We start from the raw sequence: 64,710 nt of genomic DNA, 5'->3' as shown, positions 1-64,710 counted from the left end.
GGACACATCATAGTCTACACCAATAATTTCCCTCTATCCTACTTTTATCATTTGTAACGAACTCATGTACATTAAATCTTAGTTATGGTACGTAGCTCTGGACGACGGACGGACAAGTTTCTACAGAAGGTCGTGGCCATGGAGCAGTATGAAATTCGTTCTAACAAACTCTCTAATTACTCGTTAGATCTGCAGAGTAGACCTACTTTTAAGTCAGAGTTGTTGATATATTTTCCTTATTCTTCTTAATTTAAAAACGGTCCCATCGAAGACGAATTATATGATGATTTGTTGCAGGTTGTAAGATCGGAATTTCGATTTGATTCTAGACCTAGGTCCGAGATCAATGAAAATGTTTTGATGAAAGTGAACAGATGGCTAGGCTAACGGCCGCCTCGAGCCTGTACAGTGGAGAAGAACTCGGAAAAGGTTCCGGACAGATCATATCATTACAGGAAACATATACAACACTATATTTATTGAACATACTTACCATCGTTAGTTCAGAAAGTGGGATTACTTTTCATTTCCTCGTTCAGCAGAAGCATCTGTCTTGAAGTTTACATTAACGGAATTAGTTTACGACCCTCGTCTTGTCTTTAGACGATTTACTGACGACGACTATATTTCAGGTTACTCTCATGGTAATTTCGAAAGATCGAATTGAAACGAAACGAAACATACCCCAAACACCTTATCAGTGAACATATTGTCGCTTTGTCTTTTTTTTCTAGAGCATAACATTCTGGGAATTATTGATCCCTTAAACTGCATTTGATAGAATAAAGAAACTTTTAGCGTTTATAACTGGGAGACAACTCGTACATGCTTGATCACTGCTGCCTCTTGCAACGCAACTTTAGAGCATTCGCACACTTGACAATCATTTTGCATTTTACTCCAAGTGGCCGAGGACTGTGTTTTTTCTAATGTGGTGACTAATGCCAGACTTTCGTCGTACTTTTGCCATCATAAACATATCACTTCCGATTAAGTTTGTTTTGAAAACAAAATCTGGGTGATACGACCTCTCTTCAGAGAAAATTGATACCGGCTGATAAAATATTTTATTGAAAATAATCCCATTTGTTGATGGCGATGTGCATTTTGCAAATATTTAGAGAAAGTATCATTTTATCAGAATATGATAAAAACTTAATCCAAATTAATCAAGTATAAAAGATAACAGCGTTGATTTGCAGACATCCCGTCACTTTCGTATGAACTCAGAAATGGCGGTAAATTAACACTTTAAAATTTTACATTTGTTTTGTTTTCAGATATTATTTCAATTATGGCATTTGACTTTATTTTAGTTAAGGATGCTGTTTGTCTACTAAATGACTAAAGGCTATTTTTATCAACAAAATTTAAGAAGTTAGATGGGTGTGCGAAATTACGTTCCCGATCGTCTTCAAACCCAGAAATAAACACAAGTTCACAACAGCTCACATGCGCAGTGATACGTGTGCGCACATCAGGTAACACACTTGTATGATGTGAGATTCTCTTTCTCGATTTGAAATTGATTTGATGGAAATGTGTTTAAATACATACCGAAAGTGTGCCAATTAAAAGTTCGTATCCCCACTCTATCTATTTATTTTAAGACAAAATTCAAAGACGTGTCGAAATAGATTTTAAAAATGTTTTTGTTTTTTCAAAATAATAGACTAATAAAAAAGAAAAAGAAAAAAAAAAAAAACTGGAGGCATACATCTGATTTTAGCTTTCGACAGTGGTCCGGTCCGACCATTCGTAATTCTTCATATGAAGCTTTTAGGTTCAGAATTGGCCTATCGGATCGTTTTAAGTTTATAGCCTAGTCACATTTTCTTTAGATCTGCTGCGATAACGAGGCTCTGGATGTCGGACAGACGATTTCTGATAAATCATAGTCGTCGTCAGATATAGGCAGTTAAGATAAGTCAAGTATTTATCTAAACATCGGTACAGGGGCTTATACAAACGACTATACAGCAAGGTAAAAGATGATAGCATAAGATATATCATTATAAGTATGTACTATTAAAGTAAGAACTCTGTTATCACTGTGAGCGGGACTGGACTGGGTCGATCATCGGTGACCAGGTAGCTCAATTGGTAGAGCATCCGGCTAGTGTTCGGAGGTCCCGGGTTCGAACCCCGGTCTGGCCGCTACATTTTCTCCTCTCCTGTTACAAAATTGGCGTCCAACTAAAATACCCACGGTGGTGGTATAAGGGTCTCGTGTGTCTTCGAGGGCGAAGACTTGAAAAAAGGAGGGAGGTGTGTAGCGGGACTGCACTGGGTCGATCATCGGTGACCAGGTAGCTCAATTGGTAGAGCATCCGGCTAGTGTTCGGAGGTCCCGGGTTCGAACCCCGGTCTGGCCGCTACATTTTCTCCTCTCCTGTTACCTCACCATACGCTAAAAAATAAATAAAATGCATAAGCACAATTAGACCAAATATTTCCTAAGTGTATCGATATGTGTCCAGCGTAAATAAACATCAGCACATAAACATCTATAAAAGTTCAAGAAAGTTACATTTATATTAGCCTTTCTGATTGACTATCGGCAATGGGTCAGTCCCCATGTTGGTCATATCAACACCACTCATGGAAGTCTCGACCCATTTCGATTCATGGTCATTCAATTATTATAGATGATTTAGGGATTTTGTCCAGAGGCTCCTCAACAGTTGACAGCTGTTTTTCATGTTTATCTAACTCTCGTTAGTTAATTTTTAAATTCAGAAAAGACACTCGCTTTTACGACAAGAAATTAGGAAAAAGAGATTATTAAAAACATTTATATCAAATCGCTCGACGAAAAGATTGACAAAATTTCGGAAACAACGCAATCATGTAAATGATTTTAAAAGCAAGCAAACATGTCTATGCGAGCATAATGGTATTTCAGATAGTAATTCTGCTTCGAACCTTAGAAACTTTTGGACAATTGTCAACAGGTGATTAAAAACTTATGCTGGGAACCTCGTAATTACTGACAATGGCAAAACAAATATACATGTATGTCAAATGATAACTTTGTTTCCATCAATACGTTTGACGATACAAACATTGATGCACTAGCGGTAGATCTAAGGATATGCTCTACTATATCCGACCTACAATTTTAAGTGAATGAATTACCGATACACTTTAATTAATCATCTATCGACAAAGCTGAAGGTCACGATGGAATTAGTCATAATATGTTAAACAATACTACAGTCTCGGTAGACCATCCGTTGTCTTTAACTTTCTGATCTTCCTGGATACTGCCATCTTTCCAAAACCGTGGAAATTAGCATTTGCTTTGCCATCATTTAAAAAGTGGATAAGTCTGTCTCTAATAACTATAGTCCAATATCATTAGTAAAATCGGAAAAGTATTTGATTTTGAACTTTTCGTTGTAAAATAATTAAGCAAATCGCTAATATATAAATACCAATCTGGGTTTCAACCTGGACATCCTACTCTTTACAGATCATATTTTATGTAAAAAAAAAAAAAAAAAAAAAAATAGAAAAATGCAGTCAACGTATTATTATTATCTTTTCTTAATTTCTTAAGCGTTCGATCGTGTTACAAAAGGGACTGAATGCGAAACTAGCTATAACTATGACATATGTGGGAAAACTACTAGATTGGTTAAATAACTATATGTCAGCAATCGTAAACAGCTAGTTTTTGTTGGAATTAGCAAATTTTCCGTTAAAGCTACTAATGCTGGTGTGCCACAAGGTTTTGTACTAGGTCATTAACTTTTTATTATATAAATGACGTATCTGATAACCTTGAAAGTCTTTCTTCATTGTTTGCTGATTACACTTCCATAGTATGTTCTGGACCATCATTCAAGACAATTGAAACTAAAATCAACAACGGCCTTGTCAAAATTCAATATCGGGCAGAAAAAAAATGGCTGGTAAAATGATCTCCCTTGAAAACAGAAGCTTTTATTTAGCAATAGGTTGTATTTGTAGTATAATCTACAATGTAAATGAGAGTATTTTGCAATGAATACTAAAATATCCAGGTGAGCGACGCGGGTCCTCTAGGCCTCTTGTTTCTTAATCATTATCTGCTGTTTTTCCCTGGTAGTCTTTCGATCGTAAGAAGTTGAAGACGGTATGACTTATGACTGGAACCCCTATAGCCCTGAACATATATTTTTAAAAAGGGCGTCTTTTGGATATATTTATAGATACTTTGGCCAAAAAATATGGAAGCATAGAAGGAACGCTACGAAAATATTTTTACACAAAGGCACACCCAAGTTAAAATATGGAAGGGTAGATCATCGGAATTAACCTCACAACTTGGCAAATGTCGTAGTTTTCGGAGATTGGGTCATTCCTAAATAACATGCAATACATAGGCGATGTCCCATCAAACCATTCGCACTCCCAAATTCTTTCCAATACAGTATATTGTCTGTCATGTATGCATGGGAACTACACGTACAAGGTTGGTTTACTTTATGGCATAGTGAGTCGCCACGTCCGGTATTTATGATTTAGAAGTACAAGATCAACCTATCAGTATTGTGGATTTGACCATATTATACTCATAAAGTTTGAATTACATGTCTTTATCACAGAATTGATTATCTGTGGAATCTCAGACAAATTAATTAATTCAAAGTTACTATACCAATCTATACGGGATAAAACAAGGCTGCTTCGTGTGTGACGGATCGTCGATGTTCGTAGCCCTCAACGAATTGGTGACAGCGGTGGGATTAACAACGTGTTTGTTTTTTTTTTTGTTTTTTTTTTTCGGGGGGGGGGGGGGGGGGGGTATTTTTTTTTTTTTTTTTTTTTTGTTCAGGAAAGAGATCTGCTTGAAACGAACTTTCATCGTCAAAAAATCCTTTGGGCCATCATCCCATTCTTGGTGATATCAGTTTTGAACATTATTAAATCAATATTATAATTTGTTTGGAAAATACATGACAGGACTGAACATGGGACGTGTTGCTGAACTGGAATCGAAGAAGTGGACAATGATGGCGAATTATTCTAAATCACGTTCTTTAAACTAAGAAACATGATGGTGTTTTTTTTCAGGGTTAGCAGTTCATCACTCTCCAGATAAAATTAATTATCCGGTTAAAAGTTTAACTTAAGCAAAGTTTTCTTAAAGACAAAAAATGCATACATATGTGTAACAAGTAAGGGAGAAACAGGGCTTGGATTGATGTGCTGTGTGCTTCACTTAAATCTTAACGTTTTGGAAAGCATTCGATTACCGACAAATTGATTAATTAATTAATTTATTTATTAATATCTATTTATTAATATTTATTTATTTATTTATTTATTGAAAACCATGACGTTTGTTACAGATCACTATCAAAGTCAGAATCCGGATGATTATGACAACTCCTTTATAACGTAGACACTGATCGGAGTAAGGAGGCCAAAGCCGATGCTCAGAGTGTCACGTAGGCAATGTTCCAAGTGTTAATGTAAGTTATCGATTTATACAATGTGTAAACAAACTAATTGGTTATGTGACCGATCTTCATGTCCATTTGCGGTAAAGCTCGGATTATCAAATTGCGGCCAAGCAGTATCATAAGGCTGTCTGATATAGCTTTATAGACTTTGATACTGGTCAATGAGGTGATTTCACATCCAAAACTAGATACTGACATTAGTTCTGAGCTATATTTGAGACGTGATATCTACATATATCGACAACTTTATTTAAGGGTGTATGTTACTATGACGTAGTCTGTATATATTTTTTCTAGAGAGTTCAGAAATAAAAGACAAATACCTCATTTAGTTATTTTGACATCATCTTTGAGGGAATTCAATGGCACATCCCATGGTAAGAACATTTTTTATGGTAACAAGAAGAAAGATAGATAACTTGAGATCTAGGAGATGACAAGTGGCGTAGGAAGCGGGGGGGGGGGGGGGGGGGGAAGCAGGGGGGGGGGGGGGGCAATTGCCCCCCACTTTTTACATATCTTTTTTTTTTTCTATTGCAGATCCACAGGGGGGCTTCGCCACCCTGGGACCCACTGGGCGGCCCCCAGACCTCTCGCAAAAAAAGGGGGAAAAAAATCGTCTCGCGCCTACGGCGCTCGCATGATCACTTAATTACTGGACCCCCCTTTCGAAAACTCCTGGATCCGCGCCTGATCCCGAATTATTGGAAATGTGCTATATTCATTTTCCGCGGAGGGCTTAGACCCCCTTGAACCCCCTATCAGGGCGCTGCCCTCGACCCGCTGGGCGGCCCCTCAGACCCCTCGTAAAAAAAAAAGGCAAAAAAAATCGGCTCGCGAGCATTATTACTAAATTACTGGACCCCCCGCCCTTTCGAAAATCCAGGCCGGGCCTGGTGATTCATATTTTGCCATAAATAATATATCCTGATTTGCGTAAATAACTTATTTTGTACTACACAAATCATCAAAATTATCATGGGATGTTGAAATGATAATTATTGGCTAATTTTGCGGAGATGGCATACGATTTGTTAAGTGCGTAAAATTTAAGGTTAAAAAAAATTTGCCCCCCCCCCCCCCCCCCCCCCACTTTTTGACGACTTCCTACGCCACTAGATGATATAGAGACGACAGGAAATTATCTTGTAGACGTGGCTTCTCTAGAAGCCTCTCATTGACTATGTATGACCACCATATGCTAGACAGAAATTCCCGTTACTGCGGATAGTCTCCAGTCAGCTTTGATATATTTTATAACATCCAGTATTTATCATTTTAACCATGCCTCTCGCGATAGCTTAGTTGATGGCATGGGACTTTATTGTTACATGGTATGCCGTGTGCTAGGAAAGACACTTTCGCTAATTTGTTCTGGATAATATCCGAAAAGCGTCTGCCGTTCAGCGAGGTAGTCACCATCTACTACAAAGATACCCCGCCTCAAATTTACACTGACTGGCCACAGGTGATAAACCCAATCAAAAAGTGATGGCGATATTTGTTCAATATTAACTTATATAACGCACCTTTATACAACGACTACCTGTCTAAAGCGACCGATGTCGATATGGGCTCTTGGATGGTCGCTGTAGACAGATTTACTGAATATATATCATGCAGTTTTCTTTTCTTCGGTTTGTTCGTTTTGCGAATGGATGCATATGTGTAATCTCAGCTCAATTCATATCCGCTATTTGGCACGCACTCCATGTCATCCTCGACTACGCCATGTTCAGTTTACTTAAAATAAAAAAAATACTCAATGGGCCTGTACCACATTACTGAACAACAAAGCGGCATACTTTTAAATGTGTACAAAATAAAATCATTCCTCTTCACATTTTTATGGTTTTTGAATCTTTACAAATGTAATTGTTGACATTTTGTTAGGTAGCCCCTTAGTATTCATTATTCCATAGTTTGTGAAAATTAATTTTAAAATCACTCATCTCGCATTAATGGTTTGGTTATCAAACTAAGGAGCAAGAGAGATTGCTTTTAAACCCGTGAAATACTATCTTAATACATTTGATCCACGTGACCTTGGAAGTCGGCCAATTATTATTCATTTGATATTTGTTCCATGTTATTGAGAAGATTTATCCATCGCGACGACGGCCTTGAAAGTAGGTAGCATCCGCATTGCAAATACTAGTGTTTTTGACAACGGATCCCACACTACGGCATAATATATTAAGGTCGCCATTTTTATTCAATCTAATTAAAACCAGACTTGTAATTTACGTTACTTTACGGTACATTACAATGTTTTAATTTTAATTAGATTTGTGATAATTATTCTTTATATTTGTGATGTTAAGGCAGTAACCTAGTATTACTGCTATGTTATAATTAATATTTTTCGATAATGATGTCATACTCACTTCACTAACTCACCTGATTTATCTGGTCATATTCATATCGGCCAGACCACTGTTATCGTGACCCGCTGAGATCACCCGATACTGAAGGGCCGTAATAATGGACATTAAACCCTTTAATAAAAATGTTAATGGATAAAAAACCATAAATATAAACAAATAAAACCGGTGTAAATAAATGATAGATATAGCGTTTTCTTTTAACACGCATCATCTCAATACACATAATTTATATGGTGGCTCGTGAGGGCCATGTATCAAATCTCGCATTCTCGCACTCTCGACCTTAGGTCGGAAACGCGAGAATTAGAAAACACGACGGCGAGGGACCGAAAACACGAGAATGCGAAAACGCGACGGCGAAAACACGAGATTAATTTCGCTGTCGAGTTTTCGCATTCTCGCGTTTTCGACCTAAGGTCGAGAGTGTGGGTTGCAAGATTTGATACTTGGCCCTAACGAGCTACCATACATATATACTGACAATTAAACTTTACAATATCATTCATTATAAACCCTTTTAACTTGCCCACGTGCGTAGCTGTCATTTAAGTACATAAGCCCGTGATTGCACGTCATTTCTCAAAATATGCGTATTTAAAGTCAAGAATGTTAATATTTGACGTTTGTTCTGAATACTTTTTAAAAATGTGTCGTTTAACTTACTGACACACTGTGACAGTATGTTTCAAATTTTACATGTACGCATCAGCAATTTTTCGGACAATTTTGTTGTATACATGGTATTTAGAAAGTCAAAATACGACCAAATCGCACATTTGCAGTTAAAAAAATCGAGTGCCTCTAGAAACCTCTAATACTCTTGTATTGTCTGTTTATCATAGCTACGATAACGTAGCTCTGGACGACGGACGGACAATTTCTGACAGATTGTCGTCGTCCGGAGATCAGTGTAGGCAGGGTACGCTCCTGTTGCCGACATTTCAAAAATAAAAAAAAAATGAAAATTTAAAATGTTTCGCCTTCGATTCTTGTAGAGAGAAAAAATTAAAACGAGAGAGCGACAGTAGTAATTTGTATTAGTGGGGTCACCAAATATCCACGCGGACATGCTATACCGTAGCCCAACATTTCTCTGACCATGAAGCCAATCTAGTGTACCAGGCATGGTGGCAGGGTCAGATGAAACCCAGACTAGTAATACCGGAATGTGGAATTATAGTCCAAATAGGGTTATCAAATATCCACGCGAGCATGTGATACCGTAGCTCGACTTTTCTATGACCATGAATCCAAGTCTGGTGTACCAGACATGGTGGCAGGGTCAGAGGAAATCCAGACTAGTAATACCGGAATGCGTATTATAGTCCAAATAGGGTTATCAAATATCCACGCGAGCATGTGATACCGTAGCCCGAGTTTCATCTGACCCTGACGCCACGTCTGTCGAAATAGGATAATCAAATATCCACTCGAGAATGTGATACCGTAGCCCGAGTTTCATTTGACCCTGACGCCACGTCTGGTATACCAGATATGGTGACAGGGTCAGAGGAAATCCAGACTAGTAATACCGGAATGTGTATTATGGTCAAAATACGGTCATCAAATATCCGCGCGAGCATGTGATATCGTAGCCCGAGTTTCACTCTGACCCTGACGCCACGTCTGACGAAATAGCTAGGGTAATCAAATATCCACGCGGGTATCTGATACCGTAGCCCGAGTTTCATTTGACCCTGGTCTGAACTCAACGCCACGTATGTCGAGATAGGGTAATCAAATATCTACGCGAGCATGTGATACCGAGCTGTGTATGTTACAGAAATGTGTTCCAAAGTCCAACTTGTGTCATCAAATATCCAAGCTGATATGTTATACCGGAATGTGTATCATCGTCCAACTGGGGTCATCAAATATGTGTATTATAATCCAACTGGGTCTTCAAATATGTGTATTAATGTTCAACTTGGGTCATCAAATATGTGTATTAATGCTCAGCTAGGGTCAACAAATATGTGTATTATAGTCAAATTTGGGTCATCAAATATGTGTATCAAACTCCAACTTGGGTCATCAAATATGTGTATTATAATCCAACTGGGTCTTCAAATATGTGTATTATAATCCAACTGGGGACATCAAATATGTGTATTATAGACCAACTTGGGTCATCAAATATGTGTATTATAATCCAACTGGGTCAACAAATATGTGTATTATAATCCAACTTGGTCATCAAATATGTGTATTATATACCAACTGGGTCAACAAATATGTGTATTATAATCCAACTTGGTCGTCAAATATGTGTATTATATACCAACTGGGTCAACAAATATGTGTATTATAATCCAACTGGGTCAACAAATATGTGTATTATAGTCCAACTGGGGACATCAAATACGTGTAGTATAATCCAACTGGGGACATCAAATATGTGTATTATAATCCAACTTGGGTCATCAAATATGTGTATTATAATCCAACTTGGGTCATCAAATACGTGTATTATAATCCAACTGGGTCTTCAAATATGTGTATTATAATACAACTGGGGACATCAAATATGTGTATTAATGCTCAGCTAGGGTCAACAAATATGTGTATTATAGACCAACTGGGGTCATCAAATACGTGTATTATAATCCAACGTGGGTCATCAAATATGTGTATTAATCCAACTGGGTCATCAAATATGTATATTATAATCCAACTTGTCATCAAATATGTGTATTATAATCCAACTTGGGTCATCAAATATGTGTATTAATCCAACTTGGGTCATCAAATATCCACGCGGACATGATACTGGAATATATATCACAATCCGACATACACGTGTAACACACGTGCGGTTTTGTAATGTATTGGGCGGTAATTGTGAGTATACATCCTCAAAAGGTAGGATGTAACCGTTAATTTCGAGTGAATTTGCGGTCGTAGGGTTTTGAAATTGATCACAGCAACTTTATAGGTGCTATTTATGTATTTGCATCAAGAGGGAGGTTCAAATGAGCATGTGTGTACAGTAATGTATGTTTCGTATGTTTTCTCCACAGTTTTTCGGTATCTTCTTATTGCATAAGTCAAAAATAAAGACAAAACATAAAATAAGCATACCTACTCCAAGCTTAACTATTTGTTTTTAAACGGTCACAGTTACTAAACTTTAAGAATTTTGAAAATATGTAAATTAATTGTTTTATTAAATTTATTGTGAAAGTATTAGGTAAAGTTAATTGCGGTTGAAAAATACAATCAATAACATGTGGAACGGTTATCAGATTATCACAAACTGCACTTTCAAATTGTATTAATCGAAACATATATTCCCCATACTGAATTCAGTCTATTGATGAATGACGTAAACAAATGAAATTAAAAATAACTACCCGTAGCATACTACTGATTTGTGTTGTTCTTGAATTTCACTTTTAACTTCTTCAAAACTAGAAATAAACTCAAGCTTACAACAGCTCCCACACACAGTGATGCAATATATTGTGTTTATAAAATGAAAGCACGATTAATTTCCGAATATTAATTGCAATTTTTTGCATTCTTTACGATCAATCTTAGATCGTATTGACAACGAAGACGGTGGATCGTAATAAAATATCAGTTTAGAGATTCACGTTGAAACAGAAAGCCTCCTGACCTCAACCCTATACAAATCTGACAGTCAATCGAGTACTACATGGGCACACGATGAAAATAGTAAGACATGTACTTTGGTTTTTTTGGTTTTTTTTAACGTCCTTTTAACATCCAGGGTCATTTAAGGACGTGCCAGGTTTTGGAGGTGGAGGAAAGCCGGAGTACCCGGAGAAAAACCACCGGCCTACGTAGGTTTCGAACTCGCAACCCAGTGGTGGAGGGCTAGTGATAAAGTGTCGGTACACCTGAACCACTCGGCCACCGCGGCCCCTACATGTACAGTCATTAAAAAGAGAGATTTTTTCCTCTTTTTTTTGCCTTTCGGATTCAATGTCTAAGATTACGATATTGTCATTAGCAACGACAACTAATCGTTTTCGTAGATATCTATTCGCATTAACCCACAATGAATTACGATTGACAATTGGATTCGCCTGTCGATGACCTTGGTCAAACAGACACTTGACACTTTCTGTACTCAACAGGTAAACAGTATAATTTATAACTCAAGTGCATTTATAGTACAATAGGTATTATCTAAACATTACCTACAGATTAGGTATGGTGGCACGTTAGGGCCCGAACCCGGGCGGCCGGTCTGCGCATGTCTGTAAGAGTAACCAGTCCCATCTAATTTATCTAAGAACTGACCAATCAAATTGTAAGAAATAATTCTCACCTCGGAGCGGCTGAGTTTTATGTTGTGGGAATTACCATAGCCCGCACTTTCGGACAGAAGAATAAAGTGAACACATCTGAAATTAGCTGTCTCCAATTATTCTTTCAGGTGAGAACAATTTTCTTTATCTTAAGTACGTTTAAATTCATATTTTTTGTAGACCTATATTTTGTATGTATTTTCTTTTCATCTCGCTATGTATTGCAAGTTGAAAATTGATATATTCTCTGCAATGCAAGAGCCATTATTGTATGAAGGGATTGTTTTGTATATGTTTATGATATTGGTAGTCTAGTATTTTCATTGTATTTTTCTACCCATCCCACTATGCATTGCCTTGTTGAAAATTGCCATTTTCTACAAAATCCATTTTTGTATCAGTGTAACTAACCCGGCTCTAGTCTAAATCATTCGCATGTTTGTAAAAGTCTAGGGTCTATCAGACGCTTGACAGACAAGCTCTTTCACAGCACTCGCCATCGTCATATTTAGGTGGTGACGGGTCATTCGGAACCCCTCGTCATCTGACCGTCCTCAATATGCATCAGTACCCAGGAAGCCCAAACGACCGTCCTCAGTCGTCTCCCTCGGGTAGGGCCTGGCTGTCATCAGCAAGGGATGTAATAAGAAAGACTAGAAGAGGTTGCTCTCGTTCCTGTCCGGGAGCTCTAGAACCTCAGTAAAACTGAGATCCCCGCAGATCTGAGATACATGACGAGCTGTTTGGACTACCAGACGGGGAGCACTGTAAGGGAACTCGGGGCTGACTGGGAAATAAGGGGCATCTGTCTCCAGCAGGTGACAGACTCCGCAGTTGTTCATCTTGGCGATTCTACATGTCGGGAGAGCGGACAGCGTGGTCATTTCCAACTTCCTCGAAGACGGCAACGTCAGAGACACGCAACAGCCCCAAGAAAGCAGAAAGCCTGTCTCTGGGGAAGTCATCATCATGATGTGTTTAGGATGCCACCTGATACCTCTCTTAGTAGATCTTGTATGTCGGGGGGAAGGGGGGGGGGGGGGGGGGGGGGGGGGGGATCTCCGGGTCACAAATAGCATGTACTGCTTCCACCAGATCAGGAAGTCCTCCTCAGGCAAATCGACCTCGAGTTCCTCAGTGGGTTCAAGAGCCCTTTCGGAGGCCACCTCATGAACCACTGTTGCAGGTACCTGCTGTGGAATCAACTCTGCGTAAGTGGATTTCAAATCCGCCAAGGTAGTAGACGGTAGAGCCTTCGCCATTATCTTCAGGCAACGCCAATGTAAAAAGACAATCAGGGGGTTAATTAAGTCCAAGTCGAATGTTTTGGAGATCGACCAACCCTCAGAAGGAGTTCTCTGTTTATCCAATATAATTTGGCTGCTGCACTTGACAGAAACACATCCCCATCAGACGGGTCCTGGTGAGTAATCAACCAGTTCTTACCAATTGGTGATCCGGTTCCAATTCCTGTTCGCTTTTCATCTCCTCTAAGGAGAAACCCCAACAGTTCCATTGGTGGTCTGAATTGGTTTGTACCACACTGACCAACCCCCCATCTTCAGTGAGAGTTGATACCCTATATAACTGGCTATTGACTTCTACTCTTACCGGGTCCATGACACCCTCTTCGGTGTCCTGTCTCCTCGGGAGGTTCTCAACTATAGACAGCGGAACCAAATGACCTACCTCTTCAATAAACGTCGCCCATTGACTGTGAACTCTTCGGCAGTAAGGGCATTCTTCACAGGGCAGATCCTGGGGTTGCAGACCATGAGCATGGTGACTGTTCCCAACTGTCGACCTCGACAGAGCGTCAGCGTTGTCATGTAGTTCTCCTTTTTGGTGTTTCAAAACCATGTTATACTGGCTTAGCTCCTCCATCCATCGAGCCAGTTGTCCCTGTGACTCCTTAAATTTCAGTAGCCATGTGAGACTAGTTTGGTCAGTTCGGACTAAAACAAAAGATTTCCCTAAGAGATAGGGACGAAATTGTCGGGCCAGTCTCACTACTGCAGTAGCTCTTTTCTGATCGTACAATACCACATCTGTTCTGCTTCTTTCTCCTCCTTCATGAATTTGAGGGGGTGCGCCTCGTGCGTTGTTTAATAGGAGCAGCATCCCGTGTATCTTTGGCGTGCTCGGTGTTTTAAAAGCTTCCCAAATCAAAGGTGTGTTCCGCGAAAATGTCCTGAAACTCTCTTATCAGGCTTGACAGGTCTTCGAATCCCGCGGCTGTGAGGTTCGATCTCGGCACCTCGAGCATGGCCTTTAACTGGTCCGTGTTACTCCATTCGGTTTTTAAACTCTCCCTCGGAACCTCGGGTGCAATGTCAGCTCGTGATGCCTTGCCGATATCACTTCCCTTTTTGGTGACCCTAAAGTTCTTGGCTCAGTCCCAATCAAATGCACCGTCTTTGGCACTGCTAATTTGTTGTTCATCGTCCCCTCCATGACATAATCAGAAAGATCTCCATCAATGTCACATTGAAAAAGTGCCATCGAGTTGGATGGGATCATCCTGCGCTTGGAAACTATCACCTTGCAGTCCGTGGGAACCACACCCCCAGTTCTCACTTATAGGGAGGCTGTATCTCCACCTGTATCTCCATCTATCCTCGGGAGATGTTTCCCCCTGTCAATCTCGGCCCCCGTCCATATAGAAAATCAAATCCTAACAACACATAGTCCTCGATATACGCTACATGTACAATATCATTATAAATGGAGGATTCGGGTCTAGGAGCTGGTCTGCCTCCTACTCCAACAATGTTAGAGGTTTTACAAGGCGAGATACTTTTGACAGGCGCAGTCGCAGTCGGCAAAATCATCCATATCCGACAGAAAAAGGGCCGACCGGCAGTCTCCTATGTTATAGGAGTAGTCTGCCTCCCCGACCCAGCTTTGTTTAAATTTCCGTCCTGTGTGCGCGCATCTTTTTTATCCTCTTGATTTATAGTGCAACCCCCGCGAAATGCCTAGGTTCGTTGCATCGGAAGCAAACAGATGGTGACTGCCTCATGGTTTTCGAGATTTTCATGTTGTTCTCTAGACAGTCGAACATTGACTCTAATCTCGCTGTGAACTTTACCATCTGTTTTTGCAGGATCTGCATGCTGGTCTCCATAGCTTAAACCTAGGGGCAGATAAGCTAGTATTAGAATCTAGCTTAGCAATTCTCAACAAAACAAAACAAAATCAGGGTCTGGTGGCCAGTCTACAGGAATGTGGTTTTTAGTCCAACTTTGGTCATCAAATATCCACGGGGACATTTGTTACAGCGTTTTTTTTTGTTTTTTTTTTGTGTGTGTGTGTTTTCTTTTTTTCCTTACAAACATGTATATAGTCTTAGGGTCTGAAATATCCACATAGAAATTTCCAGTTTAGATGGAAACGATTCTTATTTTGAATAAACGTATTTTGAAAAAAAAAATACATTGCATTGTGTTTCCACTTTCGTTAGTGTAATATTAGGGAGATCGAGCTTATAGGCCTATTGACGATTGTTTCTCTCCAACTCATTATACCATCGTGTCGATAATAATTACCTATCGAGAAAAATGTAATTCTCTTGGAAGATTCAAGGCAAAATTAAGATTTTAATACACGTGATAATTTTATCTTTTACACAAGTAAATATATATATATTATCTGATATAGACAAGTCTCTATCTCGTGTTAAAGAAAATAGCTAGACAAGCCCTGTATTTTTGTGAAGAAATATCGTACATCGACCTACAAATGTAGATCATTTGAATACAATATTCATCTCTCTTTTATAAGAAAACACCTTTTTTCCTGTTTATTTGTCCACAAATCGGCACAAGACATTATAGAAGTCTAGCTTCTAAATGTACATGTATTGTTGTATATTGGCAGAGAGCCGTTCGCTGACGTCAGTAGCGAGGCTCATGAATGTTATACAGAACTGGGTCACACACGCAGGATTTTGAGCTGGGCCGTCAGTGTGTGAGTTTGGATTAGGAACACAAGTTGTACATTGTTTCTGTCGGATTAAAAGATTAATAAGATGCCTTCAACACCGGAGAAGTTGACAAAATATGAAAAGGTACGTATGTTTTATGGTTAATATGGCGTTTTCTACCATGGAGTTGGCGGGTCCAGAGACAAATATGCTACCCGAGCCGCAGGGGGAGGGGTTCGGAATGGGAGACGTGGATTTGATAGAGATTTCAGTGTGCTCAGTGAAGATTAAGTTCTAACAATTCTGTTATGTTCTTAACTCTTCAATGAATAATGGACAATCTGTTGTTATTTAGCTCTTGTTGTTTCCTGGACCATGTTGATCTTCAGAATGTAGGTCACCGTCATACAATGTTTCTGTTAGTCTACCGGTTTTACAGTGTTTGTGGGTTTAATTATTAGGGCCTAATCGTTTCAGAATAACCTTTATTGTTTATTGGGCTATGTTTTAAACTTGACATGTCCCTACAACGTTTTTAATCGTAAATAACACCAAACATAGGTCGGTCTCTTATGAAACACAGCGCGTCTATTTATAGATGCCATCGGGTTTGTTTACTTACATTGAGTTGTCTGTATTTTGTGGCGTTGATATATCAAATATTAACTTGTTAAACGAATAATGTTAATTATGATATGTACAGTAAGTTTTATTTCTTTTATTTAACTGTTTTGAGAACAACCACAGGAAAAATATATAACATCTTTCGCGTAAACAAAGGTTATATCTTCTCGGCGGGATCCGATTGGCTGAGACTGCGGTGTGTGGCAGACACACCTCTAAATAAATTACCCTTGCGAAAGGTCAAGGTCAGGGTAATGCGCAGGACAGGCAACGTTAAATATATATACTTTCCATGACGTAAATAGCAAACAAACAAACTGTTTACAGTGCTGAGTTATTTTTTTTTTACAAAAGTTATTTATACGTTTGCTATGTTTACACAGAAATCTGATGTTTTATTATTCATGAATGATTATTCTAAATCTTTTTTTTTTCCACATCAACCATTTCCATTATATGTCTAATGCTATTTAATAATTAGTATAAATACTACCTGTATTCATATATAAAACGATTCTTGTGAATGGAAAATATAAAAGTATTTTTAATTAATTCATTGAATGACCAGTTTCAATAATTTTTGGTGGACACTCTTCAATCCAATATGGCTGCCATGGTAGCCATCTTGAAATCGAAATAAAGACAAAATTCTACTGAATAAATGTCAATAAAAAGACATTTGAATTTACAACACACAACCTCTTCATGATGAATCACATCTACATTTTGGTTCCCTTGTTGATAGTTAATTTTCAGGTGAATCATAATTTCATATTCATGACAGAATGTATAGCTTCCTTCAATGGATTTCAAGATTAACTGCACTGGAGGGGTTAAAAGTTTGCTCATATAACATATTACCATCTACATGAACATTGGAAATAATTTTGCCACTATTCAGCCATGTCACTGATTCAGTTCCTCTAGCTGTGATTTGTAGATTTGTGAAGTGGATTTTTATACCCCCCACAGGGAAAAGTTGGATTGGAATAACGGAACCACCCTGTCTGACAGTCCTTTTGAAATAAAGTTGGATGCTTTCGCTTTTCGTAAAATTTTGATATTTGTTAGAGTTATGCCCCTTTTAGTAGATATTATTTTTCAAATATTCTGATAACTACTGGATGGACCTTTCTCAAATGTCACCAGTAGGGTCTCTTTGGTGCCTAGTTTTGCATTTACTTTTTTAGTTTTGCCATGGTAACTGGTTATTGTAAACAAGTTTTGCATTAACTTTTTTGTTGTCTCCATGGTTACAAACTGGTAATCGTTAACAAGTTTTTTAATAAAAATATAATTATAGCTAAATACTCTATATTATAAACAAAACATATTCCAACCATTCTGATTTTCAGAAATGGGGGCATGAGGGTGTCTTAGTTAGCCTCTGAATAACAGTTCTAATTGTCGATTGACTAATGTGGATTGCAGGTGGTAGGCCTACTAGTCAGCCATCCTGGCGAATGTTCTAGTTTCTTTAATTTTGAATCAGCACCACAAACAAATTTGACACTTAATCGTAATAAAGAATTTTATATTTGAAAAAAATAGCAATGTGTATTAGGTTATACTGAAAGTGGTTACATTTTAGTGTGACAGCGAGTAATATTATTAGGTTTAAGGGAGGTAATATGATCTCATATTACCTGTGTAATATCTCATATTACCTGTGTGATATCTCATATTACCTGCTTTCAACTTAAATAAAAATTGTATCCTATTTAGGAAGCTATTTCAAATGAAACTTAGTGAAATGAAAAAGCCAACATATTTTTTTTTATTCAGCAAAAGTTCTTGAAGTAACAGCTGTTTTGTTTTCTGCAGAAATGCCGTCTGCCATGTTGCAGGCAAACCATATACAGCCTCAACCATGGCTACATGGGAGTCGCAAATTGTATTACCTGTATTACTATAGAAAATCTGAGTGATTGGCCTATCAAATGCTGTTTTGCATTGTAACTAATAAAGATACATAAACTTTTCATTATAATACATACACTTTTAATTCCACACATTTTAGGTTTTAAAATATGTTACTGACCAAATATGGTCGTATCAAAGAGCTCGTACCAGGATGTTGCATAATATCAGCAAAAAGACAATACAAAATTTTAATTGTTTAACAGGATATGCTGTAGAGACGTAATGCTGACATTTTTGCCATCATACAAAGTAAAGGTGTATAAAATTTCATTTTAAATCACGAAAACAAAAAAGGTTTCTGATCATCTTTCTGTGTTTTCAACAGTTTAAATGAATGGAACTCTAAACACAGAAACAAAAAGGAATATACATCAAAATAACAAGTGTAATTAGGTGTATGAAGGAAATCAGACACTCGTACATTTCAAGTTATACTGACATGTGCCTCCATAACTAGTGCCCGAAGCCTAGTCTTGTTACAGTCTGCACTGGCGGCCTACTAAGGTAGATTGATAGATTAACTCGGTTACGTTACTGCAGACTGCACTTTATATTGTAAATAATAATCCGGTAGAAAGCATAACATGAAAACATATGAACATAAAAAAATCAACTCTATCAATCAGGAATTTGTGATAAGATTGCGCCAACAGGAAATGGCTATCAATCATTTTCTTAGATAAAAAATACCCCAAACTCTGCAAGAAGTATCATCTTTGTTTTATTGTGTAATTAATATTATAACCTATCTTCAAAAATCGTATATTAACATTACTTTAGAAACTTTTCTCTTTTTTTTTTGACAATATTTTTCTTCTTTTTTTTTGAGGATTTTTTTAGTGTATCATGAAATTATTATTATTAAGCCAAACTCCTAAAATTTGCAATTTTCTCCGGAAAATTTCACTTCAAATTTTTACCATTTTTTCCCTAATGAGGCAAAAGACAACATCACCCAAACCAGTGAAAAAAGCCCTGTGTAGGTATCTGACAATATGCCAAGTTACAAGTCCATCCTCAGGTATATATTACTGTTCAGTAAAAGTACCAACAAATGCCCTTTATTGCATTTTTGCTAGTGAAATATAGAAATCTATCAAACTGATAAAACTCATATTTTAACTGCAGCGATGAGCAGTGAAAATATAAGATTTTGCAGTGAAAATATAAGTTTTGCAGTGAAAATATAAGTTTTCCGTTTTCGACCAATCAGAACGGACCTTTGCATTCACCTCGTTGAAACTTGCCAATCGAAGGGAATATCCTCTATTTATTACATCTCACCCATAACATGGACCCCTTCTGAACTTATTTTAAGATGATATGTTAGCATGGAGAGAAAATAAATTTCTGCCATATTAAAATTTATACAATTATGGTGACATTGAATTTTTTTTCAGATCGAGAATTATGTCCGAGGATTTAAGTTATCCTCCCTAACCTACAAGCGAGTCATGCATCTCTTACACGATGAAATGAACTATGGCCTTCTCAAGTCCTCCAATCATATGGCAGACATCAAAATGTTTCCAACATTTGTCCGTGCCCTTCCCGATGGAACAGGTAAGTGTGTACAAAGTTTAGTTGATTGAAATTAGATATGAAATATAAAAATCAAAGAATAAGATATATGTATCAGAAAGTGTGACATAGTTATGAGGATTGTAATTGGCAACAAATCAAGGTCACAAATTGTGTGACCTTACCTGTATGAGGTCACAACAGGTCACAAATTGTGTGACCTTACCTGTACATGAGGCCACGACAGGTCACAAATTGACCGTACATTAGATCATAATACATGTGAAGATTTCCCTACATGGCAAATGAAAAAAAATATGAAAATCAAAGTTGAAGCAATAATTGTCATTGATGCTGCAGATATTCACAGATCTGTCAAATATGTTGAATTCTCAGGGATATGAATAGTATGTGATTTCATTATTTTCATTCATATCTTTCAACAGAAAAGGGAAAGTTTTTGGCTTTAGATTTGGGTGGAACCAACTTCCGTGTGCTGATGGTGAAGTTGGACGGACGTGATGTGGATATACAGAGTAAGACATACCTGATTCCACAGCGGATCATGCTTGGCACAGGTATACAGGTAAGTCTGATTCCACAGTTGATTGTACACAGGTATACAGGTAAGTATACAGGTATTTCCAAGCAAGGGCTTGTTACCAAATCATTTGGGGGTATATATTTTCAATGTGATACATTTGTTTGTTAGTAAGAGTATTAAAAAAAAAAAAAAAAAAAACGGAAAATAAATATAAACTTAAGTACACTTGATAATAATTACCCATTACATATCTCCATCATTACAAATGGAAGCATGTTTGATGTTCTCGCTCGTTAGATCTTGTTCGAGTTGGTGTAAACCTACACACTTTATGTGCCTACTCTTCATCTAGCCCTGTTGTCTAGCATTGCCTCATTCATTAGTAACATTTATATAATGACCGAGTTTTGCAGACAAACATCATTTATAAACATACATATCATATGTTACATTTGCCTGGGAAGCACAGTCATCAAGTGTATTAATCAAATACATGTTTTATATTTCCGACAACTTTGATCAAAAAGATCATGCAATCAGCCATTTTGATGGTAAAATCATACCGTCTCCATGGCAACAATGATGTCATAACAGGCACACGCTGGTAATCCTTTATATCAGACTTACATCTATATGTTGTTAATGTTGTGGCATTGAAGCTATTTACCGAGGAAAATTTAAAATCCCAATCCATCATATATACTGAATATATACATTTTTGTGTGTATAAATATATATATATACATGTATAAAGAGATGGTAAGAATAGAGCCTTGCGATCTACCTCTCCCATTTTTGTCCAAAAGTGTCTGATGTTAGATGGCTCTTTTAAAATAAAATCTGATATTAGCCAGTTATTCATCGCATTTTAGATTTTTTAGATAATTCATCAAAAATCTTCAGATTATTTCAATTTATATTCAACATTATAGGAGTTCTTTAAGGTCGGATATAAATTGAAATAATCTGAAGATTTGGCACATTTGACTTTATGATATTCTATATTGTGAAAATTACAACTCATGTTTACATTTATATTTTCAGCTGTTCGATCACATTGCGGACTGTATTGGACGCTTTGTGAATGACCACGATTTACAAGGGGAACAACTCCCTCTGGGATTTACCTTTTCGTTTCCGTGTAAACAAGATGGCCTGGCTACGGCACGTCTCTCAAAGTGGACGAAAGGATTCCGTTGTGAAGGAGTTGTAAATGAAGATATCTGCAGGCTGTTACAAGATGCTCTTAAGCGTAGAACAGTGAGTAAAATATGGTTGTCTCTGTTAAACCTCTGACATCTGATTCACTTTGTGATTCAGATTATGTTATATTGAAAGAAATGTATATGATACTCTACCACTAGACAAAAGGGTATTCTCAACAGTCTGAGCTAGTAATGAAGGTGTCCAATACTTCACACTTTCTAGGCTAAAGGGAAATTCCCACCAGCCTGAGCTAGTAAGGTGCGTTAACTCCAAGCCTTCTAGGCTAAAAGGAAGTTCCCACCATTCTGAGCTAGTAAGATACCTTGAACTCTCCACTTTCTAGGCTAAAGGGAAATTCCCACCATTATGAGCTAGTAAGATACCTTGAACTCTCCACTTTCTAGGCTAAAGGGAAATTCCCACCATTATGAGCTAGTAAGGTCCCATGAATTCTCTACTTTCTGCACAAAAGGAATATTCCCACTAGCCTGAGCTATTAAGGGGCCTTGAACTCTACACTTTCTAGGCTAAAGGGAAATTCCCAACATTCTGAGCTAGTAAGGGGCCTTGAACTCTCTACTTTCTAGGCTAAAAGGAAATTCCCACCAGCCTGAGCTAGTAAGGGGCCTTGAACTCTCCACTTTCTAGACTAAAGGGAAATTCCCACCAGCCTGAGCTAGTAAGGTGCCTTATACTCCTCACTTTCTAGACTAAAGGGAAATTCCCACCATTCTAAGCTAGCAAGATGCCTTGAACTTTCCACTTTCTACACAAAAGGGAAATTCCCACCAGCTTGAGCTAGTAAGGTGCTTTGAATTCTCTAGTTTCTGCACTAAAGGGAAATTCCCACCAGCTTGAGCTAGTAAGGTGCCTTGAATTCTCTAGTTTCTGCACTAAAGGGAAATTCCCACCAGCTTGAGCTAGTAAGGTGCCTTGAATTCTCTAGTTTCTGCACTAAAGGGAAATTCCCACCAGCTTGAGCTAGTAAGGTGACCTAGCACTCTGTATGCTTACACTATCTATTCTGTTATCATGCATAAAAAAAAGTTATGTTGGATTTGTTTTGACATTAATGTATCTGTGTGTTTTCAGTTTAAATATGGGTACATCTGTCCTTAGCCTGAGTTTCCTGTAGCCCTGACAACACGGTGTCAGGGCCAGAGGAAACTCGTAGGGCCAATCTGTCCCTAAGCTGTGTCTATACAGCTGCACTGTTATTACGAGTTGGCATTTACATGAATCTTGTCATAGATCTAGATCGGTAGCTTATAAATAGAGAGTGGGGTTCAGTTTATAATTACATGTGCTAACATTACAACCTAGACAACATTGCTGTACATTCAGTGGAAAAATGCCATTTATTTGCGATTTTTTTTTTTTTTTTTTCTGTTCTGCTGAATTCTTGTACATTGTATTACATTGCTCAATCATACAACTTTTGTGAAAAAAAATGATGCCCTACTCTCTTTATAACATGACTCGTCTTGACCCCAATCTCTTGTTTGCTATTTCATATCAGAGTTTGGTTTTCTTCTGCTTTGGCCTCTCTTTAGCTCTAGACCCATTCTCATGTGACCCTGGCTGTTAGAGGACATATTTTAAGTCCTAATTAAAGATAAAACAACTTTGAGTTCAGTATTATGTCAACATATACATTCTGCTTCTGATGAAATCAACTTCAAATGAAGTTCCCATTTGTTCAGGAAATTTTGTTGATATTTCCCCCTTTTAGTAGACTCAAGTGATGAATTTAATTTTTTTTTATAGATGAAGGCTGTTTTATTTGGTGTTGTACTGTTTTAATGTCTTTTAAACAATTTTACAACACACAAACTTGAAATTTAATCAAATGTGTGATTTATGTATGAACTGGTGCGAGTGTGTTACAGAGAATGTAAATTTAATGATTAATTAAGTGTTTTTCTAGATGAAGGTTGTTTTTTTTGGTGTTGTACTGTTTTAATGTCTTTTAAACAATTTTACAACATACAAACTTGAAGTTTAATCAAATGTGTGATTTATGTATGAACTGGTGCGAGTGTACATGTGTTACAGAGGATGTATTAAGCAATTCTGCTCTGGATTTAGTCTACAACATGTGCTGTGCAGTTGATGCGAAACATGTATCATTTATTTCTGTCTGTGTGTCTTTGCTGACATAACCACGGTTACAGCTAATTTGTAGTGACATGCAGTATACCGTTGTGTAGTCTTAGCACTGTATCGGTTATGGAAAGGAATTTTTTTTATGTAACAAAAAATTGTACGTCTCAGAAAAGTAGGAATGCTGACCCAAGTCTGTGGTACAGGAAAAGCTACCTGTCTGAAGTAGCTCGCTTCTTTTGGTTTTTGTTAAGATTCATCATATTTCATTAAATTTCCAATCTTTTTCTGGTCCGAGCGTCCTATTCCTTACAAACTCCTGCCATCCTTCCTAGTCTCAAAACGCATCCTGTATCCCTTTTCTAATTCATTTTCTGCCTCTTGTCCATTTAATTTTCTGCTGCAAATATCCTGAAGCTTTCAGAACAGGGACTTGTCAAAAATCAAAACCCTTTATTTTTGTATACAACTATCATGATAGAACACAAGTAAAAAAAAAACATTGCCATGCCCTTGTGTCCATCACAATAATTTCTTGATTACTTTTACATTTTTTGACAAGGTTGGACAATTCAGAAAATAATTAAATTGGTAACAGGTTACTTTTCATAGAACCATATTAGTCTTTTATGTCAAGAACACGAGACTTCATTTGACAAGATCCTCGATTTTCTTATCTTGAGAAATTGTACTTGAACATTGACTACAAGTATTGATCCTAGTCGGGATAGCCTTGTAGGAATATCGCCTAAGTTAAAAGTACAAGTCTGGCCACCTGTTGACAAGATCTACAGCTACAGAAAAAGTACTTAGACTTATCAGGTCAAGCAAATGTAATGTGCGTTTCATGTTACATGTTTAAAGAATTGAATATTTCTGGAGATAAAATGATGAAACACTAAAATACTTATAAGAGAATTAACTGAAGTTATTAACCGGTGATAAATCCTCGAGAAAATGCTATAAATGGTTTGTAAAATTAGTGTCTGTAGGGAAACGAGAAAAAATAGTCTCTGAAAATTAGTGTCTGGAGGGAACGAGAAACAAATATTTCTTTGGCCTAAGCTCACTGACATTGACCCTATTCCTAACTTTTATTTCACTGAAGCGGTCTGATTCTTCTCTACTTATCTCAAGGATGTTGTAATAAAAGGCCCGACCTGTCTGCTTAATGGTGTCTACACAGGCGTTCAGGAGTTACCCAACAAACATTGATAATGTTTAAATTTACTTTTGACACACATACTCTTGTTAGCCCTAGTTTCCTCTGGCTCTAAACCAGACATGGTGTCAGGGCCAGAGGAAACTCTGGCTAATACTCTGTAGCACAGGGACTTGGCACGATTTTATAAATGATAGTCCCTATATATATGTATTATAGACTATCATTTATAAAATCGTGCCAAGCCCCTGTGCCCTGTATACTTAGCAATTTTACAATGATTATGATGTCATGATGTAGATGATGACATCATATGAGATTTGATAATCAGATCTGTATTTATTGACACTTTCCTGATTGATGAAGACTTCGTAAAAGGTAATTAATACACAGTCTGAGGGGCCACGGTGGCTGAGTGGTTAAGGTGTCACAACACTTTATCACTAGCCCTCCACCTCTGGGTTGCAAGTTCGAAACCTACGTGGGGCAGTTGCCAGGTACTGACCGTAGGCCGGAGGTTTTTCCTCGGGTACTCCGACTTAATTCCCTCCTCCTCCAAAACCTGGCACATCCTTAAATTACCCTGGCTGTTAATAGGACGTTAAACAAAAACAAACCAAACAGCCTGATAAATAAAGGATAATCATTTACAGTACACAGGGACTTGGAACAATTTTCAATTTTCCTATTACATGTGTATATATAAAATATATACAGAAACATGGATTGTGGTTTGTGAATTTATGCCAACTCCCTGTGATAATCTGTACAGAGGATTATGTATCGGGAGAATATTTCACCCTTACATCATAACGATCAAGCCTCCGGTGATATTAATCTCTGAGGAACGTTTGATACAATACAAACTTATATACATTTTAGGTACATATATTCCACACTATAATTTTCATGCTTAAAAATATATTGTTATTTTGAAGGGGACACCTGATATTTACTAAAAATTTTGAAATAATTATCAGTTAATCTTAAATTACTAGTCCATCTGCAATATCAAGTAAACTATGTAGTTTTAAAGTATTTAAGTATTTATTTGTCAGAATAAAATCTGTATTATGTAATTTCCTCAGGCTTGACATTATTGAACAGTAAGTGTAATTAAATTCCTCCTTAAAATTAAAAAAAAAAAGTTTTGCAGTTTCGTATTTTGACGAATAGAGGTCATTCAGAATATAACCATGCAGGCTGTTGTGTGTGTGTATAGTCATAACAAAACTGCAGTGTGTATATATATATATAGATGATAAATTGTTTTTATCCTTACGGACGAATTATAAAAGTAAAATAAAAAAACCAACTCTCCGTTAGCCATGACACGACGAAAGCGCTAACGGAGAGTTGTTTTTTTTATTTTACTTATATATATATATATATATATTTCAATTTACATGTCTGTACTGTCCTTATTACTACTTGACATATATATATATATATATATATAAGGGTCAAAGAAGTAATATAAACAGTATAATCCAGATAACACTGGATCCTCACATAAATGTATGGAGGATACGAATTACTTGTAATGATTATATGGGGCAAAGAAGTAATTCAAACAGTGTAAACAATAAGGTTTGTTAAATTTTCGAGGCAATCCGCCCCTTTATCAAAACACAAAAAATTACAAATACAATCACATAATATATATAAGAAGTACTGGAAAACTAAAACATTATTCTTATTGTATTTTATTGTATTTCCAGTACTTCTTATATATATTATGTGATTGTATTTGTGATTTTTTGTGTTTTGATAAAGGGGCGGATTGCCTCGAAAATTTAACAAACCTTATTGTTTACACTGTTTGAATTACTTCTTTGCCCCATATAATCATTACAAGTAATTCGTATCCTCCATACATTTATGTGAGGATCCAGTGTTATCTGGATTATACTGTTCATATTACTTCTTTGAAATTTGACCCTTATATATATATTTCAATTTACATGTCTGTACTGTCCTTATTACTACTTGACATATATATATATATACACGGTATATATATACCTTACCTGAAGTGAGATTTAGGTCATACATGTTGTACAAACCACTAACATGTGTCGGGGACAGCCAGTCAAGGTCATTTGGCCTGTATGTAGTGAGGTATAGTTATTCAACAAAAGCTTGTGGACAATAAATGGAAATGTGTATACCGCTTATCTATATGGCTGTGCACACATTTAGTTGACTGTCTCCAATTTAGGGTATTTTTTTTGTAATGAAATGTTAGTGAAAATCATTTAAAATGATCATATACTTTTAATAATTAATTACTGTACACTTAATTATAATACTGGATGTAAAAAGTATTATAAATTATTATCTATTAAATCTTACTAACATTTAGAACAATTATTTGGAACCAAGCGATGAATCAAAGCATCTTTTTGAACTCTGCAGGACGTAGGTTCTTGGAGAATTTCTCCTTAGGGAGAATTTTCTCTACTGAAATTATTTTAAAAGTTAAAATTACACTACTGTTTACGAGAATAGACAAATTGTCATTGTCATTGACAGATTATAATTAATTATTCTCAAGTTTATTTAAAACCTGTCGTAACTGATTATCAATTGGGACATTTATGAAAATGGAAAAGTTTCTGATTACAAAGGAAATTTTACGAAGTACAAAGTACGATCTGTCTGTGGATTAGGGGTAAACAATTAGACTACAGGTAGGGTTGGTACAGATTACGATGTATTATATAACAAAACGTCTGATCCATGTCACCCTACATAGGGAAAGTCTAAAGTCCAAACTGGCTTTATAAAGCTCAATGGTAAAGTAAACATGATATATGAAACCATGGTGTACAGAAATGAGGCCATGCACTTCAATCGGGAAGGTCTTGTGTTGACTATATAATATACACATTTTGTTTTTTTAAAAAAATGTGTTTTCTGTCGGCCGTCACTATACCGAAGAAAAAAACATCATAAACATGTTTATCTTGATATATCATAAATATAATGTTATGTTCATAAATTGAATTCATGAATTTCTTTCATTAATTTGATTTATTTCATATGACAAAAAAGCAAAAGGGTGCACGGTTTCATACAATGTATATGAAATAAATTAACTTGTTCAAAATATTTAATTCTACACGAAATTTAAATTCTCTTTATACTTCTCTACACAGGCAATTAACACAGGCGTAGGTTGTATGACATATAGACATTCCATATTGTTATTCGGAACGCCAGCACAGTCTGACGGTAGAATAACGTGAATATTCATTGACCCGGTGACAATCTGGGAGGTTTTAGAAGCTAAACAGTGTAGGGAATACAATAATGATCTCGGGGAGATCATTTGTGGGGTATACACATTGATATCATAATAATGGTATTCCTAATGAGTTTGTACTTAAGGAAGTAAGTTCCAGCACCGTTTTGTACCTCCAATGATGAAGAGTTCCAATTTTTTCAGAATTTTCCTGAATTGAGTTACTTGCTTGTTTGGCCTTTTGATTATATAACAGGATGTTATTTGCCTTATTAGGGCAATTTGTGCCCTAATTCTGAATACAAACAATTTTGCCCTTACTTTCTTCAATTGTTCTCCAATTCTGATGACGAACAATTTTGCCCTCTCTTTATTCAATTGATCCCTAATTCTGGTTACGAACATTTTTGCCCTTACTTTCTTAATTGCTTTCTAATTCAGAATGTGACCATTTTTGCCCTTACTTTCTTCAATTTTCCCTTTAAGATTATAGAATCCTCATCAGAAAAATTAAGGATTGTTTTATAACACACATTGTGTAAACTACAAATGAAATATTAGTGAGCCATCGTGAGAAATATATAAGTAATACACGTACCTTGATATAAAACACCTTATTAATTATCCTCATTGTTTTCAGAAGTCCTTTGTTTTTCGCTATTTCTCTCTAAACCTCTGTCACTACATTGCCATAAACTGTTTACAATGCCATTGTATTGCTGGCAGTATAACAAAGAATTACTTTCATTACTCAAGACGACGGTAAAGGTATAAAAAGTCCTTAGACTAACAGCATGCGTACCAAAGAAATATATAGACTAAAAGCATGAATACCGAAATAAATATATAGACTAAAAGCTAATTGTACTGTAGACCGAAGAAATATATAGAATAATTGTTTTTCAAGTCAGGAAGGTAATGTGGATATTTCTAATCGCCGTCTGCTCTTTTCCAGAATACCATCATTGAGATCGTCGCTGTGGTAAATGACGCTGTAGGAACTCTCATGTCTACCGCCCATAGTGACAGACAGTGTGAAATCGGCCTTATTCTAGGTAACTATCATCGACATATGTTTTGCTTAAATGTGTATAACAAGTTCAAGTGGCTCTCATTAACACTGCATGACATCAGTTCAAGATTCAATTTATCTTCAAAATGCACATGTGAATTCTGTTATCATTGACACTAGTACAAGATACTTTTCATCACATAAGTTAAAGATCTTTTAGACTTTCTCATAATAATTAAAAAAAAAAAAAAAAATGTTTTTATACATTTTTGACAGCATACAAAAACAGGAATACACATATTTCAGGAAGTAAAATTAATATTCATTTTGTTGACGTAAACTTAGGTATCAAAATTTTGAAAGCTGGTAAAAGTTAAAAGCTACATATACGGAAACATGATACAATGTATTATTTTTAAACGAACATTAATGTTCGGTTATTGTGATCAAGAACTGGACTGAGAAATATAACCATATATGGTAGCCACATTCACCAATACGCCATCTACTGTCTGTTTCAATGAAATATGGCTGCCCCCATTGCCTTACGCTTCAAATAACTTACTTGCAAAAACATCTTCGTTTTATATAGTAGTTTTACCGAAAAGGTTGAAATGTATTCAGTAGGTGTTTTCAAGATGCATACGATTTGAGAAATGCATAACGCTAGCGAAATGTGAAGACTAAATGAACCTGAACTTTGCGATAACTCCGGTCCAGGTCAATATATTTATGTAAACAACTATTGCGCAGGCGCATTCGTCTCCGGATGTTTAGAAAGTTTTGCTCTTCCGTGTTCTTTCCAAAACGGCTGACATTATAGCATAGGTCTGCAAATTTGTCCGCGATTTACTTAAATGTGTAATATATATATTCTAGAATGTTACATCATTATCAACTAGGTGTGTATTTCTATAATTTAGAGAAAGAAATATATCAATGACGGCATACGAGACGATACATTGTATCATACTTTACTGTAGTTACTGTACGTGTTTGCGAGAAAGAACTGTACATATGTATAGGCTTACAATTAGGTGGTATTTGTGGTCAGGGTGACTGGTCATAGCGTTAAAATTGTCATCGATTTCCATATACCATTTTCCTTTGACGAAAATGACCCAATAAATCAAATGCAAATGATAATATCTTGCTATGTGCACGGGATTGCTTATTGTAGGCGATACTTGGAACGTATTTACTGTTGTAAGGGAGGTAACTGCAAGATTTACGGAAATGAAAAATAAACCAATTTGATTGGTCGATTCTTCCTTCACTTTGGCATGGGGTTTACAATCGAAGTGACAGATAACTACGGCAATATTCAGATGATATCAACAATAACATTTTTGGATACGTGTGGTTGACAGTTGTTGTCATGTTTAAAATGAACAATTATATAGCTTGTTTTTATTTCGGCAAAGACGAGAATATTTACTGAAACGGACCACACGTGAAGCAGACTTGGAAATACCGAAACGAAGAAAAATCGGGCTTAATGTAATATAAATTGGCATTATTTTCAGAGGATTGACCAAAATATATGTTCTGCAATGCCTGATTGTATCATATATAAAATATTAGAGGTTTATTTGACCGAATTTTAAATTAATTATTCATTTGCGAATCGCGGCCCGATTGTCGTTGGAGTTGAATTACCGAAATGGCCGATAGTCGACCCAAAATCGATATTTTTACGAGAATTTTTGTTTTCTTTTACCTGAAAGTATTTTGAAATAATTTGCAAAATACAGAATTCACGACCAAATTTTCGATTGCGACGAACTTCTGTGACGGTGTTAAGTTCATGTTAAGTTATATCTGATTAAAATCAGCTGTTACATGGCTACGTTTACTATGCACTACGTCTACTAGGTATTTTTTTTTAAAGACGGAAATCCGGATTATCTAAAAACAAATGCAAAAATACTTGTGATATTCACTTAATTTGATATTCATTCGTTAATTGTTATCTATAGTTTGATAACTTCTGATATATTGTGATTGATACTCTATATAATATTGCTGTGGAACTTGTGTTATTTTTCAAACAAATTCATTTTAATAATTTGTTAATTTAGAATTTTCATCAAGTCATAATCAAGACTTGAAATTCTCACTACACCATACTTCAAACACAGAGTAATCGATGAATTGATAAACTGAAAATTTAAGTCAAGCAAATGAGTTAATATTTACCTTAAATATTTTTTCAATATACAACAAATGTTCAGATGACTATTTGTGCCATGCTGTTGCAAGATTTCAGTTACAATTCTAAAATTGAATTAGTATGTAAATATATGTTATCCTGTCAATATCCACAAAGCGAGTGTAGTCTATTGTACTCAAAGTCATGCCAGTAGATAGCGGTACATATACTTACTGCTTACATCTAGTGCTTACTTGTGTGAACTATTAATCAATAACAAAATGGTTCATATATTTCTATATATGACTTCACAAATTATGTGGTGTCTGAAGATCTGAATGAAGTGAATAAACGATGTATTAACTTATTTTTATGAAATATTCAAGTCACAGATCATTCTCTTTTTTAAAATATTGCTTTCAGGTCCATTTTGGTAATTAAAATATGACGGCAATCAGGCCTCGAATGGCGAATGATTACAAACATTTTAAATACGTCTCGGTCAAATAAACCCCTAATATTTTACATATGGTTAATTTTGACATTGGAGAACATATAATTGTGTCCATTCTCTAATATAAGCACTGGTAGAAAGTACAGAATAGAGCTTGATAAATATATAATCAAAATTACTAATTACCCCGGTAAATATAACATTTTACGTAAACCTCCCATGACTGATGGTGAACTTAAACTTGCAAATCTCCTGTGTCATTCCAATTTTGATATGTGTAAATATATACACGTACGGTATATATATAGATATAGATATGGAATGATTCACAAATTTGCATACAGTTATGGAATCTTATAACACCCCGAAAACTGTTCTCTCCACATAAAGGATGTGATTTGTGCAATTACATTGCTGAACTGTGTGTGGTTCACTATGATTGGATGGTCAACATTGGAAAGGGACAATAAATAGGGAATGTGTCATCCCATCGAATGGACTGTAACCTTTATCAGTTTGAAGATGAAAATGAAGCTTGAAGTTTTCTTTTCCTGTTTGCTGAATTATTTGATGAAGATAGTCTTTATATGGTTGTTATTCTTTATCACATTGTGTACAATGCTGTAATTATACCAGAAGTATATCTTCTCATATAAAGATTTATTAACATCAAATGATTCCTGAACAAAAGAGAGAGTCAAGTTTTTTGTTTTGAAGTACCATACATGCTTGAGTACAGTTTCAATAGGATACATTCCTAATCCGGGCCTTGATTAGTAGCTCTGGTTTTGGTTTTCAGTAGTTCTTTATGTGTGTTTCATCATATTAAGTTGAAATATGCTAAACTAACGATGGAACTAGCCTAAATTTAGTGCATATTAGAAGTTGGCATCAATAAGGTCACAGAGTCCTGGCTGTATTATAACTGATGATGGCTTCCCGAAAGAAAGAAGACATATTTTATTTTCATCCATCCAAGATAGATCAATAAACTTCCAATTTCAATCAGGACCTTACAGAAATATGCATGTGTTCAATCATATCAGAACAGCTGCAAACATTTCAAATAATTTGCAATTAATTCCTAAACCAATATCAGTAAATTTATCGACTTTAAACTTAGAAGATTACTGATTTTGCATTAAACAATAATGTTCGTTTACAATACTTCCAGTACTTTGATTTTTTGTACTTTATAAATTATGCAATATGCCCTGGACTAGCAAACATAACCTCGGACTCAAAGTCATAATTGATGGGCTTATCATATAGACAGCTATATTATATTTGCTGATAGGAATTCTGGAATGGATTTACGACATATTAGTTATTGCAAGGCATGGGCTTGTGGCTTGATAAATTGGGTAAATGTGATTCAATCCTGAAGCCTTTTCTGAGCCGAGCAGTATTTTATTATGCTTTATTAACTTAACATCACAATAAGGTTATCAAAAATCCTGAAGGCTATCAGAATCACTCATTATTACATCCAGTTCCCCTGAGTTTTTTATCAATAAGTATACAGTCATGTGACCGGCAGTGCATATGTTGGTGTCAGCAGTTGTAGTTTTATCAGAGTGTTATATAATTATAACAACGTATCATTTTTGGTGCATGTATACTTTATTTATGTAAATTGCTGACCTAAGTATCTGGGCTTAATTTAGCAGGATATAAATTTACATTTCTGTCAGCAAGTCTAACATAAGGTGTGAGATAGATGGTCTATGTAATTATATGGCAACAATGTTTTACGTGGATTATAAATGTATACACGCCGGAATTATTCTGAATATAAATAGCCAAACTTACAGCGAACAGAGGCTTCATTCAGAGCGGACAGTAGGTCATTATGGGCTATAGTCACAAGTGTTGTGTAATGTAATTCGTGTTGTTATGTGTACTTGGGCCGTCCTTGAGGAATTGAATAAAAATGTAAAGGTGTATTATGACACTCAAATGATTGATGGTATTAAATGTGAAGTTGGTGGTGTCAGAATTGAAGACTCGAGTCCCAGCTATGATATACTGGTCCCCGCTATGATATACTGGTCCCAGCTATGATATACTGGTCCCCGCTATGATATACTGGGCCCCGCTATGATATACTGGGCCCCGCTATGATATACTAACTCTTCAGATGAATTGCTTATGTTGGTGATCCATACAGTACTTCTAAATGACTTTTGTAGATTTTGAGACTCGGATTAAGATAATACTCTGTGGTGATTTACGACCTGATTTTACGACCACTTATATCAGGAAATCTCTGTGCTATATCAAGTGGAAAATCCTCCTTTTAAAAAGTGTCCCATATTTTGTTCTTTTGTCATAAAGGTGAAGGATAAATACAGTACAGTAATCATTCTGTAATAAGCACTGCCAGCGGATACAGTCTTTTGACTCAAATGACTGACAAGAAGAGGGCTTATATGATCTTGCAGGATAAAGAAAAGCAGATCATTTTCTGTTCCATCTCTGGGTCACTGTCCGTTGTCAAGTTTCTGGCATCTGACATTTTTTCCCATTATATTGTCCTTCAGATCACTACTAGTCATGAATAAGTCATAAGTCAGTGGAATTTGCCCCTAACCACAGAGGCCTAAGGGGCAAGACCCATATGGAGTATGCCTGCCCCCACCCCCACCCAGGGACCTAAGGAATATATCAAATTCAATTAAAATGGAAGGATTTTGTCCATATTTGGTCTGAAACATCCTTGTATGAAGGGAAACCAATTTTATATAAAGGAGGGGTTTAATATGTAGCCACCCAGGGGCCTGAGAGGGGAAATTTAGCAAATTCTTTAAAATCCTTCTATTTCTGCAAGAATCAAAGGATTTGGTCTGAAGCATTCTTGGGTGAAGAGCCTCTTGTATATTTCAGTAGCACTATAACTATATTTTTGTATGAATGATACAAAAATATACAGGCCCTCTGAGCCTCTTGTATATTTTAGTAGCACTATAACTATATTTTTGTATGAATGATACACATATACAGGCCCTCTGAGCCTCTTGTATATTTCAGTAGCACTATAACCATATATGGCTGCTTGGTGTTGATTACTGGGTACATACTGAAGTGTGTATGGATTGGTTTTATCATTATAGGCATGGACGTACTGTAGGATATATACGGTAGAGTTGCCCCAACAGTGATATCTATATATATACAATGGCATTCACACAGTAATATCTGAGCATTCGACAAATGATGAGGATGCTGCATGTTATATAAAGCTGCAGACATCGACTATCCTTACCATACACATGAAGAAAACATTAACAGCATAATTTTCCTGTGGATTGCCTAGCTACTACACTGTAGATCCACGGAGCAAATTAATCACTCCTTGTGTAAAAATAGTCCTTAACAGATAGCGCATACAGCCGACAATCCACAGATTTTATGTAAAACTGGAATATTTTACCTTGTTTTCTGACAAATGGAGTTAATGTGTATTGTATGCACACCCATTGCACAGAAAATGAAATATCACACATTTTCCAGTATTTTACCTTTGATTTTTCATATATTTGACCTAACCCAGATTGTTTTTACAACATTTAATCTGTGCAGTTTTCTTCTGAATGTAACAAATGATGAATTTAAACAAAAAAAACATCAACAGATTATTCACAGCAGAGGGTGTAAAAAAAAGATCACATATGCTGTCTTCAGTGATGGTAACCCCTGGAGTAGCAACTGTAAGGCTGAACTTTTTTGTCATTCTTAATGAATTTTTATTGGATTAATTGAAAGGTAGATAGTTAATCAGGGATTTCTGGAACAGAACCCTCCTAATATTGGGAAAATTTGTCGGCACTTTTTATGGGGAAGTATATTAGTCTTTTTTGGTTTCAATTGTCTTCATAGTCAGAATCTTTACCATATTACAGTATACATTTAGAATCTAATAGATAGTTGTTGTGTATATTGCTGTTTAGGAAAATTTTGGTAGGGGATATACAGGTTTGTGGACTAGGAATGGAACTTGATTACAGACCCTAAAAAGTCCCTGTGAGTTATGGCCATCATGTTGAAATTCACATCTTGTAATGAACATTATTGTTTGTTGTAGGTACGGGATGTAATGCATGTTACATGGAACAATTGGACAGTGTTGAGCTTTGGGAAGGGGACAATTGTCATCCACAACAGGTATGTATACTTATCTATGTAAATCATTAAAGGTGGGTAGCGATACGAAGGGGTCAAAGGTCATGATATGATACGTATTGCAATATATGAGAAGCTGATGAACTATCAAGTATCTAGTATTCTATTGTACAGTAGTCATGTTTGTATTTGTGGTATTTCCGGAATATTTGAGTCTTTGTCTACATTTGTTACAAAAAACATACTTTTCGTCCGTTTTCAACAAAATGTTCTTGAATTTAGATAATTTGAATTTGAAAGAACTCCAACAGGCAACTTTGTATGCCGCTGGGATGACCTTGTCAGCCATGTTGTTTACTACAAAACATAAGCTAACATTGGTCAAGGGAGATAACTACAATTATCGCGATACAAATCCAGGATAGACGATGCATCGATGCACAACTCTGCGATCCAATACATTGATACATCTGTGAATCGTTACACCTCTATAAATAATATACATGTATATACAACAATGAATACTGACTTCTTAACGAAAACATAATTCTTCAATATTACTCGAAAAAATTAATAAATTGTGGGCAAAAATATGAACGAAACATCAATTTACATGCAAATTACAATTTATTTAAATGTGTAGAATCATACTAGAATATGTTACAGAACTCTTCTTACAGTGATGTATGTTCTGTTGTTAGGTAGAACATACATACATCCTTAACCCGTAATTTGAAATTTCCTACAGGTCATTATCAACACCGAGTGGGGAGCATTTGGAGACAATGGCTGCCTTGACTTCATACGTACAGAATATGACAGAGAATTGGACAACTTCTCCATCAACCCTGGGAAACAGATGTGAGTCCCGAGGGGCCGCAATGCAACCGATGCTGAATTAAAATTTTTGGAAATATTTTCTCCAATCTCCTAAATTTTGGCAAAACCAGCTATTTTGGTGTTTCAAGGATTGGACACTTTCATCTTTGATAAGGAAAATGGGTGGAAGTTTTCAGTATTAAAACTGAATTCAGAATTTTGAATTTTTTTCCCTCAAAATTGTCTATTTCAAATTTTAGCACAACCAGCTTCATGTTGTATTTCAGTATTTTAAGAACTGGGCATTTTTCCTCATGGATGTGATTCATTTTAAAATTTACTGAAGTTGAGAATAAATTTTATTTAAAAAAGAATAGGTAATATCATGCTTTGGTTATGTGTCTTTTAGGTTACAAGTTCATATATTATTTAAGGTGAATATCAGGTTCCGTAAATTTTAAACAAGAGTTGTCTTAAATTATCCTCAAGATTGTAGTGAATAACGCCTTTTGAATTTAATAATAATTTGAAACATACTGGAAGAATAAATTAGAGCATCTTCAAAGTAAATGTATAACTAATTTATTTGCAGTATGGAGAAGATGATATCTGGAATGTATATGGGAGAGATCGTCCGTCTGACTCTGGAACGCCTCTCGATGGAGGGGCTTATCTTCACCAGCATTGATCGAGAGTGTGAGCTGTTTGAAAGGGGACGCTTTTACACAAAATATGTATCTGAAATCGAGAGGTATGTCTATATATGTTTTAATCATAGCATGACTTGAATGTCATTTTGAAAATCTGGAATATGTCATTTTTTTGAGATACTGATAAAAAAAGTTTGTGATCCTTATAAAAGAACCGTTTTTTTTCGTTTCGTATTTGGTGATGGTTGGGGGTGGGAAGGGGAGCAATGTTGATGATACTGGCAAAAACATGTGGGTTTTTTTTTCGTGATCTGCCAATTAACCACATAAGGATATAGTTTACTTCATATAAGTTTGATTTAATTCCATAAACATGATAAAAATGTTTGTAAAAGATCTTCCATCTATAATCATTCTTTGACTAAGGATTTGAACTTTTTAATGAGTTTAAAGTTAACAATTTTGATTTGACCAAACCTGATCTATTTCAGTGATCATGACGAGTTTTTTGGCAATACAAAGCAAGTCCTTGATGAATTGGGCATCGAGAACTATACCACAGAGGACTGTAAGATTGCCAAATACATTTGTACGCTGGTATCGGCCCGCGCCGCATTCCTAGCATCAGCAGGTATGGGTTTCTTCTACAGCTAGTCGTGATCTCATCATATCGTGATCTCATCAGATCCGTGATCTCATCAGATCGTGATCTCATCATATCTTGATCTCATCATATCGTGATCTCTTCAGATCGTGATCTCATCATATCGTGATCTTGTCAGATCGTGATCTCATTGGATTGTGATCTCGTCAGATCGTGATCTCATCAGATAGTGATCTCGTCAGATTGTGATCTCGCCAGATCGTGATCTCGTCATATCGTGATCTCATTTGATTGTGATCTCGTCATATTGTGATCTCGTCAGATCGTGATCTCGTCATATCGTGATCTCGTCATATCGTGATCTCGTCAGATTGTGATCTCGTCGTATCGTGATCTCATCAGATCGTGATCTCGCCAGATCGTGATCTCATCAGATCGTGATTTCATCAGATTGGTAGATATTGGAATTCTTAAAGACTGAACTAACACTTGTAAAATATTGAAATAGATGATATCTGTTGGAAATTGAAAAAGATTGAAATTTATTAGATAAGATCTGTTGTTTCCTGGTTGTTTTGGTGGTATATCACATTAATTTGACACACCAACTGTTAATGGTTAATATCATTTAACGAAATCATACTTTTTGGGATATAATTGTATATAGGATATACGTGTATTATACAGAATTTGACATATCTGGTTTACCAGTAACGGTCTCTCTTACCTGTCAGCATGCCACATTTACCTGTAATGGTAATGACCTTTGAATCATGTCTTTGTCTCAGGACTGGCCACATTAATCAACAAGCTCAATAAACCAGAGATGACCATCGCGGTCGACGGCTCACTATACAGATTCCATCCACGATTCCACAACCTCATGTGTCTGAAAATCCAGGAACTTGTAAAACCAGGATTAAAGGTGAATAATCTACTATATATCTGATGATGTTGAATTTCCTGTTATGTATCCGATGATGTTGAATTTCCTGTTATGTATCTGAATCTGTTCCAGTTTACATAGTTTGATGGATATTATGATTTTTTATCGATAATTTAATTTTTCTTGTGTGTTTTTACTGCTTGTGTTTGTCAAATTTATTTAAAATTAATTTTTAAAAAAGGAAAAAAAAAAGGAAGGAAAAAAAAAAAAGGAAAGAAAAAAAAAGGAAAAAAAATATTTGGGAAATATTCAGACTTCAATATCTGAAAGTAATTGTAATTTCCAAACAAAATGACAGTGGTTAATCTATACTCTTATAGTTATTTATCGACACTGAAATTTTTAGATTAGTTTTGTTACGATCTGGACATTTTCTCTTGTATTTTCAGTTCAAATTGATGCTTTCTCATGACGGTAGTGGGAAGGGTGCCGCCCTTGTTGCAGCAGTCGCAATGCGTCTTCGTGACCAGGACATTCAAGAACAGAAAGAGGGCGTGGCCTGTGTATGACGGACAGCCACAGACTAATTCTGAAACAGCATTTATTGTGTGAGAGACAGGAGAATGCAAGTTGAAGGTCGCTAGAATCTACAGCTCACAAAATGGCCTCATTTCCAAGGTCATCGTTACAAGGTCACTTGGCCACCGCTGATAGTTGTAATGCCACTCATGTCTGTAAGTGAGGTGTATCAGAGATATATCCAGTTTACTACCGCATTTTTGTTTACTTTATATAACAAACATTCTACCACAATACGCTGTGTTATTCCACTCTCAAGCCATTGTATAAATGTGCCGACTGTTGGATAAATATATGTTATATACCACTAGTGGTATATGACCTTCCGGTCTTTTGATTGGTCAAGAATTCGAACTTTGACCCAAGCTGCAATTGTTATTTATGTCATCAATAATCGAATGACGTACGTGGTATCACAGGGTCCTGGACGTCACCGGTACACTTTATTTGCATACGTGAAATTATACTTTGCCATGTTTCCTTTTGATTCAAGCCCGATGTCATTGTGGTAGAAACAGGTCACACGACTAGTGATTGTTGGATATGGAATTTATTTTACACTCGTAAGTTATTTTTTAAAAGTTGCAAAAGACACAAGCTTTAGCGAGTGTCTTTTGCAACTTTAAAAAAAATAACTTACGAGTGTAAAATAAATTCCATATCCAGTATTCACTTGTTGTGTAACCTCTATTTATACCATCTATTGTTAGACAAGGACTAAGATACTAACCCTTTTGTTTCGTAAAACACCCAGTAGAGAAGATGTTAGGTATGTCCATAATGTTACACTGAAGTTTACTTCAGGTAATAAACTAGACATTAGTCTATTTAACAATCTCTGCTCAAAGTATCATGAAAACAGAAAGACGCTGCTTGTTACAGTGAATTAAAGTAAAAGATTTTTTTTTTTTTTTTGCTCAAATGCTACTTCCTGGGAAACACATTGATAGGTGCAAGAAAATTTTTAGGACAAACTAGCTGTCAATCAAATCATTTCTAAAAATAATATCATGCGTCATGGCAGATGAAGGTTACTTTAATTAAATGATATACAGAAGATTTACTGCAGTCGGCACAAGAATACGGCAGTGTTGAAATAAAGGGACATAACGGATAAATAAAGATTATAGAAATATATATATACATTTTTTAAATGTATTTGCAGAAAATTTTCCTGAAACAACTATCTGAATTCACGATATTTTGTGATATATTTTCCATCTATGTTCCATACCAGTGATACTATATATAGATCACGAAAACCATTTTCCGGGTATGTATCAGAGGGGACTCTTGCGTTTCGGATATCTTGTCCTTTGAATATATTGATATAAAAACTTATATTAACAAACAAAGTGAATTCAGTTAATTCTGCTTGCCGCCTTTTCCAACCAAGACTGATTTTTTTTCAGTACTAGTCAGTTGCAAAATCGACACATTTGAGGACATAAATCGGGTGTGTTTGTGGGTTTTGGTGGGTGTGACATCATAACAAATGTATATCTCTATTTTGTCTACCATCAGGGTGTTTTCTTACTATAACAGCAGGTAGGGTGGGAATTGGTGATGGTAGTGGGTAGTGGAGAGTATTTACATACTGTTAACCAGTTTGGGTGTGGTTGGAGGGGGGGGGGGGGATGCCCTGGGGCCAGGGATGATGGTCAAACCCTGTGAACCAGTTTGGGTGTGGTTGGAGGGGGGGGGGGGGGGGGGATGACCTGGGGTCAGGGATGATGGTCAAACCCTGTGAACCAGTTTGGGTGAGGATGGAGGGATGGGGGCCGGGGAGTCAAATCACACACTATAAACTAGTTTGGGTGTGGATGGAGGGATGGGGGCCGGAGATATACTGTCAAACCAGTGTAGGGTTGGTAGTACTGTCACAAAATTTATATAGAAGTTTCACATTCTCAATGTTGACAAATGCACCTTAAACATTTTAATCTTAAACTGGACATCGAAGGTCAGTATAAGGCAGCTGAAAGCAATTCCAAGCCATAACAATGTTTATGGAATAATTCCTCAAGAAAGTCTTTATTTTATAAATGATGTCAAATTACACTTTAATTCTGTTCTTCCCATTTTACGCCAGAATGAAATGATGATAAAAATTGTTTGTGTAAATGTGCGTGAGAGGTAAAAAATATTTCCTTCCGATGTCAGGAAGAAAAGAGAGGCATTACCAGACGCTGTTTAAGCAGAGATTATTGTGAGGGCGTCGATGTGATATATTTGCTGTTTGAGCCGTACCAAGGCTTAAAAAATGTTGTTGCGTGCTTTTGGTGATGAAACAAAAGCTGGCATATGTTATGTTATTGTTGTTAATGAATTGTACATAGTTGTAAATATGTAAGGCTGTTTGGCTATGTAAATATCAGCATTAATTCTGTTACTTATTATAATGTATATAAATGACAGTTATTGTAAATAGACCTGTATATATATATATATATATATATCTAATTGTGTGCGTCCGTTACTATATATATCCAGTATTACTTTAATGCTGGTAAATCTGGTTAAAACTACATCTGAATTTATTATCCTATCAAAACAAAGCTAAATATCTGAGGTAGTCCGTAGTAGTCCTTTGTGACAATCTAAATATCAAAATCATAGATATACATACACTACACTATCTCAATACAAGATTCCAATCTAATATGAGATTTAATGTATCAAAATAATTTCCAACCAAAATCATGAATAATTTTAACACAAAATTAATTCAACAGGAGCAAAATATGAAGAAAATATGTATAATTTTAACACAAATTAATTCAACAGGAGCAAAATATGAAGAAAATATGTATAATTTTAACTCAAAATTAATTCAACAGGAGCAAAATATGAAGAAAATTGTAATTACATAAAGATTCTTGAAAAGTGGACAAGGCTGGTAGGACCAGGTGTTTCTAAAGGTTAATCATCTTCTGTTTCATTGATGACAATAACCATGTTTTAAATGATATACTTGATATCAAAACCTGATTATGCTTTTGATATCTACCTCAGATATTAAGTGGATTATGATAGATATAATAAATTTAGATTTAGTATTAACCAGATTTGTTCACCAGCTACAACATACCTTCGCATTTAACATAGAGACTTACAGGGAAATTGAACACGATCCGATCCTCTCTAATCTAGGTCTATAGAAATGAGATGTCTCAATGGAATTAAATCAGTTTTAAATATCTTTCTGCATCTCCAAATGTTTGTCAGGTAAGGCTGATATGAAGTTCTTTATGGGAGAAAGATAATACTGGTACGCTATGTACTATATAGGTAGTGGCATAGCTAGGTGAAAATCATATGGATGCTTTATAATTCTCTCTGTCTATTTCTTAACTCATCTTTTTTTTTCGAAAAAAAAATAAAATGGTAATGCTTTGGCATACAAGCATAGATAAAAATGTAAACTTAATCAATTTTACAACAACTGCGAAACAAGTTATCTCAACTTATATAAGTCACGCTTTTTGGCCTAGATTGAATTGTGCGAGGGGTCTTACTGTGGGAGGAAACCGGAGTACCCGGGGAAAACCCATGTGGTCGGGCAGGTGACCCCGTACCTTTTCACGTCCAGTCGGGGAATCGAACCCCGGCCGCCTTGGTGAAAGGCAAGTGTGTTACCACTCTGCCACCCGACCAACTTTAATAGATAGTAACGGCACCATTGACAGGACATGGGGATATTAGCCCAAGTTTCCTCTGGCCCTGACACCATGTCTGGTGTAGGCTAGGGCCAGAGGAAACTCAGGCTAGGGGATATGTGATTTGGAGAAGTAGATATGTCATAGAGGGAGAATATTTATGATGGTAGGATGATATGTAATATGGAGGATAGGAGAGAATTGGATTTTGTGACATTTTCCTGTGGCTTTTCTTTTATTATTTAGACTGTATTGTTGTGTAATGAGAAAGATTGATGACAATCGTTTGTAAATATGCAAAGTATTTGTGTGTAGCAAACCAATATCCTTTTCCTATTTTGATTTTTGGAGGCTTCGATGAATTCTGTCCATACAAGACATGTGCCTATAATTTTAATAAAGGACTGTTTAAATTCATGTCTGACATTTTACTGTAAAAGATGTATTTTTTGACGGTTCAAATTTTAGCGGTTTTACAAGAAATTTGAAACAGAACTTATTTTTTTCTTTGATTTGATAGAACGAAATGGTAATTTTCCCATTTGATGTTTTTTTCAAGGTATCTATTTTTTTACAGTTGTATTTTATTCTCGAAAATAGCAGAAAACCTTGGAAATAAAACCTTCTTAGTATTTTTATTTTCCTACAGGGAATATTATGTTAGTTACAGTTTATTGTCCTCAAATTTAACATGGAGTTTATCCTGCAAAAACAAGTGAATACTCTTCTAGCATGAATATTGAATGAATTCAAGTAAAAATGTATAAAAGTCAAACAAATCGGTCTTTTACGGTGATCGAGTTTGTCATTTTTACACATCTTAACATATACTCTGTTGAAAGTACTCAAGAAATATAAGTTATATACAAACATTGTAATGTTAAATTTGTAAATCCATTTTACTTTGTCATGAATTATTATAAAAGTTGTTTTAAGTGGTGGTAATATTGATGAAGATCTCACGAGGATTTATGGCAAGGCATTAACCTTAACACGCGTGCGGGTGACATCACAAATGTATTCTTCTATAATGTAGCGTTAAATTCTACACGCTGTTAAAACTAAATACATGGGAATTATCCAGAAGTGATCTTGTTAAAATTTAAAAACAAAAAAACAAAAAAACAACATTTGCTCGTAAATGAGGCAGATATTGCTAAAAAGAACAAATCACTTCAAAGCATCTTTAAATATGCTGACCATTTTTGAAGTATGTCATTCCGTGAAGAATTGTCTTTGTATTATGGAGGTGAATCTCGTGTCTGATGTAGTTTACCTGTAGGCAGTAATGATTTATCTAAGCGATTTTCCAGCTAGACAAGCTTGTATACAATTTATAACTATTCGACTAAAAAAATATTGAAACATATACCAGTGCATTTAGATCAAAGATTTTTTGAGGATTTCTTGGGTTAAGAACATGTAAGTTTTTGGTAATAGAAACTATCGTAAACTAGATCACTATTTGGCAAATACAGCTGTAATGTATAGAAATTAGGTTCTCCAGAACAGTTTCTTTTTTTCTTCTTATTTTTTTTTATCTTTAGTTATTTTGGGCAAAATATAAATCATGCATGGATTTTTTTTTTTTTTTTTTTTCAAATGTTTAAGCAGAGACACATACATGTATACATATGTGTCTCTGGTTTAAGTGAAAAATTCTGAAATTGAAAGTTAAGCATGAAATCTAGCATTTAGAATATGCGGCTGTATATATTGTGGCTATATTGTCGCAGATGTATACTTTATTGGCCGGTACACAACGCAAGTGTTTAATATATATTACGAATCCATTGACTAACCTGTTGATGTAAAACTCCGAATAAAGGAGTATATACATGTATATATGTATACGTACTGTCAATGGAATATTCTATATCAGCTGTTGTAGCTAGGGAACAGACAAAGTCAACATTTGTGTTAAGTATGATCACACCAACGTGTCGTAATAAATGTCTGTACTTCAGTCTAGGTCGGGGGTGATAACAGTATCGTTCGATTCTCAAGGGTCACCTAAAGTACTTAGGGCGACTCGTGGATATCACCAGAGACATATATACGTCTCTGACATCACACAGGATTAGTTGCTCAAATGTTTGTGTATTTTTTTCCCTATGAAACTATTGCTATCAAATGTAATAAACTTGATGTAAGATGCAGTTTATGTAGATTTATTAATGAATCATGATAAAATTCAGATATCACAAATGGATAGAATACAAGTGCTAAAATTTGAATTAAGGAAGTGATGGAATGTGAACCACGTGACTAACACAGGGGGTAACCATCCGGAACGCCTCGGGTTTTTATTTTCAAAATACACAGTCGGAACCCCTCGTCATTTTCTCCGTTCGCATTCGGAGGCGAGGTGTTCCGATTGTCAAAATACACTGTATTTTCGAGGAAAAAATACGAGGAGTTCCGGGTGAGGGCAACAAGCGGATACGTAATGGTGGGATAATGGTACATCAACAGTCCAACTTAGGGACGATGATGTTTGGATGATCAGGTGTCCAGGAACTCCCAGAGTGACAATTTACCGCTCTATGAACTGTGTCTGTCCCCTGAGAACATTTGTTTGAATTGACATGAAATAAAATGTCAGAAATAATGAAATGTCTTTTCGTTATTTTTGCGAGATGAATAATAATCATTTGAAGAAGTCGAAATATGTGTCACATGAGTTTATCATATATATACGTCTCTGAGTTTATACACATAAGTTATTGCTGGGAGCTTTCCTCCATTTTACCATTATTGTATAATAAAATCAAAAAAATCATCTGTTTATAAACGAATAATGAAAGATCTATACGGAACTCGTTACACAATCGCTCCCAAATCAAATAAATCTTGAAGGTTAAGTCAACTATTTGGAGTGTTAGTTCACGAAGAGTCTATTTTTGGGAGAATGAGAAATGAATATATAAATAGACGTCAAGGTCATTAATTTGAACAAACTTGGTAGCCCTTCACCCAAGCATGCTAAGCGCCCAATATCGGACCTATTGACCTCTTGGGTTATATATTCACTAGCCAAGGCTTCTGATTACGTTGCCATCTGTAACGTAATCAGAAGATGGTGGAGTTGTTTAAACTTTGACCCCGAACAGACACCGCACCACGACAAACGCTCACTTAACTTCGGGAAGATGATCTAAAAATGGAAACATTACTGACGATTAACTTGATATAAAACCCCAGTGAATAGCACATTGAAATATTAATATAGTAATGGCAGAGACCTATATACTAGGGATTCGCAACAACCGCTTTTCTCGCAGAGTCACGAGTATATAGGTCTCTGGTAATGGTTAAAAGACTATTTCATCCTAGGGCTCGTCTGTGATATCAGGGACCATGGCAATCAAGGGGATCCCGAAACTAAAGGTCATAAACGGGTGTTAAAATATGGAAAGAGAGTTGTCTTCATACTGTAATTTACAAAGATCATGAAATAAGAGTGTACATTCAGATACGATGTCACTATATAGCGCTTATCGGAAAATATGGCTCACATATATTTTACATACGGGCATCCAAAGTCTGTATATAGAACATGGTGGATTTTCAGCCGTAGGCCAAGGTCACATTTGTTTACATTCTGTCATGAAGTATGGTACGTCAATCCTGTGCTATAGGGCCATGTCCCGAGAAAACAGGAAGTTCAACGTGGTATGAAGGGTAAAGTGTCTTCAATGTATAAACTAGTTCTTACGTTACCACTTACCCGAACGATTCTGTGGACACCGTCTACCTGAAGCCATGCATTCGCGATATTTCTGTTTAATTTTTTTCGCGCCAAGTCTTTTCTATGAAGCATTTGACGTTGGATTTGAAATAAACCAATGACTGATTCTTAAAAATAATATTAACAAACAAAAGATAATTACAGTAATTTAAATAATAATGCTGATATAAAACTATTTATCAACATTACCATACAACATGCATTGATATTTACATATCTTCGGACTATCGGGCCTTCGGACTATCGGACCTTTGGACTATCGGGCCTTCGGACTATCGGACCTTTGGGCTATCGGGCCTTTGCACAAACGGGCCTTTTGGACTATTGGGCCTTTAGACTAATGGGCCTTCGGACTATCGGACCTTTGGACTATCGAGCCTCCGGACTATCGGACCTTTGGACTATCGGGCCTTCGGACTATCGGACCTTTGGACTATCGGGCCTTCGGATTATCAGACCTTCGGACTATTGGGCTTTCGGACTATCAGGCCTTTGGACTATCGGGCCTTCGGATTATCAGACCTTCGGACTATTGGGCTTTCGGACTAGAGGGAATTCGGAATATAAGGATGTCGTTACTCAGATATGATACAAAGACTCTCCATAGATAGAATAGTCTTTTGGTGCTTTAACAAGATTGTGAAAGGGTAAACTTTACAATATTTCATTAAAACTTTGTAAGACTAATATGTACTTATTGGTGCTGACTGACCACTGGGGTGATTGGAGGAACCAAACTATGGGTCATATTAACTGAAATACATTATGACACAGGTGACGGTTAAGGTCCATGTGCCGTTTATCTTGTTTTACTTGTCAAATTGAGAAAAGAAATAGCTTAAGGGTGTATGATAGTCTGACGTCAAAATTTTGGAAATTTTAACTTTTTTCTCTACCATGGTTATTTTGTAAGAAGATTTATCTCCCGTGCCGGCATGGAATGACTTACGTTAAATATGAACTTTCCTATATCCAAGTCTTATTCTATAAATAGAGAACTTTGAGAAGTTAATTCCGTAGCCGTTATTCAAATGAGCTGTTAGATCTAAAAGTATTTCCCCCAACATCTGGAGTTATACTTTCGACCTAATTGGACAATTTTCCATATTTTGAAATATACTCTTTCCTAACATATAAGCATAATAGAAGTCTCCAACCTATTCTATATGCTATTCCTACAAAGAATATCAGAATGCGTTAATTCTACATTGCGTTTATTTGCTATAATTTGGGAATGCGCGAAAATTTCAGTGCGCCAAAAGTAAAACCTTTTCAGTATGTTTTGACATTTTTTGTTTAAAAGTGTTATTTTTTTTATATATTCAATCTGAACTTTACAGGAGTAATGAAATGGAGAAATAATCATAGCTAGTGGAACCAACAAACTTTTGATTTACACAAACTATCTTGCGCTTTAATCCCCTTTCAATGCACCAGTATATGTGTGAATGGCCGATCACACAGTACGTATTCTCGAGTCGAACGTATACATACACACGTAATATATAATGTACTCTTGAACTTCATCCGGAACTGCTCGGGTTTTAGGATGATGCGAATGACGTGAACTTGGCATCGAAAGCACATCTTGTCGCGTACGCAAATGCTTCGCGAAAGTCCCGCTATATTTCTATCATCAATTTTGAAGTATATTATAGTGTCAGCATTTCCTTGCTACTAGCCCGATTTCCTCTGGCCCTGACACTATGTCATGACATGGTGTCAGGGCCAGAGGAAACTCGGACTGGTTTGCTACTTGGTCATTTGCTCATCATACGTATAGGAGATGAATGGAGGGGAAACCTATAGCTCTCCTGGAAGGAATGATAAAGGAATAAATGGAGACAGGAATGACGTAAACAGGGAGGAACAGCTAGATAGGCAAAGTAATGAAAGTCAGAAGGGAAGGAAAGAGAGTGTAAACAAAACGGCATATATTTCCTCTTAATAAACAAAATGTTGGCGAGAATGTCTAGAATAACCGTAAACCGAGCTGTTCGGTCAAACAGCGACGTGATAGTTTGTGTAAACAGTAGCATCTAATAGCTTTGTAGCCCTGCTGTAACGATCACCATGCCGTGGAGAGCATATGGGGATGTGTAATATACACAAGACACATCTCTGATAAAAGTTATATAATTTCTAACTATTACACGAGCACAAATGTATATTCGCATTGATGACCAACACGTCAGCGCTCGTGTTTCACGACGTGCGGCGGACGTGACCACATGTCCCATACATGTCTGATAATGAGATTTCGGCCTTTTGCTAACCACATGGTTTCCGTCTAGTGCTGCGTGCCGTTTCCGTATTGTGTATCCAACAGTCTAAATTGGTAGTGTACTTTGACATTTACACATCCTTGAGGATATCTCGAGTAATCATTACATCCCGAAACAGTAGTTTCGACTCCGATTGTCCTCAGAAAGGATTAGAATGAACTTTGCGGCTTGTTATGACGGGAAAATCAAACCTTTGCTATTCGGGGTCAGCTAGCTCTGGTCATGGTGTTTGATAACGACATTTACATCTTGTTGTACCACAGATAGTACAGAAAGATATATATACATTGTATATATGTATAAACAAGAAATTTCTTTAAAAAAGATAAACGGCATAGTTTTAATGGTGGTTATTCAACGAACTAATGCATGTGTTTCAGCACGGATAACAAAATTATATCAGTTTGAATCAATTTTGGTAATAATAAGACTGCATTTGAATCAGGAATATGATTTTATTAATGTGTCATTTGAAAAGATACATCCACTTATTCGGCTTGCATTCAATTTTAACTTTGTTTCGTTTTTAACTGCATATCTGCATTTTGCATTTAACGCTACATTGACCAATCATATACTTCATCTTGACCAGTAACGCCACCTGTCGCGTCATATCCGGGGCCCAAAAGAACATCTCTTGTCGGCACCTTGAGTCCAATAGATATTAAAGGGCCACTCCTTCGTTTGAATTAAGTTTAAGTAGTAAAAAATAAACTTACTAAAAAATATGTATTTCTTCCAAGTTGTGAAAGTTATAATCTTTACATTAATACGACAGTTTTAGTTTCAAGGTAAACAAACGTTCTTGGAGTAATAAGTCCTGAAAATACTTAATTTGACCCGAATAATCACCATAATAACCACAAAGACATGCGGTATTTGTATACGATACACATTTTCCCGGTACATTTCGGTGTTAATTCATTATTTGTAGGCACAAACAATCATATAATCATCTTTCGGACACAGATTTCATCAATAGAAATGGTGCATGTTTCTGATATCCAACGAAGGAATGCCCCTTTAAGTGCAACGTGAATGATATCGTCATTTCCATTTTCGAAACATTGTTTCACGTCTCTTATGTTTTTATTAGTTTTGAAGACTCTTCAACATCTGCTGCTTACGTCTGTCTTAAATTACAACCAGCAGGGAAAACGTACGACTAAGCGTGAGGATTTAAAAAACATTTTAGGTTAATTTTCCATTTCTAGATTGTAACATTTCTGCATTCCGCAGCCTACGATGTTCAAGGACTTGCTGCTTGTATTATTACACCGTGATAGATGTCGATTACCGATGGAGAAATTAACAACACCATATTTCGAGAGATTCAGGTTGGTAAAGAAGACCATTCACGGTTGACATCATAATCGCACGGAATCTAGTTATTTCCGTGTGTGACATGAAGCCAAGTGAGAAAGATGCCCGTAAATATGTCGGGTAGATTTTCTGTTTATATCTAATTCAGCAGCGCCTAACGTTGGCACTGGACATATCAGACTAAATGCGATTTATGTAAATACACGTTGTAGCACCGGGCAATAAATAGTGAAATCATATATAGCTCTTGAGATCTGTTATCGGGTCCAAGAGGTGAACCCTTTGTACATACGACCTTCACTCTAATTCATCAGGATTTAAATCTGTTTACCCTCGGAGTGACCTGATATCCCGTCAGGAGGTATTGACCATGAACCTTAAGTACTGAGCAACAAGTAGCGACAATTTACGAAAACAAGCCCCTTGGTGTGGCTGAAGCAATATAGACTCCCGATAAAAATAGTAACAGCGACCTTCACCTTGACCCCAAAAACCCTGAAACTCGAACTTGCCCGAGATATTATGGTCTTTTTATCATTGTGTGAGGTTTGGTCAAAATCCTTCAAGGAATGAAACCGCTAGAGTGCTGACAAACGTTACGTATATACACGTACGATTGTAAGACAGACGAGAGGATCCCCCCTCCCCAGGGTGGGGGTGGGGGGGGGGGGGGGGGGGGGGGGGGGGGGGTGGGACAGGAGACTACTAATACACTAATAACCAGACGCAGACAGCCTTGTAATTTCAAGAAGTATTTTTCTATATTGTTATTGTCTTACTAGTTCGGAAGATAAAAAAACTTCTAGTCGCTCGGAAGGTTTCATTTGTCAATATAATCTGTGATATGAAATGATTATCTATCGCTTCACTCTTTAATTACTACCTGGGCCCAGTTGTTCAAAAGGTAATTAGCTAGACTTGAAAACGTAGTACCAAAACAAGCAAATGAAACGGCCTTTTGTATCACTAAATCATGATTTTATACGCAAAATACACAGTACCAGGGACAATTTAGTTTTTTGAAAGTTATCTTCAATAAAACAGGATAATTCACACGCTCATTATTAATTTCCACTTGCGATTATAAATATATATAGGAAACCGCTTCATATATGTATATACAGCGATATAATCCGACCTTCACCTTAAGCCAACAATGACTAAGTATACCCATCCTCTGTTTTGTGACGATAATTTATATCAGTCGTACTTTAAAATCTGTCCTTGAAACACGTTCACGGTATCAACGACCCTTCCCTGCACTTGCCGTGGCGTATGTCAGGCATGTGATGTTAATTTGCCTGATCAAGGTTGTGAAAATTAGTATATATACATTTTCGTTAGGGCCATTGTTGTCACTTAAATGGCAACATTTCTTTTTGTGCATTTGGTCGCCATTTTACGTCACATCCGATGCCGCCGTACCGGCAGACAAACGACACGAGTATCCATATATTGCCATGGATACGTTCAGTGAGTGTCTGAAGTTAGGACACTTTGCTATTAATATTGTTTAATAAAAAAAAACATTAAAAATAAATATTTCTCATTTTAGTGTCGTACATATCAATAAACTTAAGAAACACAGTACTTCATTGAAATATATTATTTTCTCAATATCTAAATACGTACATCTGTTTAAGAATATTATCACACATATAAAAACACTGGCATTCAATATTGAAATGTATAAAAAAAAAAGTAATAAATTAATAGTCAAGTGTCTTTCACAATATGAAAACATTCAAAGTGTTCACAAAATGGAATAAGACAAATATGTTGCCATTGTCATCCGTCACTTCCAGTCATAAATACAATTTTCTACATTTACGATACATTTAGCACAGGGACTTGGCGTGTATTCCTGATACCATGGTCCCGGTATGTGGACCGTGGGCCTGAAAATTCGTGGCAAGACCCTGCGGCGAAAAGGCACAGGTTATAATCCCGGAATTCAGTAAAAATTGGCGATCTCAATTAACTTGCATCTTGGAAGTTAATATCCAGACTCAGCATCATTTGAAGTAAGAAAATGTCACGGTATGGTACACTCTGTTAAATATCGTATGTGCACATGCGGTAACGTTTTTCCGACTAGCCATGTTCCAAAACTGTTCTTTCATCTGAGTCGTAGAAATAGTATTCACTTTTCCCAGCATTCCAAAGATCTGCGTCATATCCGGAATGTTCAAGTCGGACAGCTGTATATTGCTGTCGCGTAGGATGACGTTAGCGGCAAACAGCAGGACGGATATGATAGTTCCCGTGGCCATACACATTATCAATATAAGGGCCATACTGATGAGAAGAAAGATGAACATCGATAGGGCAACCATAGTAGAAACCAATATGAGAATCAATATGGGTGACATTGTGGAGATTTACACGTCAAACTTGCTCACTACAATGCTTATATGGCCCACGACCTTCTCAAAAACAATCTTGTGTTTATATTTGTTTCGTTGAACAAAATATCTTCCTCGCTAAAGAAGGGGTTGTTTCTTCCAGTTTTCCACCCGCAATGTCGATCGTGCTTCTCGCAGAACTGTCGAAGATAAGAAACAATTGATTAGAGAAATATCACAATGTGTAATCAAAGTTGTTTAGCATACGTACAAGTTACCTACATTTAACATATCCCTAAGTCTGATACCCGTCACCAGACATCGCTAGTCAGAGGTGAGTACTGTATATTTGAATACATTCTGAGCATCGTGTTCTAGGAACTTTGAAATCTACCCTTTCTCCTACGGCTACACGTGCAGTGCTATACAAATATTACGGTATCTGAAATGACCGAAAAAAAGTTATTAAGAGCAAATGATGAACCCTGGGGCATATTCATATAGTGAGGACAAACTTTGTGAGTGTTACATAAGGAATGATATGGGACCAATCAAATTAAAATCTAGATGGTCATTCTCACTACGTTACATGAACATCCAACAACATCCCATGAGGGGTCACGTTCTGATGACCTTTGAGATGTGTGTATTTCACTTTCAGGGCGAATTGTCAATTATTCGATGTCATCGAAGCAAACCATTTCGTCACAGCATGCATCTGAGGCAACAGCATATATATACATGGAACTTTATTCTTTCTGGGACGAAATGACTTGAAACAAATTGACAGATTATGCAAGCTATGCACTCTAGTCATGCTAATTCCACACAAAAAAATCACTTCCAAGATTCTGGTAGTAGTCATTTGATTGGCTAATCCAAAAGGTCATCCCGACGTGACCCCTTATGGGATGTTGTTAGATGTTCATGTAACGTAGTGAAAATGACCATCTAGATTTTAATTAGATTGGATATGGGACAGATTTAACAGTAAGGTAATGGACCCTGGGACAATTTACTGAAGATAATGCGAGGAAATTTTAGAATAGAATCCAACCATGTTATTGAATGGAGTCCCAAACATCCAATGGTTGTTTGAATTGACATCAGTCGACCGTAAATGAACATTGTATGTCCAGCCAAAGTAACCAAATAAAGGACTATTTAGTCAATATTTATAGGAATGTCAAATTCCACTATGCCCTACGGCTCACGGTCTTTTCAAATTGGAAGCAATACATGTTACCCTTCATAATCCAGCCACTGCCGTCATCGAAAAAACTGGACTAAAACTGAAAAATGTCAATTTCTCGCGATTCGCTCTTGTTGAAAAGTAGAACGAATATTCGTACCCTGCCTACACAGCTCTCCGGGCCATTTGCCCGTCCGTCGTCCAAAGCTACGTTATCGCAGCTAGTTGAAAAGATGTCGGGATAGAGCTCCCTAGGTCACGTGATACAACTACCGTAGTGTGTAGCACCGCTAGATTAATTAATACAAGGCGAGAGTAAATTGTTAATGACCATCTGTTGGTGCGCTTTGGGTCTACCTGTAAATATATTAGTTATGTATACATAGAAGCAAGGTCAAACTAGAGGGGTCAAGCTTGTAATACGTCACTGATCGTGCACGGATCCTCGGTCTGTTTACGTGTACATGTATATACATGTTGTGGCCGTAGGGGTTAAAGGTTGGCGTCCATTTGATCTTTATGATATACACGTGATATAGTGTAGCTATAGGTCGTAAGCGAAAATATTATCACCCTATATATATAAATATGCCCTACGGCTCATGGTCTTTTTCAAACATGTCCGTGAAACCTTCCTAATCCAGCCACTGCCGTCATCGACAAAACTGGAGTAACACCGAAAAATGTCAATATGTCAATTTATATATATAGCCCAGATTTCACTGGTGCAGACGGCTGCAATGCAATCTGGGGGATACGTTCTCTAAAAATAATGAATTTCATGCAAAAATGGAAGAAAATCTGGTTAATTTGAGAAAAAATACACATATAACTACGGTCTCTTATGCACCTCTCAAAATTACGACAAATATATGTGAATCGCTTTCAATACGAACTGAAAATGTGTAAGTCTTTCCATTGCATTGGGACTCTCACAATGCTTGCGAAGCCATGACGCCAAAAAATAACGGCAAATATGTGTGTTTCTCTTTTATAACGAACTGAAAACGTGTAACTATTTCCATTGCATTTGCGATTTCTCATAGTAATTGCGAAGTCATGAAGCCACAATTATAAGACCATATTTCACGAGCTCCGTGGATATGTTCGATGAATAACACAGCATCAGAGACTTGTATATGGTATATACGTCTCTGCATGCACTAAAATTTATAACTGTATTTAAACAAGATTTAAGCTATCCATACCATTAGCAAATTAACTGCTGTACACGCATGTCCATATCTACATCAGGAAAGATGGCGACTTACCTAAGTATATGTTTGTGACCAAACACAGGTACCCGTTATATTATCCAACACGTTTCTCCATAAACCTCCGGCTTCGTCCAACGATATACGTCCACGGTAGGATTTTCTTACATAGCTGTCAACAACAGCCCGGAGTCTATGTATCGATGTTATGGTCACCGCTTGGCTGGACGCCGCTGACGTAACGCAAGGTCGATCGATATAACGGTAATATGTGTGTGTACGAGTACACATGGTCGATTATGGAAGTCCAAACAGTCCAAACAGTCACGGGGTCATTAGTGGACGTTGTCCATATCACGGACACACCACGTATGTACACACATACCGTTATCGACTTGTTCACAGGCCGTGTTCGCGAAATGTCAAGCTGTGACAAATCGGATAAAACTGGTCCGCCTCTGCTGGAAGAGACATCGTTGAAGTCTGGCGTCATCATTTAACACAAAATTATGTGGTATACCAAAACGATTCCCGTACTTTCAGTTTCCAGTAGAGAAACTATATATTGTGATCATAATGAAGGTTACAATAGTTGTATTTCAATTCCGCTCGAGGTCATATCTGAATTCAACTTATTAAACCAGAGACGTGTATATAAATATATATATACACATACCCGAAATTTAACTTGTCGTGAGCCTATCGGCCTGTTGACTTTATTAAATTGATTCAATATTTTATATAGAATTATTCAATGAGAAAATAACATGGACACTAGTGTTAGATTCTATTTATCACATTCACAAGTAAATTTATACAAACGACTCACATGTACGAATGAAAATTATACCAATTTATACCATTTCCGAAGCTAGATTAGTACAATTTCCATGCGTACAGGTCTTACGTGTTTAGACAAATTAATTTGAATACGACGTTAATAGGTCGGGAAAGAGGTTTAAAAAAAATTACAATCCCGAAAAAGACGTGTTTTCCATAGACATGAGGAGACACTTTATGTAATTATGTAATTAAAACACCGATATAAGCCCTTCTGGCTTCTGGAGGCGTATCCTGGTAGTGATAAATTAATCGACCAGGTAACACTGTAACACGTAGGAGCGAATTTGGAGGGTTGATTGTGCCAGTGCTGGTTTAGACGCGATTTAAAAGAGTATGATGAATTGAAACCGTATTCATATACCTTTAAACAATTAATTGTCAGTCTATCATGACTAACGGCGTATCTATGTATAAAGCAATGGTGGTCGCCTGGTCGGTTGGCACTGTGGAAACACGTTTGACTTTCACCAGGTCGGCCAGGGTTCGATTCCCCGATCGGACGTTGAAAGATAGTCACCTGCCCGACCACGTGGGGTTTCCCCCGGGTACTCCTGTTTCCCCCGCAGTAAGACCCCTCAGAGGCTTCCACTTTAAGAGTGACTAATATAAGTTGATATTATTTGTTCCACAAATGTTGTAAAATAAATAAAGTTTATACAAAGCCAAACAAGGCACAAAGAAAACATTTGAAATGCGTCCGTGAATGAATTTTATCACTGTTACTTCTAATTGTCCTTATGACCTCGGGGTCAACAGCCTGACGAAATCTGTGATAACATTTGTAGATTGGGCCTATTTTATCACACATACTTATCTATAATTACTGTATATCTGTAGGTGACAACAGACATAGATGGCCACCGGGAGCACTTGAGTAAGAAGCCGGAAGTGGGCATGCGACTCAGGATGCACCGGAAGTAGATCTCTGTTCTTCAGTAGATCTTTATCTCCTACGGAAGTCATCAAGTTATAAGGGACTTATTTGGCACACATCATCAACTATAAAAATAAGCTATATTTCTGCCATTTCTTTGTTGTATTTTACAAAAGTAAACCCCGTAAAATACCAACCAGGGTACAGAAACAGATTCTACTTTATAAAGGATGACGTCATTCATTTCGGAATGTTGCGGTCATACCTGTACCCGATTTTGTCAACTTTCTTTGATAATGATAATAATGTTTATTCAGGCAAAAGGCATATTAAAACTTACATTCATCACAATTACATAAATAAGACGATAATTAAATCACCACAGATTTTCTTAAAATTAATAAAGTATTATGATATCAAATATTTTATCACAGATTAACGATATAGACTGCTTTCTCGTACCTCAAATATCACAGGTCAATAGTTTTGACCAATATCACATACATTGACCAATCTAATTAAAATCTAGATGGTCATTCTCACTACATGAACATCTAACAACATCCAATATGGGGTCATGTTCTGATGACCTTTGGGATGTGTGTATATCACTTTCAAGGCGAATTGGCATTTTATCGATGTCATCGAAGCAAAACATTTCGTCACAGCATGCATCTGAAGCAAACCATTTCGGCACAGAATATAGCTATATGCTTTATTGGACGAAATGACTTGAAACAAATTGACAAACTATACACTCTAGTCATGCTAATTCGGACATGTAAAATTCACTTCCAAGATTCTGGAAGTAGTCATTTGATTGGCTAATCCAAAAGGTCACCCTGACGTGACCCCTTATGGGATGTTGTTAGATGTTCATGTAACGTAGTAAGAATGACCATCTAGATTTTAATCAGATTGATACATTGACTACAGTTAAAATGCATCACAATGTACTATCGAATATCATTAAAAAAAAAACGGAAATCAGGTTTTGTCATTGGATTACACATAAAGCCTATATAAAAGGCTTATTTCTATTGGGGTCCATTAATTAAATATTCCATGGCAAAACATTACTTTAATAAGGGGGAAATCTTCACCGATGAACTCTCTGTGATTCCATTATAATATTTAATTAAGGGATTTCCTTTACTTAACTTTGATGAAACAGGGGCTTGACGAACTTTCGGCTCTCGGACGATTTACCCAATCAACTTGCGGTCGGGGATTATATATACATATATTACGTTATCTATCTCAAATAATTTGCACAATGTATCATAGATAAAGATTTGAATTTCCTTTCGTAGTTGTACTCGATAATACATGTATGTTTTTGATACATATGTGTTTGTCTTTATTTAAACTCCGTTTCCTCCTCCCCCAACCCTCGCATTCATTCTGGGTTTGTTGGTAGGCTGAGGTGTTAAAATTTGTAGTATTTAGAAGAAAAAAACAATATTCTTCACGACACATTTTTTTGGCATAGCCGTTTAATTTTCTTTTGGCCCCGGATATGACGCGACAGGTGGCGTTACTGGTCAAGATGAATTATGTGATTGGTCAATGTAGCGGTAAATGCAAAATGCAGATGTACGGTTAAATACGAAACAAAGATAAGATTGAATGCAAGCTGAATAAATAAATTATCATTTTAAATGACACATTATTAAAATCATATTCCTGATTCAAATGCAGTCTTATTATTAACAAAAATGATTCAAATTGATAACATTTTGTTATTCGTGCTAAAACGCTTTAGTTTGTTAATTTATTTCACCATCAGTTTTACATTATAACCACCAGCATTAAAACTATGCCGTTTATCTTTTTTAAAGATATTTCTTGTTTGGAGATATAACTATATAATGATGAGCACATGGACTTGAGAATTTTTTAAGTCTCCATGTATAGGGACATTTCCTAGTGTCTATAGCACATTTTGAGACGTTTTGGGGGACTAGATTAAAATTCGTTAAAATGACACCCAGGTGTTAAGAACACCAGAGACATATATTTACAGAGAGATAAGAAACATCGCTATTTTCCCGTACAAGTGGTGGCTCCCTTTATTCATGACCACTCAAGCATATCCCTTATCGAGAGCGCCTTGTTCCCTATCAAACACACGCGAGCACAGGTAAATCGGGCTTTTCGCATGTATGTATCGATGTACCGGATCTTATTCGACAAGTTCTGGTTAATCCGCCATTATGTCAGACCAATATATCGTCAATTTTAAATACACACAAAAAAGCACATCGTTTTATATAGGCCACTACAAAAGTTACTTCATTATCCAAAAAACTATCATACTTATGTGATATAGTCTTGTTGATCATGCATATTGTTGACATTAATCCGTATTTTCGAAAACCCCACCGGGACTTTTCAAAACTTAGAAAATGTCCGTCGATCTTCCGTGCGGTGTGCTTGAATTTCATACTTAAAATACGAACACTTTGACAGCAAATTGCTATATATTTTTATTGATGACACTTCTGCACTTTGATATTAATACAATTAAAGCTAATCCTTGGATTTGGGCGATGATTTCAAACAGAAAATTAAATTATCGATAATTATGTGTCAGGTTTTCAAGTTTTCTCCAATATGGCGTCAAGTGAAGACCTAACCGAACGACCGCAAGGATTGTGGGAAGGTCAGGGGCCACCATGTAGACATAAAGGCAAATAGAGAGCTGCCAATCTCTCTGTATATATGTCTCTGCGTACATATAGACTGTAACAATGTCTCAAGTACCTGTGTAAATGAGGACCTATCTACACTCCTTGTGACGTCATCACTCGTATGGTGTCCAGACACTAGGTGTCGCCCTATGAGTACACCAGTTAACAACCCGAACAAGGTACAGTTCAGTAACGGTGATCTCGCGGCGACCTTCACATCGTAAATATTTTGTTATCTATGTGTCTGGCCTTAAATCAATATTTTGTTTGAGTAGTATCGGCCATGACTTACGCTATAGAAGGTCGCCTACGGTATGTTTACATCGTGTTCAAATTTGACCCAAATACTTCACCCTCGGGAAGAAGGTTCTTATATATACAATATAATACCATTAAAATAAGCCTGCCAAACTAACCTCAGACTAAATACCCAGTTTTCATATGATTTTGGAGATAGAACGACGAATATTTTAGATCGGTGCAGCTAATTGAATTACGACTTGTTTCATAAATGCAGTCCAAATTGCAGTCATGAAAACCTTTGTTGAAGTGCTTATCATTTCTTCTTTGAATATTTGAATTATTATAGAATAACTTAATTTGATCACTTACGAGATTTAAATGTTAAAGTAGATTTGAAGGTTTTGTTGAATGGCTGTGAGCTGTTGGCTGAGAATATAACTTACGTATTTTCTGACACGTTTATCATTACATTGTTCTACAGGGCTCGATTCTTGGTCCTCTTTTATTCGTTCGCTTATGCTACCTTTCTTTATGTCACTGTTGATATCCCTAGGGTCAGTGCAGAGCTTCTCAATTATGACCTAAATAAAATTCATTCGATTGACGGGAAAATCTTCATAAAAAATCTCTCTGGTGAAAATGTTTCAATTCAACGTGAGGGCGATCTTGTACCCTACGGCCATGTCCCGTCAATGACCATTATTAAGAACGGTGCCTCAAACACAAATGCCAGTGAATGACAGATAAAATATAACTTGTAATAAGTGCTATTGCTACTGATTGTCTTCACTTACCCTTTATGTTACCCTGGTTCTTATTCTTGTTTCAGCTCTCAACAGAGAGTTGAAACTAGTAGTCATCCCGCACGCTGAATACTGGCAGCGTTATGTGACTGTTGCAGTCAGTTGCTGTTTGACAGTTGAATATGTTTTGTTATGAAACAAATAGACTAATGGCTTGCTCTAGCAAAGTATAATTCACATTAATTAATACTTACCTTAAACCACTCTGTGGTGCAAAATGTTTCCATATGTTGTTTTTTTTTTGCTTCTTTTTATACATACAAAATGTACATATTTTTGTTGTTGTTGTTGTTGTTGTTGTTGTTGTTGTTGGTGTTGTTGTTGTTGTTGGAATGCTTTACATCCGAGTACTGATCATGAATACTTTTTTATTTTTGTAAAATTCTGTATTACTCACAAAGTCTATATAAACACTATATCGCAGAGGGCGCGATTTTTAAATATACTACCTCTTCTACGTTTCTGGTATTACCTGATGCCGTCTGATGCAATATATAGGGTGGTCGGGTGGCACAGTGGTAACACACTTGCCTTTCACCTATAGGCGGCCGGGGTTCGATTCCCCGATCGGACGTGAAAAGGTATGGGGTCACCTGCCCGACCATGTGGGTTTTCCCCGGGTACTCCGGTTTCCTCCCACAGTAAGACCCCTTGCGCGCTTCCATCCGGGCCAACAAGCGTGATTAATATAAGTTAATATAACTTGTTTCGCAAATGTTGTAAAATAAATCAAGTTTACATTTACATCAAAATCGGCGCCTTCTACGACAAATCCGTTTCCGTACCTTTACATAAACAACTAGATCCACTGACTGTGCTGGCGGCAAATCTAATATTCCGCTATAGATTGAAAGCTTTACCCGTGATTACATGTATCTTTCTATATATCAATGGAGTAATCATAAAAGATCCAAACAAAGCACACGTCCCTGATTTACGTAAATATTGGTATGTCTTACTTATTTCTGTTTTATTATTAGACATCCTCTTACTTCTGTACGGTCTCCTTGTACAATGTGGCGATGTCGAAAGTAATCCAGGTCCGACTACAGCTGACGAACCTATAAGTCTTGTACCTTATAACATACAGAGCATTTTACCAAAAATTGACGTGCTTTTTACTGAACTTAATATGTATGACGTGCTGACATTCACTGAAACGTGGTTAAACCCCATAAACGAGACGTTGAACGATCTTATTCACGACGATTTTTATCCACCTTTTTGTCAAAGTAGACCAGATCGAGTTGGAGGCGGTGTGGCGGTTTACGTTCGGAAAAAAATAATAGTTAAACGACGTAAAGATCTCGAGATTAGGAATATTGAAAGTGTGTGGCTGGAATTAAAACTGAAATCACAGAAAATGTTACTTGGTACTTTTTATCGTCCACCAAACACTAACGACCACTATTGGAACATGATCCACTTTTCTATAGAACATTTAATACAGGTATTACAAACATCCTGATGACTGGAGATTTGAATGGCAATGTGTTAATAACGAGTAACTGTCTCCTAGAAAATATCATGCACCTATTTGACTTAAAGCAGTCAATACTGAGCCAACACATTTTACTGAAACCTCGAGATCTTTACTTGATGTGATCCTCGTTAGTAATGACAAAATTGTAGATTATGCTAATGTAGGTGATCCTTTTCTCTATATCAATCTTAGATACCATTGTCCTATATATGCTTATTTGAAATTTAAACGTTCACCAAATAATAAATGCACTAAACGACGTATATGGTTATATAAAGATTGTGATTTTTGTGATTATCGGGATAAATTGAATAAGTCAACTGGAACGAAACAGAAGCACTATCAGTTGATAATACTGCAGATTTTCTTTCAACGACGATTTTAAAAATAGCCTCAGACACCATACCAAATAAAGTAATAACATTACGAAAGCGCGATCCCCTTTGGATGGACAATAGTATCCGCAGATTAATCAGAACTAGGAAAAGAATCCACGCTAAAGCTAAAAACACACAAAACCCCCTACATTGGGAGACATTCAGAAAAATAAGAAATACTTGTGTTGGTGCTATCCGCAATGCAAAAAGCAATTTTTACAAAAAAATGTCTTCTAATCTTCAGTTTACGTCTAGTTCGTCTTGAAAATGGTGGAAAATGTTGAACTCTCTTACACAGTTTTCATGCAAATCAACCGACATACCTACACTGATTTACAATGACACAGAATACACAAATGATAAAGAAAAAGCCAATGTACTTAATAACTATTTTGTCCAGCAGACTGTACTTGACGATTCACATCACAACCTATACCAATTATCAAGGACAACAACACCAGAATGCTTGGTGATATAAATATTACAGTTCAAGACGTGTCTGACGCCATTGATATAATAGATGCTTCTAAAGCCTCTGGACCGGGTATGATTAGTGGTAAACTAATAAAAGAAGGGAAAAGACAATTAATAGGGCTTCTTTGTAATCTTTTTAACAAATCGTTACATAATCAATATTACCATGAGACATGGAAAAATGCCAATGTTATCCCAATATCTAAAAAAGACGACCCAAGTGCTGTTTCCAATGATCGTCCTATTTCATTAATAAGTATAATAGGCAAAGTTATGGAAAGGTGCATTTTAAAACATGTTCATAATTTGTTGCGTGATTCTTCTTTTTTTACTGAGCACCAGTCAGGTTTTAGATATGGCGATTCTGCTTTTAATCAGCTATTGATTATCACAAATGACATTGGTAAAGCTTTAGATTGTGGGAAGGAGGTACATGTTGTGTTTCTTGACATAAGTAAGGCGTTTGATCGCGTCTGGCACAAGGGTCTTTTCTATAAATTACAGAAAGCAGGCTTTGAGGGAAATATTTTAGGGTGGTTCAAAAGTTATCTTTCTGATAGGAAACAACGAGGTGAATTTTCAAACTACATTACTATTAAATCTGGCGTTCCTCGGGGATCTATATTAGGGCCCCTGTTGTTTCTGATATTTATAAATGATATGATTTCGGATATTAGCAGCATTATCAAATTATTCGCTGATGACACTACTCTTTATCTCGTAATGAATAATGCAATTAATTCAGCCAATATTATAAATAACGATCTTTTTAAAATTCATACATGGGCCACTCAATGGTTAGTTACGTTTAATACAAATAAAACGGAGGTTAGATGCAAATTTCCATCACAAAATCGGATAGAGCTTTGCTTGTTTCATATGTGTACCAAAAATCAGCTAATTCCATGTGGTGGAACGTTCTCATATCGCCGCCTGAATGTGGTTGTAAATTGAAAGAAAAGGGGAAATGAGTAACAACCTTGTCTGAAACCCTATTATATAGCTTATTATATACAAAATTTTATATTGAATATCAGAGCGGATATTTTCATGACAGTTTTATGATATCTAACGACTAAATAAACAGTATCGATATAAAGATTTACACTGAGGACACCCTGATACATGAATACTGTTCTATCTCAAGTTGTCCTCTTTTGAATTTTCTGATCGTGTGGCCTTGTACATTTATCCGTATCTTCTTGTCTTTGTCTATACGTTTACGGAATCATTGACTCGACGCTAGCTATTCTTGTCTCATTTTCCTTGTTTTATTGTCCCATCTCCAAAGCGTTGTGGCTCTGTCAGGGTTGGGACCCTGACTTGTCTCACTTTCTTTGTGCCTGCCGACCACGCCACATCGAAAAGATAGATTATCCATATGAAATACTTTATTTTGTTCTAAGTAATCAATCAATTCTGCGCTTCTTAGAGGTATTGAATGTGATTTATTATATTGTCTTGTTATTTTGTGTAATTAGTTGTTCGTTATTTATCACAC

At 36.4% G+C, this 64,710-nt stretch overlaps 1 protein-coding gene, 2 long non-coding RNA genes and 2 other non-coding genes across 5 annotated transcripts; 4 read left to right on the top strand and 1 right to left on the bottom strand.

Moving 5' to 3' along the window:
* Positions 1-2,085: 2,085 nt before the first annotated feature.
* On the top strand, positions 2,086-2,157 carry Trnat-agu. The gene has a single exon. It is a non-coding gene; the product is annotated as a tRNA-Thr (tRNA).
* Positions 2,158-2,303: 146 nt separating this feature from the next.
* On the top strand, positions 2,304-2,375 carry Trnat-agu. Its single transcript has one exon. It is a non-coding gene; the product is annotated as a tRNA-Thr (tRNA).
* Positions 2,376-16,005: 13,630 nt separating this feature from the next.
* LOC117340099 (hexokinase-2-like) lies at positions 16,006-40,231 on the top strand. The gene is made up of 11 exons (XM_033901886.1): positions 16,006-16,186; positions 19,990-20,152; positions 20,557-20,696; positions 21,699-21,914; positions 29,328-29,427; positions 36,075-36,154; positions 36,861-36,973; positions 37,524-37,682; positions 38,073-38,212; positions 38,974-39,110; positions 39,521-40,231. The coding sequence occupies exons 1-11, from the start codon at positions 16,148-16,150 to the stop codon at positions 39,638-39,640; spliced, it is 1,407 nt and encodes a 468-aa protein (XP_033757777.1). The 5' UTR covers positions 16,006-16,147; the 3' UTR covers positions 39,641-40,231.
* Positions 40,232-40,262: 31 nt separating this feature from the next.
* Positions 40,263-45,920, top strand: LOC117340098. Its single transcript, XR_004535362.1, has 2 exons — positions 40,263-41,268; positions 41,416-45,920. It is a non-coding gene; the product is annotated as an uncharacterized LOC117340098 (long non-coding RNA).
* A 6,335-nt stretch (positions 45,921-52,255) lies between these two features.
* LOC117339797 lies at positions 52,256-55,877 on the bottom strand. Its single transcript, XR_004535322.1, has 2 exons — positions 55,477-55,877; positions 52,256-53,213 (listed from the first exon to the last, which is right to left on the bottom strand). It is a non-coding gene; the product is annotated as an uncharacterized LOC117339797 (long non-coding RNA).
* Between the last annotated feature and the right edge of the window lie 8,833 nt (positions 55,878-64,710).

The sequence above is a fragment of the Pecten maximus genome, chromosome 12 (genome assembly GCF_902652985.1).
Source record: "Pecten maximus chromosome 12, xPecMax1.1, whole genome shotgun sequence".
In the NCBI taxonomy this organism is placed as follows: domain Eukaryota; kingdom Metazoa; phylum Mollusca; class Bivalvia; order Pectinida; family Pectinidae; genus Pecten; species Pecten maximus.
Note: the sequence above shows the minus strand (reverse complement) of the source record. Positions and strands in the feature narration are given on the sequence as shown.

Excerpts from the sequence above, each read along its gene's own strand:
- LOC117340099 (XM_033901886.1), top strand. The coding sequence starts at position 16,148 with ATGCCTTCAACACCGGAGAAGTTGACAAAATATGAAAAG. Across the intron at positions 16,187-19,989 it reads AGTTGACAAAATATGAAAAG|ATCGAGAATTATGTCCGAGG; the intron begins GTACGTATGTTT and ends ATTTTTTTTCAG. Across the intron at positions 36,155-36,860 it reads ACAATTGTCATCCACAACAG|GTCATTATCAACACCGAGTG; the intron begins GTATGTATACTT and ends AATTTCCTACAG.